At 37.4% G+C, this 72,089-nt stretch overlaps 2 protein-coding genes and 1 pseudogene across 2 annotated transcripts; 1 reads left to right on the plus strand and 2 right to left on the minus strand.

Moving 5' to 3' along the window:
* Window positions 1-37,995: 37,995 nt before the first annotated feature.
* On the minus strand, window positions 37,996-46,009 carry LOC147445064 (uncharacterized; annotated as a pseudogene).
* A 155-nt stretch (window positions 46,010-46,164) lies between these two features.
* Window positions 46,165-49,552, minus strand: LOC147445065 (uncharacterized). Its single transcript, XM_086528167.1, has 3 exons — window positions 49,286-49,552; window positions 46,376-47,011; window positions 46,165-46,284 (listed from the first exon to the last, which is right to left on the minus strand). The coding sequence occupies exons 1-3, from the start codon at window positions 49,550-49,552 to the stop codon at window positions 46,165-46,167; spliced, it is 1,023 nt and encodes a 340-aa protein (XP_086384293.1).
* Window positions 49,553-51,338: 1,786 nt separating this feature from the next.
* On the plus strand, window positions 51,339-52,305 carry LOC147445066 (uncharacterized). Its single transcript, XM_086527999.1, has 3 exons — window positions 51,339-51,605; window positions 51,680-51,808; window positions 52,039-52,305. The coding sequence occupies exons 1-3, from the start codon at window positions 51,339-51,341 to the stop codon at window positions 52,303-52,305; spliced, it is 663 nt and encodes a 220-aa protein (XP_086384125.1).
* Window positions 52,306-72,089: the final 19,784 nt, after the last annotated feature.

The raw sequence follows: 72,089 nt of genomic DNA on the forward strand, positions 1-72,089 counted from the left end.
TGAAAAATATTTCACATTACAAGCTAACCAAAAGCTAGAGCTAGAATCTCTTCTTAGTAGTGATAAGCAAGCCAAATGGTATACCTTGGAGACATCATTTTAATCCAAAGATTGACTATAAGAAGCATACAATCATTGTCACATATAATGAAAAATCTTTCACATTACAAGCTAACCAAAAGCTAGAGCTAGAATCTCTTCTTAGTAGTGACAAGCAGGCTAAAAGGTTAGTTTGAAAAGATAGCAAACATTTTTTTATTCTAATCGATAAAATTAAAATACACAAGACCAATTGTCTCTTTCTCAAAAAAAAAACTAAAGATTTACCTCCAAGATTATCCCCTTCTAGAGTGGAAGACTACACAATAGAGTTGATTCCAAGGAGTGCACCATGTCGTTGAGCACCATATCATCAAAATCAAGTTGAACAAAGAAATTCAACATCAAATTGATGAATTATTAAATTATGATTTAATTAAAGTAAGTAGTTCATCTTTTGGTGCATCGGGTCTTTTACCTTAAAAAATAGTACTTATTGTTTGTGCATTAACTATAGAGCACTTAATAAAATCATGATAAAAAAATTATTTTTTATTCTTCATGTTGATGATTACTTGATAAATTAAGTGGCGTATCCATTTTTAATAAGATGATCTTAAATTTGGATATCATCAAGTATGTATAGTGAAAAGTGATATTCATAAAATTCTATTTCAAACACAATTCAATTATTATGAATTATATGTAATGCCTTTTGGTTTAAAGATTATACTTGCTATATTTTCATGCATGATGAATCACATCTTTTCAAAGCATCAAGATTATATTGTGGTTTTAAAAAAAAAAGAAATTTTGGTTTTAGTAAGGATAAAAAGACCATTTGTTGCTTGAAAGAACATAGAGAACTTTACCTACAAGAGGATACATGCTGCATAGATTAATACAAATGGAATGTCAAAATCTATTGTTTATTTATATACACCCTAATCTCATGTCTAGAGAGAGAGACAGTGAGAGAGAGAGAATGCAAGATTGCAACAATAACAATACACTTTTAAATAGAAGACTCTTGGATACTAAATTTTTGTTATCAAAAAGACATAACAAATTATAGTTCAAAATAAGGATCTCATGTACGATCAAAGAAACAAAATGTAACAATAATTTACAATGATTCACATTCATCATCAATGTAAAGTTTCGAATGTCGCGACGCTCTGCCCGTTCCATGTCGAATCATTTGTCTCTAGACATGCTCTTTGCCATTACTTCGGCATACACGGGCAATTGACTTTGCATGGAAGGAACAAACAAAGATCTTAATACATATCAAGAAATCCATACAAAGGAAAAAGATTAACATATTCAAATATAACATCTAATACATAACATTTCCAATGTAAAATGTGTTTCCTAAATCGTGAGTATTCCATATATTGTCACCAACCATGATAAAACAAAAGCATATCCAAATATGGCAATACAAGCCAAACATCACATAAGCATATATTGGAATACTACTATTTACCTAGAGCTGGCAATAAATTCCTATAACAAAAAATTCATACAAAGGGAGAAGATTAACATATGAACAACATAACATCCAAGAACATAACATTTTTAATGGAAACTATGTTCCAAAACCCGTGAGTTTTACATATAATGTCACTCTGCGACAAAACAAGGGCATAATCAAACATGGCAACACAAACCAAACATCACATGAAAACAAACCACACTTGAAAGAAGTCCATAATAGTATTAGTCTCAAGGGACAAGAACCTCACTAGTCATACGGATTGAAACCTGCAAGTGGATCCACCTCATCATCTGCCTGAGACCTACTAACATCATCATGGCTGCCTTGTTGCATGTAAGCCAAAAGGAGAGCCTCTACATACATGGTCATCTAGAATGTATCCACATCGATAGATGAACATACTCTACCAGTGTGTATGTATGTCTTAAGAATAGGTGCAGTACCACATCCCATCTCAATGCACACACCACCTGGACGACAATACATGTGTACGAAGCATGCTAAAAATGTATGAGTCCTCTCTAGTCCCCCATGCCACTGCTGCTCGACGGGGTCCAAAGCACGCAATTCATCTGAAAGATAATGGTAGGCGAGGGTATCTAAAGGATGCATGCCAAAGGACCCAAAGAGAGGTGTACTCTCTGCAATGAAAATAGGAGGATCTGTAGCTCGACGTCGAACCATAAAAAGCATTGCCAAAGAACACTAGCAACAAAAGATAATAATATCCAATTAAACCTTAATTTAAGAAACACATGTAGTTTTGAGCATTTGAACATAATATAATCATCACTATACTCACATCTGTGCGAATACCACCAATCTCTTTGTATCCATATGTAGAATGGTGAATGACAACTACTCGTCTCACTATCTCCAAATCGTAAACGCGAACATAGCGCTCAATCCACCCAATCGTGGAATCACCTGTAATATGATTGCACCATTGTAGGAAAGTTCCAATAAGTAGAAGCATACAAAATAAACATAAATGTTAACAACTATCAACTTTAACAAATACCTGTCATAGAGGCCATCACCAATAACCATCCCAAGTCTGCCAAAGTAGATGCTGCCAAAGAAATCCCATAGCACACATGGTCCTCAGAAAAAAAATCCTAGGTGGGACAAGGATTGTCCCCACCTTGAGTTCCTCCAAATGGTAAGTCAAGAAAAATGAAGTCAGCTGCCCAATCCATAGTTTTTCCCCTCTTTGTGTAATTCACCCCTGAAGGCTTATTTTGCTTGATGAACTCGTGCACACTATAGAAGGTATCATTTTTTCTCCCTCCCGCAAAATCCTTCCCAATGATTACGTAATCACCAGCCACTACAATGCTTTTGGTATTCTCAACATGAGGCATGTATCCCAAAGAATGGGCTGCAAGATAAATAAATTGTGTAGTCCTTTTCGAAAGCCTCTTCTAACCTTTAAGAGCATTGCCTTCAAGATCACAAGAGCATGATATCAATATGTTTTCCTCTCAGAACACATATGGATAAGAGAGAGAGAGAGAGAGAGAGTCTCTGTGTATGTCTGCACACTCGCACACATAAATGCAAAAACATCAAGTGGATACTTGAGAGACATACACACATAGACTAATGTATGCAAAAACATGATATATATATATAATTACATGCATACACAAACATTTATATGTCTATATATACGTATGCAAGTAAGTAGGTATGTATGTGTGTATATAAACACTGTTAAAATATTTACTAAAAATCAAAATAGATGTGGATGTTTGATTTCAAACCTTGAATGCAATCCTCTGTTTCCAAGTCCTCCATATGATGATAAATATCAATGGACTTTTGGCTTTCAGCATCATTCCTTTGTTTCTCAACATGCTTCTTCTTTTGTTTATCTAGACAACATTAAAATAAACAACAAAACATTATTGAAAGCTAGCAAATCATCTTTAGATTTTAAAAAAACACGGCAAATTACAAGACATAATAAATGATACAAAACATCACTTATACAAAATTTCAAATTATCATATTCTTTCCTTTGTCCACTTCTTTTGGAACCATGGTTGATATTTGTGAATAAATCTCCTTCTCTCTATTCAATACATGACCTCCTTCAAGATCTATCCAGCATGGACAATTGTCAAGCTCCCGTCGTATACGTTGATGCATAGCACATGGGTACATACAAGTCTCTTCATTCATGGTAAAAAGCCATTGCTTTGCCTTTACTGAAATACTTGGCACATGACCTTTTTCTTGCAAGCAAACAAAGTGCCTACCGGTAATGCACAATAAAAAATTTATCAAAGACATGATTTTATCTTTGTTATGAAATTAAAATAACTATCAAGTAAATTCATATTCACATCTTCACCTAAAAAGTAGCCTCATAGAGGCTTTCTATATCATATCCACTTTCTTGAGAGGTTTATCATTGCTCTTCTTCTCCTTTGGCTCTCCTTGAACCTCAAGAGGAAAAAAATGTGTCCTCATCTCTATCTTCACTTCTTCATAGAAGTCAAATAGAGAGAGATTAAGAGGCACAATCACCCCTCCCGGCACATCCATAAAATCGATCAGCACCTCTTTAGCTTTATGGTATATCTTCTCAAGCATAGCTTCTCTTCTAAGCCAACTTTAAGAAGAAAACATAATTTTATATATTATTTTGTTAGCCTATAAACCATGCAATGTATACAATCATCAAAAATGTTAAGAACTCACTGTCTATAAAGGTGATCCCCTCGTGCAAGGCCATACATAGTTTTTGTTGCTTTGTTTGCCTCCAACAAAGTCAGTCAAAAGATTTTTGACTCCATTTGAACATCACATAAAGCCAATAAATTCAATTTCTCAAGCATTTCAAAACTTTCGGGCCCTCACTTGAGAGACCATACCTTTGACCTCCAAGTATCTCCATGCTTGGGATTGACAATATTAAGGATCTAAAATTAACTTAGTGAATTCATTATTTATCCAAAGAAAGAAAATACACACACATAGTCTACTCATTGAAAAAGACTCACCTTGCCAATCCTATCACCATATCTTGAAGCCAACTCTTCATTCTCCTTCTCTTCAAAAAATCGAAGCTCTTCATCTGACATTTTCAATCTTGCTTCTTCAACCTTCTTGTTTAGTGCTTTACTTATTTGCATCTAGAAAAAGAAGGGAAGGAGGAAAATCCATTGTGACAAGCATAGCAATATTGAATTCATGTTAGAAATATATACTACTTAAAACTTACATTAAAAACTAGCTTTCTGAGATATCTACGTGTGAGAGGATACCATGGCTCAACACCCTTGGTACTCTTCTTTCTGATACATGCAATCAATATTCTATCTCTCTCAGGTAAGTCTTTAATGTACTCCCCATGATAAAAAAAACAAATATTTGCACAATTTACTAGTTCATACCTCAAGGTTGTGGTCACCAAGGCATGTGTATTCAAACTACATGTTTGAAAGCAAGATAAATTCACATAAACATAAATAAACTTGAGAACTATCATAACCAAAAAGAGAAGGAAGGAGACTCACTAGTTCATCCTCTATAAACTTATAAGAAGGGCAATCTCACTAACCCTGGTAGAGTCAATAATAGTAACAAAGTACACGACAATGCTTCCCTTTTGTTTCTTTGAAGCATTCTTTAATAGAAGATGTCCATGCCACGGTATGGTGGTTTCCTTTCCAAACATAGAACACGTGACCCATTAGTTCATGAAGTTCAGGTTTTAGATTGAGGTCAGCTTCATACTCTTTGTTAACCTCATGCCAAATAGGATCCCAATCTCTCTGTATTGCTTCATCCACAATTGAAACTTCTTGTCCCTTGTCCAAATCAACACAATAAATGCTCCTTTCTCTGCCACATAACCCTCTCTAGAAAATGTTGTTTTCAAGCCCGAAAGATCATCACGAAGACTCCTAACCCTTGCATAAGGAATGAGTCTACAAAGAGGAATGGGTGGACAAAGGTGACAGCTAAACATCCTTGTTTTTTGAAGAATGTCCTCTCCCATGTCCATGTAAATCTTGTTCTCTTCATTAGATGGCTCTACAGATGGCACCTCTGGTCTAACAACATAAGGGACAATCATCATACTTGCCTCTTGTTGAGCAATCCTCTCATCAAGTGGAACAACCCCTGAAGCATCCAAATTTTTGGCTCTCAACCTCTTCATCAACATCATTTTTCTCCTGTAATGAAGTGTCCACCACTTTGCTTATGTCATCTTGACTCTCCTTTAGCATTGAGTCTACATTAAGTTGAGATGAACCTCTGGTTTTTCTCAATCTCTTACGACCCCCAGCAATTTCAAGAGGACTGCAAAGAGACACCCATAAAAAATTCTTTGTTAAAAAAGCCAGCACATATGAGACATTCGATATATGACATTCCAAATTGAAAAAAAAAAAAACAAATTGCTTGAATTCATGGGCTATTAAATGTATTCTAGCATCCCAAATGCAAAAAAACACCCCAAAAGCAGGCCACGTCGGCGTGACCTGCTTTTGGGGTGTTTTATTTATTTATTTTGCAAGCCATTTACACGGGAAAAATGTAGAAGCCCATCTACATGTAGCATATGCACCTTTGCCAACTTTTAAAATATAACCACAAGCTATAAGCAAGCATTAATAAGCTCAGTCTCAGAGCAAATAACTACCAAATTCAATGGTTAAGGAGCCATTGGGTCTCTTCACTATTTAGTGAAAAAGACTTCTGATGTTAGAAATTGTACACCAAAACAAATTACAAAAGATATAGAAAAACACCCCAAAAGCAGTCCGTGTCGGCGTGGCCTGCTTTTGGGGTGTTTTTTTGCATCTTGCAGGCCAACACACATGCTGGCAAACACACATGCTTCCAATACATACGAAAACGACGTAGCCTTATGCACGGTAACCATCCTTAAACAGAGCAATGAATCATCATAATACAAATAGAAACAAGAGCTTCAACATAATTAATGTCAAATTAATTAAATCAAACCTTCAACCCTTCTACAATAAATTTGAAAAAAAACACCTCAAAAGCAAGCCGCACTGGCGCGACCTGCTTTTGAGGTGTTTTTTGGCAATCTGAACCAAAAGTGCTGTTAGTGGTTTTCCACGATATGGTTGATTTGCATAGCACATCCATCTTTCCAGACTAAGGTTTGAAAGGATTAGGCTGCAACAGGGCTCTTCTGAGAGGTTAGTGTGCTAGTGGAGGATACCCTAGACTCAATGTGGGTACTTAGATTAGTAGAGGAGTGGGCACTATAAGGCTGCAATCAACACACATCACATTAGAACCATACCACATTCTCTTATGGGTCAGCGTGAGTGAGTGTGAGTGTGTACGCGCGCATGTGGGTGACGAACCTGTATGCTAACAAAATCTCCTTGGTTGTGGCCTTGGCTCTTTTTCAATAGCTTAGCTCTTTTTCAAATTCAACTCTTTTTCAGCAGCTCAGCTGGGTTTATCACAATGGCACCTATCTGTGTGTGTGTCATATTTTTCACTTCCCAATGGACAATAATTATGGGGAGGTCAGTTAATGGCTATATATACACTCTCATAGTCTCTCAATTTCACATCAATGAGCACGCACACATAATGTTGAACTACATTATCTCTTCTCCATGGACCATGGAAATGGAGAGATGGAGTCTATGGACCATGGTCCATCGCGCTCACCCATGCATGCAGATATACAATATATTCAACAACAAAAAATTATTGAATTTCAATTTTTGTGGTTTTGGTGGGTGGATAAATAGCCAAATTCATTTTGATTGAATTATTGAAAAGAATGCATCATGCTCCATGAATGCCATGATCTCTCTCTCTCTCTCTCTCTCTCTCTCTCTCTCTCTCTCTCTCTCTCTCTCTCTCTCTCTCTCTCTCTCTCTCTCTCTCTCTCTCTCTCTCTCTCTCTCTCTCTCTCTCTCTCTCTCTCTCTCTCTCTCTCTCTCAACACAAGCAGAAATGGGAGCACTCAGCACCGAGCGTGACCCATCACATGTGTTATGTGTTTTGTGTAAAAACTATGATCACATGCATAGATACGCAGAAAAAACAATTTCAAAACACACATTGTTAACAACTTATACAGAATGTGCATTTTTTTTTTCAAAAAACACCACAAAAGTAGGGCGCGCCGATGCAGGCTGCTTTAGTGGTGTTTTTTTGTGGCTAGCGCAAGAGAAACCAACCTATGAGTTTTTTTCGATCTGTTTATTGCTCTATTCTTTGCCTTGTGCCAAAATCTTCTTTGCTTGTGACTAAGAAAAGCCCCAATTAAATTTTTAGAACTTTTGAGATAGAGAGAGAGAGAGAGAGAGAGAGAGAGAGAGAGAGAGAGAGAGAGAGAGAGAGAGAGAGAGAGAGAGAGAGAGAGAGAGAAATCTTCTTCGCTTGTGACTAAGAAAAGCCCCAATTAAATTTTTAGAACTTTTGAGAGAGAGAGAGAGAGAGAGAGAGAGAGAGAGAGAGAGAGAGAGAGAGAGAGAGAGAGAGAGAGAGAGATCTAGTCAGTGACTTTCTATGATGGCAAGATTTTAAGCATTGAATTTTAACAATTATGTGATCATTCATAATATAAAGGTGCAATCATAACGGTTTCACGAGGATTTTGTGACCAAAAATATTTTTGGAAAAAAAGAATTTCTTGATGAATAAAATTCTATGCTTTATTTAGTTGGTTTAACGCACTACCTCTACATTCCATACCACCCTGTTTTTACAATCGTCCTGTTTCTACAATCCCGTGAGTAGATTCATCTATTTGTTTCTACAATCCCATGAGTAGATTCCATATCACCTATCTGTTTCTACAATCAGCCATGAGTAGATTCATCTATCTGTTTCTACAATCCCGTGAGTAGATTCCATATCACCTATCTATTTCTACAATCAGCCATGAGTAGATACATCACCATCTATGGTCCTTCTTCAAGACAGAAATTAAGTGTTAATTTTCAGAGCAGGTTTGTGGAAATCAAGCTAAATTTTCTTGAGGAGTATTTTGACTTAGAAGGGGTGCCTTTGTCACTCATCCATGAACAATTAAAGTTCGAGATTGTTCTACTCTCCATTGGTGAAGAAGGATTTCTTCTTGATGCAGAAATACATCAATTCTATAAGATTTTTATTGATATTGTTGTACATGAGAATCCTACTTTTGTTGAGTTCACTCCTAATGAAACACCAAAAACTCACAGTGTCATTGATATGATTAAACAACTGCCCTTGAATATGCAATAATTTACTACTGTGTACCTAGAGATCATTTCAACACTACAAGATGTGTGATTCATCTGGGTAATCATAAGCACCCTTATGAAGAGGGTGTGAGCAGAGCCATTGAAAAACAAATAGAGGAGAAGGTTGCAGCACGTGCAAAGCTAAAAATCCTTTCACTACTCCAAAACAACTTGAGGGTGCCGTTACTCAAGAGCTTATTTTAGACATGCTAATGAAAGACAATCAAGAGGGGAGCTCGGAGATTGGAGAGGATGAACTTGCAGACATTCTTGAGTATGCCACTCCACTCTCAAATAAAAGGAGGATAGGAAGATGTTTAGAGTATGCCAAAAGAGAGAAGAATATCACTAAAATGGGCCTTGAAACTGTGTTGGACTTGAAGAATCATTGTCGCTACCCTTTCATACACAGTGTGCTGAACACCCAGGGCAGTTGAGTGACAGACATCAACCACATGTTTTTAAAATGTCAATTAGGGGACCTGGTAGTGGACTTGATTTAATTAATAGAATGAGACCTGGTGAAAACTTGCAAGAAATGTGGGTTCATTTTGATCACATACATAGAGTTTCTGGTTGGCCCACAATGTCTGCACATGTATATGACCCTTATGTGCGTTCTCTTTTGACTATTGCCACATGTGAGTTCAAGGTCGAGGATCGCTTTGCTCAAACTGAGTTTTGGAGAATGTTGAATTCTGTGGTTCATGAAAATGGATTTGAAAAACCAGAGTTTCGTGGATTCATGGCAGATGAGGCAAATACAGATTGGCTTGCAGTGCGTGTAGTTTACTTTGGTGGGCCAAAGAAAAAGGTACCTGAAAAAGAGAGGAGTTGTACTTTCCATGGGAGTAGAGCATGGTTCGCCACACACGTAAGTGTATCCGTCCTTCATTTCAAGAGGAGCATAAATCCTTGTGTTGAAAGTGGCAAAATGCACCATCCGACGTGGCTACAGACAGCTGCAAGAATGAAATTAGAAAATTTTGGCATGCAGGTCATGCAATCAAGGGTGAGATACCATCATTGGAAACTTGTCTTGCTTGGTGGGATGTGAGAGCATTCTACTAGGGATCTTGGTTTGTGAGTCAAGATGAGTCAGGTGTTTTTGTGCCCACCACTAATCTAGTAGAGGCTAAACATGCAAGTATGCGTGGTGGGGTTGGTTTTAAAAGCCACATATCCCTTTATGAGGCCACAGGATTTGACATGTCAACGGCTATTTTGCAAAGTGTGAAGTGTAATGTATACTTTAAAGGTATTCATGCTGGAACAGGCCTTGGAATACAAGATATGGTAGAGAGATTCAATAGTCAAAATACAAGCCGGACATTGAATAGAAAACTTGCAGATCTTGCTCATTCATCTATGGTTGAAATGGGGATTTAGTCTCCAGAGATGCAACATTCTGCAATGGGTAAACGGAGTGTGCGTGCAAAGTGACCACTACATGTTGATCCAAGAGAGATCCTGGAAGAGGATAGTCATAGGCCAAGATTTGTAACTGTTACTGTGGGTCATAGTTACAAAAATAAACCAGAAGGTGAGAGAAAAGGAGAATATGTGGAGAGGAGGATTCCAAAGACAGTGTGGGCTATCAGAAGAACCAAACTAGGAAAGAAAATGACTTGTTTTGGACGATTACTAGGGCAAAGTGGAAGATGTGGAGCATACATTAATGCAGGGATTGATAATAGCAAAGATGGAGTGCCTGTACCTTGCTTTTGGGGTCGAAGGAAGTATCCTGAAGGTCTTGTGGGGGGGTTTATTTGGTTTTGTAACTCATCCCCAACACACTCTTGGGAGGTTGATGAGAACCATGTTGTTGGCTTGATTGGCCCAACTCCAGGAGTGTGGCCAGTGGATGAGGGAACTTTGTTGCAACCACAAGAGATACAAATCCTTGAAGAAAATGAATTTTCACTTGAACCAGGTAAAAGATCAATCATATCAACTACAACAAATGCAACATCAAGCTCTTTGCAAGCGCTTAGTTCTTTTTGGCCATAATTTAGAGATGGTAAGCTTGTGAAGTGGAGAGAAAATTTGACCAAAGACTTCCAGGTTGGCATTCAGAAAGGAAGAACCTTGTCTGCACAACTGGTTCGTGAGGCCATTGTTTTATGCAATGAGTCTCATATTTTCTACATAAGTACTGAAGGCTTGCGAGCATTAGGTGTCAACTACTCAGTGACTCTGGGCGAGTTCCCTCGTTGCATGTGTGAGGGATTTCTGAAAAGAGAAAGCAAGTGCTTGACATACATGCCATGTAAGCACTTGTACTACGTGTATTTACAAATATTGGGATTGGATTCATCATCTCACGAGTTCATTCACCAGGCAGCTCTCACAAAAGTCAAATTATTTCAGGCTCTTAGTGGCAGACGCAGCAATGTCACAATTTGATAATCATGTGTGTGAGAATTAAAGTCAGCCGAGTCTTTCTTACTACACTTAGGTCTTTTTGAGATGCAAATCGCGACCAAGCAACAACAAGAAACTTTTTGGTGTATATTTTGCATCACGGAGATGCCTCTTTTGCTACTATCTAATGGATCAAAAACTGTAGCAATATGAAATCAAAGAGGATACATTTTGCTATGAAGTTTGGATTATATTGCCATCAATGTTTTTACTTTTTGTTTTGACACTGTGAAGGAAACAAATTTATTGTAATAGTATTTTAGTAGCTCATAAAGTAGAATTACTTTGATAGATATATAGTAGTTATTGGAGTTTGTATATATGTATGTATGTAGTTTTTTAACCCATTGTCTATTATGTTCATGGATCTTGGCAGATCACATAGAAGGAATGGTATTTTTGTAGTGGTGAGTGATATTAGTGAGTGAATAGGTTTGCCTTGTCCCATGTTTCTGTCTCCTTGATAGTTTGCAAATAGTGTCTCCTCAAGAGTGACATATGGTCTTTTACCCTGACTAGGTACCTGTTCATGAGAGCCTCGTAAACCTTCACACTATAGATTTTATGCACATAATAGACATTTTGGTAATTGAATCTCATTCTAGTACCATGACTGTACAAACAAGAAGAGTCAAAAACCATGTTGGTGTCTAAGGATATTTCCTAGTTTTAGTTCTTCTGCCAAATATCCACTGCTGAGACCTGCTTGGAAACTAGGATCACTTGAGAAACCTCGCTCGGAGATCGGTATTGATCAATAGAATATCCAAAAGATGTACAAATTTGAAGCTTGAAGATTCGATGGAAAGGCCTCAATAAGAGATTTGCATACACACAAAGTTCACAGAGGAATTATGGCTGTGATGGGTGCTATTATGCAACAAAGTAGCCTACAATGAGGACAGTAAGAAATGAAAAAATTGCATGCCTACACATAATTATTAGGTGCCACTAGTCACAAATCAATGGATTAAGAAGGGTAGTGGCTCGTTGGTATTGCCAAGAGCATTCCCAAGCCTAATCAATGATATTAGTGATTAGAGAGAGAGAGAGAGAGAGAGAGAGAGAGAGAGAGAGAGAGAGAGAGAAGGGGGCGGGATCTTGATGGTGATTAGAAGATGCTAATCAGCTCTGAAGCTTTGATACCACCTGTTAGAATTGGGTACTCTACCCTAAGTGCTATTAGTGTGAGCTAATCTATGGATGAATCCTTAAGCTCGCCATGGTGGTAGGGTTAAGGTTAGAACAATAGAGATTAGGGTAGGGCTACACCAAAATCAATAGAGAGAGGAAGCTCAAAAATAGATATGTTCAATAATACCTTGTTTCATGAAAGGCTACCCAATTGAATATGCTACTTGCAAAGAGAAAGCAACACTCCTCAAAAACCATCACAGCCTACTCTTGAGATGCCTACTCTTGAGATGAGGACATCTCAATTTCTAACTTGGAGAGGTTGTAAGGTACCCACTTTCTTTTCTACTAAATTTAGCATTCTTTTATTATAAATGGCTAAAGAAAACTCCAAATTGGGTAAGTATGATATTTAATGAATCTTAAGTTGAGCATTACTTCACACAAAAAAATTGTACTCAAATTGGGACAATTATAAACGCTTGAAATCTAAATTAAAATTTTACTAAAATCTTAGACTTTTGTAGATCTTTTGAAAAATGTAAGGGTTGAAGACTATACAACTCTATTGGTTGAAATTGAAAATAAATAAAATGGGCTGCACATGGACTCACATGGGGGATAGTGTATCTCTCAGATGAAGTATGGAAGCTAATGCAAGGCTTGGAAGCCCTAGACTTGACTGACTGGGTAGTGTAAAAGCATTGGGTGGCCTCCATCATCTCACTAGGCCTAAATAAGCATATTAGAGTGAGCTAGCAATCTAGGTTCTTACTTTTGTAGCAGGGGGCAGCTTATACCAAGCCCCCTTGCTTGACAAACACTATAAATAGGCATTGAGTGTCCGCATATTTACAAATTGTGTTGGAAATACTCTACTGCACTTGAGATGTTTTCTTCTTGAGTAAACATTCATAAGCCATTTAGAGATCAAAAACTCAAATGGATTTTTGAGATTATTAAGCGGTATAATGATATGGTTTTTTTCCTAAAATCTCTATGCAATTATGCAAGGTCGTCCTCTATGCTAGAATTTCTATTATTTACTTAACATATTTTTTTGAACAAGAACAATTATGCTAATCATTCTTGGTATATTATTCATCATTAAGCTTAATTGAGTAATTACAAATGGTTAGTGTAAAGCATCGCTAATTTATTGTATTATACATACTCATGATTAGTAAAAATATTGATAAACTTATTTTTTCTTAGTTAAAATTATCTAAATATAGCCTAACTAAAAAACATTAAGGCTAGAGTTGGATTCTCTATTGCGTGATTAAGAGACTTGTATTATCAATTTTTTGTAAATTTTTAGCCATATACCTTATCTTTGGTCTATTAAAATATACAAGAGACATATTGGGTTGAATTTAAATTTTCTAAACCTTAATAATATTGAGATGGAAACCAATATCGTTATGCTACTCAAATTTTTACTTTTTTTATTTTTTAGTTAATTTTAAAATATCTAGGATATACAAAATGACATTAATTATTCATATGCATTTTAAAATTAAAACACTTATAAAGAGAGAAAGTTTTGACCTTAGGAAATTTTGTAATCTTATAACAATTTTAAAGCTTTTTTATGATTAAATTTGGCTATTTTTAGCTAAAATAATACTAAAATTAGGCTTAAAATTTAGAAAATACCGTTAAAAAAGCCAATAATTTTTGTCTAGAAATTCTCTACTAAAATACTAGAGATACCTAAAAGAAGCTTGAAACCCTAATTATGCTTATTAGTTTTAGAAAAATTGTCTTTTTTATATATAAGTCAAATTAAAAAATTACAAGTTTATTTTAGTAAATTATGGGATAATTATGGTAGAGATATATCTTAGCTATATCTACCTATGGTTACTATTAGAGATCTTAATTAACTGATAAGAATCTATAAGTTAGGTATTCATGCTAAAGCTAGCAGTAAAAGTAAGAAATTAAATAGGGAAAATTACCTAAGGCTTATGAGAGTGCATCTAATACAGATGTTGCACATGCTAGTAATGTAATTCAATTTATGTATACATTTCATACATAAACCTAGAGAATCAATTAAAAAATTCATGTTAAGAAAAGCATTATTCAAAACATAGGTTTACTCCTAGAAACACAGTATTTGATCATAAATTAAAAAGAAATATTTGGGACAACTAATTGACTAGAAAAGAATGTTTGTTGAACTTTTTGGTATGGTTTTCTTAAACTCTCTACTTACTAGCATTGGTATCAAGTGGCAATTATCAGAGCGTGAGATGAAGTCCAAGGTGCACCATTGTCGCTGTGACAGGAGTACATCAAGGTTGGCCCAATGAAATATCTTTTTGTTAGCCTAGCTGGTGTTATTAGGGATTAGTGAATCTTCATGGCTATGCCTCTAAAAGCTATGAAGTAAAAAGCATCAATAATAATTGTCCTAGAGTATACATTTTCTATGTTAACTTCTATGTACATTTATTACATTGTAGGCTATAGTGAATGTCAATAGTCAGTTTCTCTTGTTAGATTTAGAAAGTAGAACATTATTGTTAGGTTATAATTTCCCTTACCATCCAAAAAGCAAGATGAGACCAACTCTTTGCTAGTGGCTCATGCATAAAGTTACAGTTGTAGCAAGGGTAATGTCCATTGGTTCTCTCTCAATCTATAAAAATAGGGTTGGATATTTATCAAAGATACCCCATAATTCACATTGATCGGGCAGGTTCCTCATAGTTTCTCATGATAGTGTTAATACAAAATTAATATCAGCTACATCGCTTACCCTTAGATAAAAAGCATTGATGACTTGGAAATTTGATGAATAGGGTGTTTCCTAGATCTTCTTGTTTTTTGCTAGGCCCATCTACACAATTACTACATCAAGCTGAAATGACCTACATGGCTAATGCATCAAAGAATTTATCTTGGCTTGGACTAAACACTTGATGTGGCACCAAAGAGATTTGATGCCTAAACTTGTATGGTTGGCATTGATTTCCTACTACCTATTGGTATGTGGAATCCTTCCACAACTCAAGTTCATGAAGGGAAGCAAAACGGCCTTGATTTATGTCTGGCTCAGATAAGGAGATATTCTAGCTTTTTCTCATCAAAGTGAAATTCTTTATGTCCGTAGTAGGAGCAAATGTGGATGGGAGGACTGGTTGATCCCACACAGTGTTCGATGGTTCTTCTTGGTTATGTATGATTCTAAAGTTATGGTTTATCCAAATTTTGTTATGCATTAATTTATGGTTTGTATGTTTCATTTAGAGGATGCATTTAAAGATTCTCTTTTGTCATTATTCTATGTCAACTATGCTCTCTCTCTCTCTCTCTCTCTCTCTCTCTCTCTCTCTCTCTCTCTCTCTCTCGTAGTGTACACATAAATTTACCCTCCACTTGGTCAATTTTCTTGAGTACACTTTTATTCATACACATTTAGTGATAGCACTAGTTGTTAAGTATCTCTAGATGAAGTCTGGCTCATGGTTTAAACTTTGTGCTAGTTCAACTGCTAAGAACTCCTTCTCTATGTTATCGCTTTTGCAACTCTGATGTATATTGAAATTGTATGAAAGTGTAGATTATATAACTCTCGTATAGACACTTGGATAGGGGTATCTCTCAGTAAAACACTCTTGATCATACAATATTTAAAAAAAAGACATTTTAAATGTATGTTGCAAGGAAGAAATGTATGCAAATATCACCAAATAGAAATACATGGTTTACTTATTTTGTTCATGTATACAATAAGCCCGTAACATATCTTCAATAATTTGATTGGTTTACTTTGGGTTTAATCATACATTTGAGGATAATAAGAGGTACTAAAGACCAATTGCTTTCCAAAATGTTGAAGTGATCTTTGCCCCATGATCCACAATCATGTGACGAGGCAAATCATGAAACATAAAAACACCTTTCATGAAAACTTGAGCTATGTCTTTAGCTATATATGTTGTCTTGATGAGAAATATATGAGCCATTTTTGTAAGGGTTTTTAGAAATCCCAGGATGGTATAGGACTTTTGTAAAGGACTATGCTCTCAAAACATCACCACTGAGTGGTCTTCTAAAGAAGAATATAAAAATCCATTGGGAAGATGAGCATGAAGCCTATTTTGAACAAGTCAAAGAGTATCTAATCTCAAGTCCTATTCTCAAACTTTCACATTTCACCCAAGAGTTTGAGGCAATAACACATGCCAGTAACCTTACCCTCTTAAGTAGGCTTGTTGCCTTTCTTCTCCATTAGTCCTTAGTGTTGAGGATACAAACACCTTGTCCAATGATAATTTACACATACATATCATGTGTTATGCTTATCATGCGTGTGCATCGTGTATGGAACACATTTAGTCATGGAAGTGTCTAGTCCCTTTACATGGATGGTAATAATATATCATCACCATGTGTGAGAGATAGTTCATACATTGCAAATGTGGTGCTTGTTTTGTGAATAGAAGAATACTCAAAGAACTTTGTGGAAATAGTCTTTAAGGCTTGTAATTTAGTTAAGCCCATTTTGAACTTTGATTGAGTAGACGAAGTTAATATCACGTGGTTGACAGTGCAAGCATGTGGCAGTGCAACAAGGGAAAATTGTGCGGCCTAATGGATGGCAAGCACGAGCTATAGGTAGTTCCTAAGGCTTGTCTGCAGTGGCATAATAGGTTAGTGAATACACGTGAGGTCGTGTGGGCTCTAGTAAGAAAATGGCACAATTGAAGCCAAAAACTTGAAGTCCAATGCAAGCCAGTGAGGGTAGTCAGCAAGACAAACACTTTAATCAAGTATGCACAACACAAATAAATTGTCAATTGATCGATATCATCTTTTTTTGTTGTTGAACGGTCTTGTTGCTACTATGCCAAATTAATATGGCCGCTCTTAAGTAGTCTAGTGCTGCAAGCACTTGGGATTCATATGGATAAGATGAGCAAAATGATTGTGAATGATGATATCGGGTGAGAATGCAACAAATGATGTTGAACATTGTTGAGTAGTGTCAAATCATTGGTTCATGAATATAGACAAAACCACATGCAAAGAATGAAATATATAATTGAAACCTTTCACTTTTGTAAAACGTGGCTCACACCACAAAGATATACTTTCTCTCTCTCTCTCTCTCTCACACACACACACACACACACACACACACACACACACACACACACACACACACACACACACACACACACACACACACACACACACACACACACACACACACACACACACACCACACAGGTGTGTGTGTGTGAGGAGTCTTGAGCATTCCACTTGGGCCAAACCAAATTTGGAGCTCAATAGTCAAGCTTCTAAAAGCAGCTACGGCCAACATGGACATTCCCCACACCTGCATGGAGAAGTGCATGTAAATCCCAATTGGCAACAACACCTTATGCTCTCAGTTGCTCCATTCAATCACTTCTCAGCCTAGTTTGCTAAGTTATTGACTTTTGCTATAGAGAAACCATATACTTGGCTGACCTTTTTTGGAACTTCTGCATCTTAGCACACGTTTTTCAATCCATGCTTTCAACATTTTAAAGCCTCCTTGCATCACACATTGCACCCCTCCATTACATCAAGTGTTTTTTTGGGAGCTTGCCATCCTCCAATTTCACCTGATTTTCAGATTGCTACCTGAATTTCTTGGTTAGCTCATTCGGTCCATACAACAAATTTCAAACCACCTATTTGTGAGTTCTTGGGTACCAAGAAAATGTTCTAGCTTTACCATTATAAACTCAAGGAGGAGATGATAGTGTACTTGCAACCCCCTTCCTTAGTGATAGTGGTCGTAGAGTTGGCCTCATTAGTTGTGCTTGACTCTATTATACAATTCAAAGAAAAAGATCTTAATAAAGAAGTTGCAAAAACTTCTAAGAGTGAGTTAGATGGATATATTGGAGTTGTGCACTATTTTAAATTTGGGGTACAATTTACCCAATTGATCCCAATTGAATAGCAACAAAAAAATGCAAGCCATTGTCAGATGTGTAAGTGAGATACATTTCAAAGTAGTTTGTAGACACTCTATGGCACTTTTCGATACAACCGACCTAATGTCATACAATCCAATTACAAAAATACCTCTACAAATAGATAAAGTGCTTGCAGATAGCTAACAACTCTGGTCAACATTCCGTCATAACAACTACAGCTTTTCTACATAGCAAGAGCACTAAGTACGCTTTCAATAGGAAAGAGTTCTACAAGTTTAGAACTACAAGGATACTCGTAGATGCTCCTAAAGATATTGTTGTTTGAATATTCAAAATGGAGAACATAAAGAGAATAACAACAATGAAGCACCCGTTTTAAAGCATGATCGTGGTCAGTGGTTTGTCTATTGTTATCCATCAAAACCGAAGCCAGGATTTTTTGTCGGTCATGAGAATCAAAAACCATGGGATGTAAGTTCCACTTCTCTTTGCTCATTTTCTTAACAAATATGTCTTCAAATAAACTTGTTTTCTTTTTCATTTATTTAAGGCCTTTGAAAGTGACAAAAATCACATTCAACCATAGATCATTTGCCACAAAAGAAGAACACATGGTCATGTATAAAGATGACATTTACGACCAATGGATAAACATCATCTTCTAAACCGTTTAGGCATCAACCGTTGTGGGAAAAAGACAAGCATAAGAGAACTTTAGTTGCCTAAAAGGTTTAGAAGATGATAATATAAAGTTATTACAACAAGAGATAATAGAAGAGAAAATTTCTTAGTGAAGCAACCACATGTACTTGATGTGATTGCTTCACTAAGAAATTTTCTCTTCTATTATCTCTTGTTGTAATAACTTGATATCATCATCTTCTAAACCTTTTAGGCAATGCCACTTTCAAAAAAACATTGAGATATATGTGAAGTGGATCATTGCATAAAACAATGGCACTTTTGATTTTCATTTTAATTTACAACGGACAATCAAGTGCATTGGAAATAATCTAGAAGGCAATGAATTTCTTTGCCAATGACAATAGTTCTATAGTTTGCATTGGTGTTTGTATCATAGATATGACACACAAAAGTCTTATATGTATTGGTTGGAGTGCTAACCAATTTGGTAAAGTAATGGATGCACTGCTTAGAAGGTAAAAAGATGTGGATCCCACAAAGAACTTTATTGGGAAGGAATAAGAGGAAGAAGAAATTGAAGAACCATTGGATGCAAGTGATGATGCCATTCTAGAAAGTCTACAAGAAACATGTTAAGCTAGTCACCCATGATATTATATCATTGATGTTTAGATTATTATTTATATCATTCTATTTTGTTTGTTCCATTTTTAAATCCATCCATGATGTTTAGTTTGTTCTTTTCCTCAATTTATTTTCTTTGAAAAAAATTGACCTATGAGTTTGAGTTCTTTTATAATAAATGCATTATATTTAACTTTGTAGATATCATATTGACATATGGTAGCAGTAGCACCGTACAATATGTAACCATAAAATATACGATGTAATACTTTAAGGTTAAGTGATTATATGATGTTTCTCGTAACTCATTTATAGTGAGCCACATAAGGTTAGGGGGTCCAATCAGGGTACCCTATGACCTGAGGGTCATAAGGTGCTTGTACACAAATCACCCTATGGCCATTGGACCGGTCAAAGTGTTCTTTGTAGACATGCCACTCTATGACCCTAGGGCCATAGGATTCCCCAATAGCATTTGGGCTATCGTGTGGTCTTAGGGTCATATGGTGCCAACATAGAATCTCTAGAGGGACACCTAAGCCACCTAAGGACACCTACATTGACATCATTTCCATCTTAATACCCTAGCATCATAGGGTCCATCACGAGATGCCATTAGGTGCCAAACACTTGGCCCTATGGAAACATTAACAATAGGAGTCTACGCAAGATTCTATAGTCATAGGGTGGTATGCCATTAGGTGCCAAGCACTTGGCTCCTTATGAAAACATTAAAGGCTAAGGGTCTACTTAAGGCACTTTATGACCTTAAAGTACTATATTCTTTGGGCTTTTAGAACGCATTTTAGATATATCACATGGTTATCTATCTAGGTCTCACAAGAGAACTCTACAAACATAGAAGACTATAGAGTGCTCATAGTAAGTTTGTTAAAGTAAATCAACACTCTATGACCCTAGGGTCATAGGGTGCTATTTCTAATGGGTGAAAATAACTTGGCTCTCTATAGACACAGCTTGTAAAATATCATATAGAATCCTATGATCTTAACGCATAGGATGGTTATTCTAGGTGACAAAGAACCTCTTTAAGAGTCTCAAAAAGTTTTTCCTTTGGATTAACTATCTTGTTAAAGATCTCGGAATCATAGTGTGTTGATTCTAAACCAAACATTATAATTGACTTATGGAAGAATAGATGTCAGCTTATGGCCCTAGAATCATAGAAGTTATATACAACGAGGCGTAAGATTCCTTGGCTTGTTATTAAGGTTTAGTATTTTTTTAAAGTAAAATTAAGCTAAAAATTTTGAAAAAAATTGTGTCCACAAAAATTGCAAAATGAGAGTGTGAATAGTTGAGCTATGATCATCTTATATCATATTTTAAATTGAGTGTAAATTTTTTAATTGAGAATTGATGGTGAAAGCATTTGAGCTAGCTATCTTTGTATTGCAAATGACTAAACTAAATATATTTTCAACATTTGTTGTAGGTATCAAATAATTATCCAAACAATGAACACCAAGCATCAATCAGATCACAAATGGTTTATAAAGCATTTCTCCTTTGGTTTACGTGAAGATCTAGTTCTTCAATTGCAACATAATTTTATTCAAAGACAGAACATGTGAGTACCTTTGTTTGAACTCTGATTTAATTTTTCTTTTAGATGATGTAGAGTGTTAGAATAAAAATCTTGAATTAGTTTTAGTGGAGGAAAAGTTAGTACTACTACAAATTTTTGTCATGTAGCAACGGAAACATCTTGCAAGATCTTTTATCTCATAGAAAAAACTTGTATCAAAGCTTATTGCAAAACAACAATTGTATAATGTATAACAATTGTTTAAGTTTGTACATTGGATTGTACATTTGGTGGTTAAGTCAAACACGATCAAATGCATTGAAGTGCAAAGCTTTGTAAACTACATAGTTTAAGGGGAATAGATTAGGTTTGCATTCACAAAGCGTAACTAGAAGAATCAATGCACAAAGATAGCAAACCTAAATTGGATTGATTATGAAACTATTAGAGCAAGTACACAGTGAGTCATTATATAAGCTTCTAGAGGGAGCTTTGGATGACATCATAGATGATGAACAAAATCAAGATTAGCCAAAAATCTCTCCTTGGTCCTTTATGCTTGTGTGTGTGTGTGTGTAGCAGCTCTAAATCTATATATATATACGAAAATGAACACTATCTGTTCACAAACCAATAATTCTAGAATAATACAATGGATTTGTACAATAATTTATTTGCAGTTAAAAATAAATTTTGTACAAGGTAATGAAGATAACAAAATACAGTGCGGGAAACTGCAATCCCAAAGTTTGGAAAATTTTGCATCACGATAAGAGATCCACCATACGTTAAGAACAGAATGTTTTAATCAAAGAAGGTAGCTCTCACTTGCACCCATAGCCACAAGAAAACAATTTGATAGCACATGATTGTACGCAGGTGATGCTGGGCATCCCAGTTGTTATCCATGTCACAATAAAAAAAACACACAGTTCTTAACTTGTATTTTATTCTTTTAGAAAAAAAGTTCCTTGGCTTTTTGCCAATCTGATAAAGGAAAGTGAAATTCCCACAGAGCAGCTATATATCTGGTTAGTTCTTGATTTAATTTATAAATTTTTTCTTGCCTAATCTTAGATTTAAGGAGTTTATAAGGAGATTTACCAAAACTAAAAAAATTTCCTCTTTAATTTGAGTGGAGAGAATTTCACTCTATAGAAGTAGGCACAAGCAATCTAGAGCCAAATATCAGTTTATTAAGGACAACCCCCTCCTTTGTAATTTGAAGTATAAAAAGCAATCTTTTGGAATAGCTCCTACTTCAAAAAAAGTTTCATAAAAAAGCTGAGATATCCCAACACACATCTAAGTATTTACCGATTTCCAAAATACAAACCAGAGCCTTTTTTTGTTGGTTTATATTCACTACCTTTACCAAAAAGTACCTCTGTTATTACGTCATGTCTGACATACTTTTGCTCAAGCCAGCTATAAACTATATTTCCTACCATACTACCTTAGATGACTCAGTTCACAGAGCCAACCCAGACATCACCCAAGAAAGAATTGAAGTAAGAGTAACCAGCTAGGATCAGCTAAAGGGAAATTGATGACATTCCTTATACTATCGAGAACCTTTTAAACCAACCCCCTAGAAACTTTTCTTTGTATATACTGCAAGATGGTAGGTAAAGAAAAGTTTATATATACTTGAGTGAGAATAAACAGCAAGCAGATAATGGCAAGCTTATTTTATTGAATAGCCGAAGGTCAAACAAAACCATGGCTAGCAGAAATCTGTCAATATACTGAATCTTTGATGAGCCCCAAGAAACTTTCACTACTCTTACTAGTAGGTGATGTAATACGGTAAAAAAGAGCGAGTTTATTTGCAAAAAAGATATTTACTACCACAATAGGGTATGTGATGCCACTCAATACCTATAGAATATTAGAAGACAAGGCAACAAATCCAAAACCAGTATTCAGTGACCTCAAAATAATCTTTAGCCGATTCAATAGAATAGGCACCTGAACTAGAAAACGAATCAGTCTAGGGTCTGTCCACTTACCCAGAGTTCCTCAGACCTGTAGTATTACAACTAACCAAAATATCCTACCAATCTTATAAGACCATTACAACTCATTGTTTTGAGTTTTATTTTATTTTTTTGTGAATTTTTGGCTTTGTTCCGAGACTTGCAGTATCCCTTTCATAAGTACATTCCTCCTATTGAGTAGCTATTTTACAAAAAATAGCATCATCAACCATATAGACATACCGTTTCCCTTTAGACACCACACCATCCAATATTCAATGCAACCATATGTTAAGATAACCTTCAGACTTGGCAGTCTTTTAGAAAATAGGGACAAATTTTTCCTCATCCAAAAAAAACCAGTTTTACAGCTTATTTTACGGAAATCAGACTCATCACTTCCATCATTCATAAAGCAAACATATACTAAAAACTTGGTAGTTTGAGCCATTCACATTTCTTCTCATAACCAGGAAGAGCCAGTTTCCAGAACCTGGTTTATTTTTTTTAAAAATAGAGCCTAATTAATGGTTTTTCAAAGCTTTACATTTTACTGAGATTCAAGTACTTTCAACATAGCCACAAATTCCGGCTCATAGTTTCTTTCGACAGTCTTGAGAGCAAAAAAAAATTCTGTTTAACCTGTAGATTAGGAGACGAAGAAGCCTCCACAATCCCCCTTTTTAGTCTTTTTTGGCATGTTGAGCTCTCAGTAGTCAATAAATTCGTACTCACACAGTCTTGAACGCACACACACAGGTGTTAACAGAGCACAATGCTAAGTGAGTATGAGTACTCACCTTGAGATGCTTTTATACTTGATGATGCCCATCTGTAGAAGACATGCCATAGAGTCAGATGGGTTTCCCCCAATCGTGGTCGCCAATAAGGGCCTTATTCTCAGGGATTACCCCTAGGCAAAGATCCGAAAGTTACAGGCCATGTTGCACAACATCTGATACAGTATACGCCTACAGACCCTTACCCCAATACACAGGTGGTAGCGTGCAGTAGGAAGCACAAAAATTTAATGCAGAGAAAACCTAAACGCTATAGAGTATTATTTTTAGTACAATGTAGAGATAGAGTTAAGTTAATTGCAAGGATAAGTCACACTATTCTAAATTTTACCATGGCAACATATAATAATCCATTCACATGGTCGATACCCGGTTCGTAATTTGTTACGCGCTTATTGTACCTTGCCCTGGGTGATAATACATAACCCGTTATACGACAAAACCATATAGTGAGCTTATGTCATACAATATACATGCACCAATCTCAATGGTGTGAGTTAGTCTACTTAGAGAAGTCAATTGTGGGTAATCTTTATTAGTTCTAATTTGGTTTAGGAGTCAAAAAGTGGGTCTATAAAAGACAGGTGTTATTTTTACAAAACCGAGTCCATAGTATTAGAATAGAGTAACTTCACCAGCTTATTTGTTCCTCAGGTGTATCTAACATATTATGTCTTATAGTCAAGACCAGGTTTTTGCCATAGCAACTGCACATCTTCTTCTGTCAAAAGAATCTACTCGGAAATCAATCTTACTCCGTTATGAACGTCATCTATTTCTGCAATTAGGAACTTCTGTTTCCCAAACAAAGTGGTGGACATATCAGGGTCGAGTGACGCGAGTGACCCTTTGGGGTCGCGAGCATTTCAGGAACAATATTCGTTTGGCGATGGTAACCGAGGCTTTGGGTCTAGGGCCCCAATATTATTACATAGAACATTCAATGAAGCAAGGTTTTTCAGAGCGGTTATACCTGCTAGCTCAGTTCCTACCTCCTCATAAGATTTTTTTGTATCGTAGTTATGGCCATCCACTAAGAGGATATTTTAACAGTACACCTCGCACCCGTGAGTATGAGGTAGTCTTGGCGACTCGTATCCTACCTTTAGCCGAGCATCCAAACACATGTTTTTATTGTGACAATTGTTTGTGTGATCATGTAATGGGCGGCTTAATTGAGATGTAGATGAAGGGATCCCGTTTTTTTTTATAAAATATCAACCAGGATTTTCTTTGTCCAATTTAAGAGCCGAGTCAAGTGAAAGAACTCATGTAATTTTGTGTGTGTGTGTGTGTGTGTGTGTGTGTGTGTGTGTGTGCACGCGTGTGTGTGTGGGTGTCTATACCATGTGGAGTCAATGGAAGCATCAACTAAAATTGATAGGCAACTCTAGTGGGTAGACACAATGAATCTAGACAAAGTGAAGTAAGGGGAGAGCTCCATGGTGTGGGCTTAGTCACAAAACCTAACAATCCTCCCCTTTTGTGTCTAAGCACATCAAATGTCAAAGAGACGTTCTAGTGGGGTCTAAGTCTCCTATTTAGATAGGTGTACAAAAATGAATGCCTCCCATAGAGATTGGTAGGCCAAAAAAATCCTTCTCCTTGAGAATGGTAGACAACAAGGGTGTAGTACATTAATTCCTCCCCTCAAAGTACGTCTACGTAGCATACTGGTCCATTGTCTTCATCATTAGATTCTTTAGTTATGTTAACTTTGTCTTTATCTTTGTTTTTCATTTTGTACAAACATTAGTTAGACCCATCATTATCTTTACCACATTGAGCACAAGGGTTGATTTTGTAACATTTGTTGGATGTGTGGTTGGTTCAGTTGTAGTGTTTGCACCTCTTCTTTATTAGGTTCCTTGATATTGTAGCAATGAAAGCTCCTTCTAAAGCCTTTGCATCTCAAATATTCTTATGGTGCTCTTGGAGCAAGTTGATGATGACCTCCAAGTTTGATACATGATTCTTTTCTTTGACTATCGTGATCGTTTGACCATAGTTTGCATCTAATACAAATTTGAATAGAATGACTACTTGGCCTTCATTTTTCATTGAAGAATTTATGTATGCCAATTGGGTACAAATGCTCTTCAGTATATTGGCAAGAGGAGGGAGATCTTCCTCTTGGTTCCATGGTGAGACCATAGAGCTACATTTTGAGATAAATTTTGGAGTATTTGGCTATAGCTCCAAAGTGTCTCTCAAGTGTGACACATACATCATAGGAAGTAGTGCATTCTTCTAGGTAGTGGATGTAATTATCCCCCACATCAATGAGAAGAAACCCTAATGCTTGCTCATCCCATGCTGTAAGTTGTGCTTGAGACTGCCTAGCTTCGATTCTCTCTCCCTCTCCCAATGGCTTGACTATGGATGACAACTGATTCTCCATTAAGTACCGGTTTTTTTATTTTCTAGGTATGTAAATCTTGGCCATTAAAAACAGATAGATTTTCCTTTCCCATGGTGTATCCAATGTATAGTGCGAAGGCTTTACTAGTTTATTTGGGTAGTGTCTCCATGTGCATTGAAAAATTTGAAAAGGTTTATTTACAAAATATCGTGTGAAGTCACTCTCTCCACAGTTGTAGAGCACCTCTTCACAAAACATGCAAAAGAAAAGACTTATTATATTTTGGAGCAAGATTTCCTTTTGAGAATGTCACAAGATACAAGCTACCCTAGGAGAATTCTTGGCTTTGGGTTGATGTAAAATGTCCACTACAAGAGACCTTGAGGCTTTGGGTTTTCAAGTTTTAGGGAAGATACAAAAATGGGCTGAAATGAAAATGGTCAAGCTTCTTTTACAAGGCTAGGCTCTACAGGCTCGTGGAAATGCCTTCCAAACAGATTCCTTGGGCTTCAAGTTTTTAGTACATGGGAATGGTCTCTAGTATGCTAGTCGGATGTTGGCACACGAGAGTGACCGCCAGTGGGCCGGCTAGGACTGTTGCACAGTTAGAAGATGAGGCTGTGTGAAGCTTCACTTGGTAGGGCCACCTTATGCCTCAAAAAAATGGAGCCAATGTGTGAATGTAGTTAGTGAACCCGCCATGGCAAGTTCACCGAATTGAGTTGGTTTGAGGTCCGCCAAATTCCCCAAATATAGGTAATGCATGTTGAACTTGCAGCATCATGTGCACGCTTTGATATGCTTCCCTTAAACCATGGAATGATGCTTATTTATTTGTCAAGGGAAGCATATACTAGGATTCCACCGATGCTACCTCCCAAGATCATTGAACAAACTATTGTGTACAAGTTATTGGCAAGAAGGTTGTACATGAAAACTTCAAATGGAATATTGCTTCTATGTATAAACTCTCCAAGAGAAAATCTTCTTCTTTAGTCAAGCTCATAAAACCATAGCATGTCTTCATTTTGCAAAAGATCTGATCACTAAGGGACTCGAATAGATAGGTGAATATTGGCCAGTAATGAAGCAAGGTGTCCACTTTCATAGCGGGATACCAAGCCTTACTCTATTTTATTGCAAATATAGAAAGAATCACGTACATAATTGTCAATCCGTGGAATGAAGCTGACATGAATAGTCCATGGAGGCTACAAGAGATTGTCAATATCTTGGAAAACATGCTCAATTTCAATCTACTCAAATGCAACACTCAGTTGTATGTTAGACAATGAAAGCTAATCGTCACATTTGCAAGAAAATTATGACAATTCACTAAGCTATCAAGCTTCAATCAGTATCAAACTAATAGGATAAGTAGGCAGACTCTAAACGTACATGCCTGGGTTCTCAAATTCACTTTATAACTACTTGTAAAATAAATCTATTATTATTATAAGCAAGGCAGATTTCACCTAGCCGATTTCGGTCTAGAATGCACTTTGAAGCTTATCCTTGATGTCATTACATTGATGTCATCCCAATACCCCTCTTATAGGTAAAATGTACTTTCTATGCTTAAATCTTGAGTTATGAGGTGACTAATAGGAGGATTAGTGACAAGAAATTCAAAGAACCATCACAAGAGACTTATGTTGTTATGTAGAGCTTTCACTAGTGGATGCATAGACGTAGAGAACACTCTAAATAAACAATCCACGAGTAAGATACAAGCATCAAGATGTAGAGGGATATGGGCTTGAGGATAATTTATTCCTAGAGAGAGTGCTTAGAGAGAGTGGTGTACGATTCATTATATAAATATTTAAATTATTTTACAAAAATTAACTTCTATACAGACGTTAGGTAAAAAATAAATAATCCCTAAGCCCATATGTGGCTAGAATCAAGCTGATACAACTTGGAAGCACTTAGCTCCTCTTTGCTAGGCTTATCATTACACACATAAACTTTGGAATGACAATTTACATAATTTAGAGGCTATAAATGTCCAGCTTGTTTGAATGAATAGAAAAAAAAGTACAATAGGACTCATAGGTGAGGTTATCTGCTCATATGTTAACTATGCTACTAACATCCCCCCCTCTTTCTCTGTGTTGTTTGTGAAATAGCTACCTATTAGTGAGGTTCTATGTGGGTTGATGGGTTGTGTGTCTCTTTTGCAGCTCTTCTGGTGCCTTTTGATAGAAAATGTGAAGTGTTTTTCAACTAAGGTTTTAAGGTGCATTGCAATCTAGTTCTTCACTTCGATGCTAAGTAGGCCATAAATCTAGCTTGCAAATTGGAGACAATAAGACCAAAGATCTTTAATGTAAAAGTAAAGACTCTTTTATAGAAAGCCTCCCCCAATGCAATAAGATGGAAAAAAGATTAACCTTACATAGAACCCATAGAGCACTTCATCAAAGGGATGGCTGGATAGATCATATAGCACAAGCCTTGGTTTCCCTTGAGAAATGACATCTAGGCTATACCTTACTATTGAGCCTTTTGAAAAAATTTGATACATTCATGTGGACATCATGAAAACTATTTGTATGAGCATAATTCAAGCCAAGTGTAGTATTCTCTTGAACAAATCTTTAGCGTTTGTGAGTGTTTTGATCGTGTAGGATTTTGAGGTGTTCCGTCCGTTGGTTGTGAGAGTCTTGGATAATTTATTCAAGTCATATGTTTTATCTATATGACTTGATGGCTGCTCCAGCTTGAAGGATTATGGTGGATCAACAAGACTACCATTCATATTGACATGATAGATAATTACAGTAATGATTAGAGAGAGAGAGTGTGTAGACTCAAAATGACAACTTGATTAGAAAATGAACTAACTGATTGGTGTGTACAAATGAGCTAGTAGAGCATGGCTAGGTGCACCTCTCAAGGGTCACAATGTACCTTTCCCAAGGGTCAAGGAGCAACTCTCCAAAGGTCAAGAGTGGCTCCATAGAATGTGGAAAAGCCATGCTGACTAGGATGGTCATTTGGACTCTTGTGCAACTCATCTGCCATGTAAGCTAGGCCATGTGCCCTCACATGCTCACAGGCTAACTAGAATGTTGATTGTATAAGAGATCATGCCCACACAAGTTGAGAGGTCTAGGCCAAAGGCCATAATCCCAAAAACCCCCCCCTTGGGCTTTGGACTATACTGAAAGAAGATAAAGTGAGACTCAGAGCCACTCAGGCTTGGTAGTCATAGAGACTGAAGTAGTCACATAGTCTATAGGATGGTCTTGAATGATATGATGTCACACAGACTAAAATCTTCCCCTCAAACAAATAAGGTGGAAGACTACTCATATCTGCAGTACATCAGTATATTCACAAAAGTGGTTGGAGGCAGCAAAGACATGAAGACAATTATTCTCCTCTTGATCTTCATCTTCATCCTCTGCAAGGCTGATCTTTTCCTTTCCTCCACTGTTGCTTCTACTACTACATGGACATTTTGATGGTGAATGGCCTTTAACTCCACAGTTGCTACAGAACTTGTTCTTGTAGCAATCCTTGGATAAACGTCCTGATTTTCCGCATTTGTAACAACTTTTGTTTCTAGTTCTAGTTGATGAAGATGCAGTCCTCAATGATGATGTAAAGTAAGCTCCTCCATTTGTTGATACATTCTTTGTTTGCTTCTTTTCTTCTTCAATCAAAGCATTGATGACGTGTTGCAAAGTGGGTGTTGGTTCCTTTTGTTCTAGCACTATGACTATGTTGTCAAATTTTTTTAAAACAACACTTAGGAGCACAACAACCTTATCTTCTTTTGGGATTTGACTCTCAATATAAGTTAATTGAGTGATGATGCTCATTAACCTATTAACGAGTCTTGAAATTTCCTCCCCTTGATTCATTGTCAATTTGTAAAGGTTCCTTCTAGGTTGATTTTGCTCATTTTTTGTTTGGCACAAAAGTTTTCTTCTAGGAATTGTTGTGGTGCAATCATCTGTGAAGTGCACATAATTATCATGTACTAAAGTGATGATTATTCCTAGAGCTTGTTTGTATTTTTCTTGAATTTGTGCAAGTTGTGCTCTGGTGAGTGTGTTGTCGGTTGTGGATGGGTCATCCGTGCGTGGTTTTAACAACAGACCAGAGTTTCTTTCTCATGAGATACCCTCGCAGTTTTGTCTACTAGGTATGGAACCCTTCCCCATTGAATTTTTTGATTTTTCCTCCCATAGTGCTGTGAGAGGGTTCTTAGCAATTAGCATGAGTTAATGCTAGTGTATGTCCTCTTTACAAAGGGCACTTGACAAATTTATCACCTTAGGTGATGAATTGATACATGCATTGCTTTGTAACATGCCATGGGTGCAAAATTTATCTTTTAGGTTATAAAGATTTAATGGGAGAAAAATTTTTTTGAAAGCTCACTTTGCCCTTGATAAAGCTTTGTTGCCTTTGATGCTCAATGTCGAGATGTGAAACCTTGAGCTTGAATGAAGCTCTTTGACTTTCTTTTATGCTTGTAAGAACCTTGCTTTGTGAAAGCTCTTGGGATTGTCTCGGACCTTGGCTATTGTTGCAGCGATGGACAAGGGCTTGTGGGACTTAGCCCTTTGGGAGGGTTGAGAAGACAAGGGGTGGGAATGCTTGTTTAGGAAGCTTGTGTTAGCCTTGAAGTGTTTTTGTGGGAACATGCAAGACTTGGGGCCAAGTCGGGGTTGGGGCCAGGCGGCTACATCGAGACAGGCACATGCAAGGCCTCTTGCAGACTCGCTTGAGCCTTCCAATGCAGTTTTTTGTGCCTTTTCACGTCCACCTGTTGCAAGTGGAGGTGACCCTCACATGGCAAGTCCGTACGGACCCGAAAGGCCAAAAAAGCTAGGGTCTGGAAGTCCATCCATTAGCCCTTTTGAGCCCACGACCTCCACACTATTAATAGTGGTCAAACCATTATGGTGAATAGGTTTGCATGTGGAGAGATCCAAAAAAGTAGCATATGTCCTGTCCTTGGCAAAGTGAATACACGCACATACACACAAAATCCCACAAACACCTAAAGATAGCAAAGGAATTATGAGATCAATGTTGGGGCTAACGATGTCGGAATGGAGTGCTTGAAAGCTCTCTGATACCAATTGAAGGATTATGGTGGATCAACAAGATTAGCATTCATAATGACATAACAGATAATTACACTAATGATTAGAGAGAGAGAGAGAGAGAGAGAGAGAGAGAGAGAGAGAGAGAGAGAGAGTGTAGACTCAAAATGACATTTGATTAGAAAATGAACTAACTTACTGGTGTGTACAAATGAGCTACTTAAGTAGTAGCAGAGCATGGCTAGGTGCACCTCTCAAGGGTCACAATGTACCTTTCCCAAGGGTCAAGGGGCAACTCTCCAAAGGTCAAGAGTGTCTCCATAGAATGTGGAAAATCCATGCTAACTAGGATGGTCATTTGGACTCTGTGCAACTCACCTTCCATGTAAGCTAGGCCATGTGCCCTCACGTGCTCACAAGGTGACTAGACTATTGATTGTACAAGAGGTCATTCCCACACAAGTTGAGAGGTCTAGGCCAAAGGCCTTAATCCCAACACAGCTTGCTACTCGGCATTGAAAACTATGTTGAATCTTTTGGTGCATTTGTGTAGAGTATCAAGTACCTCGGATACTTTTCCAACTAGATTTGTCTCCACCTTGGGTGTACCAAGGTTGAGTCAATCTCTTGTTCCTTCACTAGCCTCTCCTTAGCTCAAAATTTATGAGAGAATAAGGCAGGGACTATTGGTGTCAATCTACTTCTATCTTTTTGAGAGTAATTTGAGTGATATTGAGGGAATGTAGCACCCTCCATTCCCATTGCATGGATTCTTTCTATATTTTATTTATTTCTTCAAGAATCTTGGCCCCAATCTCCATCTTGGTTACAACATTGAAGATTTGATGCTTTCTAGAGGTGTCATCTTCTATATTTGTAGATATTATCTATGTCAACTATGTTGAATCACCACTGGGTTTTGTCAAGCATTGGGCAAACCGTAGAGATTTAGAGTCAACCATTGGTGATTCTTGCTCCTCATCTTCCCTTTTCATCAGCTTTTCTTAGTCTTGTGGCTTTCTTAAGTTTTATATCTCCTATGGATTTTGGTCCTTCTACATAAAACTGATGACAAGCTCTCTTCTTTGCATTTGCTTGATCTTTAGTTCTATCTTGAGAACATTGTTCCTCTTTTATAGTGCTGATAGGCCATGTTAGATCCTTGAAGTTTTAGGAAGGTTGGTTTGGTCCTTAGCTTATCAAGAAGATCCTTTTGATCTTTAACCATTGATTCTTGTGCTATATGCATATTTACCATATCTAAGTATACTTGCAACCACTTGGGCATGGGCACTTGTGTCCAAAATAGAAGTGTTTAGGTCTTTTATCTTGTTTTCATATTCTTTAGTTGAGTTGCTCCATGATCGTAGTCATATTGATCATTTCTTCTAACTGCCTATGGGTAGTTTCTTGCAACTTTTTGATCTCCTCTTTGTATTGGCCATGTAATCCAATGTATTCTTCCAATCCAATGTATCTACTATTTTGATAGGACCTAGTGGTAGATTAGCATTGGTTGTGTTCATGGGTATGGAGCGTAGTGTATGCTAATCCCAACTTACTTAATGATCGGACTCAATGTGCAAAAAAAAGTAGAGAATGCATTAGAAATAAACTTTCTATGTGGTGCTTTTATAGCCCAAAGCTAGACTTTCATGATGAGGTGTCAATCACTTGAATAGCATTTAATGTAGGTGTAAGAGATGGCTTGACTCTTCATATGGGTGAGAGGGCATGATGGCATTCATACCTCATACATCATGTGCTATCATTTGTCATAGAGGAGAAATGGTACCCATGAGGAGGTTTATCCTAACAAGCTCCCCCTTAAACCTAATTGTGGTACTCTCTAGTGATCCATCAACGATCCATCTATGTTGGTTATGGTCCACTGACATCATGGCTAGTTCTCACTAGATCTAGCACTTCATGTGCATGAAAGATTTGCCAATTTGAGAAGGTAGTCTTGTATCTAAGAATAGTAGCTTTCTGCCTTTGTCTTTGACTTTTGTAACTTGAAAATAGCATCTTGAATTAATAATGATCATGTGGCTCCAATAGAGATTGACCAAGTTGATCCAAGAAATATTATGAGCTAAAATTGAGCAATGCTAATGTAATATCCATGTTATGAATTTAGTCTAGGGTAGTGGCATAAATCTTTGAGGCAGTGTACATGCCCAATCACGAAAATCACTCAAGGGAGCTTTATTAAACTAAATGCAAATACATTAGAAAGTATGATTCTAACTTAGCGATGAGATAAGAGTGCATCACTTGATCTAGTAAGAGAAAAATTGCCTACCTAGGTACTAGGTGTATCACTAGCACTCTGATACCACATGACCTAGGACCTAGTGTGCTAGAGAAAATTAGCATTGGTTGCATTCAAGGTGGGTGTTGAGCATAGTGTATGCTGATCCCAACTTAATTAGTGAGTAGACTCGATGTGAAAAAATAATTAGACAATGCATTAGAAATTAACATGCTACAAGGTGCTTTTATAGCCAAAGCTAGGCTCTCATGATAAGGTGCCATGTCAGCATTTAATGTAGGTGCACTAGGTAGCTTGGCTCTTCATATGGGTAAGAAGTCATGATGGCATGCATACCTCATACATCGTGTGCTATCATGTGCCATAGGGAAGGTATAGTACTCATGAGGAGGTTTACCCTAACACACTACAAGACATGTGGTCAAGTAATGGTGTGTACTCTCTATTTCATGAATACTTTTGCTCGCAAGTGTACACCTGATTCTTCTTTTTTCCTATGATACGGTGAGCAAAGCTAGTGTAATCTTCAATTATCCTTCATGAGAGCTATTCGGGATGTACTCACTTTCCCTTCTTTGTCCATACCTTCTTTTTTTTTTGCACCTTGCTCCTCTCTAGTGTCTCCAGGTGTTTGGTTATTTGCTTGTTCTTTGTTCCCCTGATCCTCTTTGTTTATTTCTTCTTTTTCTTCTTGTTCTTTGTTCCCCTGATCCTCTTTGTTTATTTCTTCTTTTTCCACACTTGTAGCTATTTTCTCTAGAGACATTTCTTCTAGGATACTTCCCTCATGAGGTTCTTCAAGGATCGGTGATACTGTAGCATGTTGGGTTGTTGAACCCTTATAATGGTGGGAGTCATTTCCATTATCCTTGAACCATCTTGTGTGTGAAGATTCTTCCTTTGTATCCCCTTCTTGGGCTCTTTCTCTCTCCTCTAGATCATAGAGAAACTCTAACCTTGCTAGTGGATCTTCTTCTTGTTAAAACATTCGGTGCTTTGTCACAAATTTTATGGGGTCACCTTGTCTTCAAAAAGTTCCATCAACTTTTTCTTGAAGTGAGTAGTTGCAAATTTAGCCATTTTGGCTTCTTTATTCTTCACTCCGGTTATGAGCCATGCATTTTGGTTAGGTGTAGATGGTAAATTATCTACCATGCCAACAATTATTGGAAATTCTTATCAAGACTTTTGGAGCTCCAATGTAAGAAACTCCAATACCTTTCTCAATGCTCTTGAGAGTGTTTAGCACACATGATGCATAGTCAATCTGCATTGTTTGATTTTTCTTCAATGCGGTGGTAAATGCCAATGCAAGTGTTGATGATACAATCGCATAGAATTCCCAATAGGTTTATAGATCATGTGAGAAAAGAGGTGGTTGCAGCAGTACTGTTGGTGAAAACCTCGCAGAAAGAATGTGATAGCAATTAGAAAATAAAGAGTCATGTGTGAGTGTGGAGTGGTAAGTGGGGATTGACTAAGGTTGTCGATCATGGATGGGTGGACCCGATTAGTCGTGTAACTATCCATCCCTATAGATTAATGTTTAGTAAACTTCTTTGGTGGGAGAGGAGTCTACCAATGAATGTCCCCCACTCTGGTGTAGAGGGAAAAAAGAGTTGAAACAAGATTTGTTAGTCCAATTGTGGAGGTTATAGGGTCAAAAAAGTTTTAGGTCTTTTAGATTTTGTCCCATTTTTGCTTGTGAGTCAATACTATGTCTTTTTTTGGGGCTATAGTCTCAAGCCATTGCCAATGGTAAGAGCATGTTCCCTAGATTTTTCTTACTTAGAGGCTCTCATTTTTATTAGGCCTAAAGACCTATCAAGGACCCCATCACGAGTTTAGAGTAAGTGGATTGAGGACCTCTCACTTGCTATGAATGACTACTTTTTGGTAGTAGGAGCTACTCAAGAGAATCAAGCAATGCTAGGTATGTTCCACCTCAATGGAGACATTAAACTCTGGTGGGAAAAAGATTATAGAGACAATCCCACTAGTAACTCGTCTTGGGAGAAGATGAAGCAGGCAATTAGTGAAGCAGGCAATTAAAGAGCACTACCTCCCTCCTGTATATCAAGCTTTTAAGATGAATGAGTTTTTCAGCCTACACCAATTAGTACTTTCACTACAAGAGTATGTGTACATATGTGTCTTTGCGACGCTATGCTCCTTATACGACAATGGAGCAACAGATTGTTCGCTTTTGTTAAAGCCTTAACAGATCCTTGAGTACACATCTTGAAGCTATGAGGTCAACATCAATTCAAGATGCCTTTCTTAGAGACAAACCTCTTGCAATCAAAGGAATCACCCCTACAAGGAACTATAACAGTTTCAACAACATTAGGGGAAGAGCTAACGGAACCTTCAACCAAGCGTATCAACAACGTGGAGTAACTGCTATAGTAAACTTAGAGCAAATCTTCCCCAACGCCATGTGCTATGGATGCATCAGATGGTACACTATAGAAATAATTGTTTAGAGAAAAAACCGTATTTTTTGCCATAGCCATTCCTCAACCTCATATAAATCAAGGGAACAATAAAAGAGGAGGTAGAAATGGAGGACGTGGTAGAGGAAGAGCTTATGTAACCATGGGAGAATCAACCTTAATGAATGAGGGGGGTGGTTATAGAGCAAGCTCAATGGAGCGAGCTTTTTTTTTTTTTCCCCACCACTTATACCTCCCATTGCCGCCCATTGCCACCCCTTACCACCCATGACAACCAACACCCTAGTCCACCACCGGTGGTTGGTGGTGTTAGCTCACTATCACCATCTACCACTCCTCCTCCTACCACCACCGCCCATTGCCGCTGGTTCTCCTCCCACTCTTCCTTCTAGTAGGCTACTCAAGGACCTCCTCTCTCTCTCTCTCTCTCTCTCTCTCTCTCTCTCTCTCTCTCTCTCTCTCTCTCTCTCTCTCTCTCTCTCGCCCTCTCTCCCTCCCTCCCTCTCTCTTTCTCTCTCGCTACTCAAGGACCTCCTCTCTCTCTCTCATCCTGTTTCTCTCTTTATTTTGTTGATTTTGTCTCTCTTTCTCTCTCACTTGTCTATATCTCTCTCTCTCTTTCTCTCTCTCTCTCTCTTGCCCTCTCTCCCTCCCTCCCTCTCTCTTTCTCTCTCGCTAGTCATAGCTGACCTCTCTCTCTCTCTCTCTCTCTCTCTCTCTCTCTCTCTCTCTCTCTCTCTCTCTCTCTCTCTCTCTTTCTCTCTCGCCAGTGCCCCAACGTCCTGTCTCGCAGCGTAGAGAATGGGAGCTAAGACGAATGGAGGAGTGTCATCGACTTTGCACCTTATGCCCTCGTCAAGTGCGAGAGAGTGAGTACCACACACTACTTGAGTGCTCATCTTTTGACCACATTAGGTCCTCTTTTCCCCATATATTCAGCCATGATCTCTCCCTACATACCTTCCTCTCCCAACCACGATGTGGACTCTCTATTGCGACGCTCATTTCAACCATTTTTGAGCATCGAGAGTCACTTATGAACTCCACTCACACCACGTGACATGTTCATTTGGTCCCATAGGTCATATTTGACCTCCCAGGACGATAATAGAACTATCTATCTATCTATCTCTCTCTCTCTCTCTCTCTCTCCCTCCCTCTCTCTTTCTCTCTCTCTCTCTCTCTCTCTCTCTCTCTCTCTCTCTCTTGCCCTCTCTCCCTCCCTCCCTCTCTCTTTCTCTCTCGCTACTCAAGGACCTCCTCTCTCTCTCTCTCATCCTGTTTCTCTCTTTATTTTGCTGATTTTGTCTCTCTTTCTCTCTCACTTGACTATCTCTACCTCTCTCTCTCTCATCACACATTTAATAATTGAATATCAGAAGACAACAATGATAGAATTCACTCTCTCTCTCTCTCTCTATCAATCTGTCTCTCTTTATTTTCTTGATTTAGTCTCTCTTTCTCTCTCACTTGTCTATCCCTACCCTCTCTCTCTCTCTCTCTCTCATCACACATTTACTAATTGAATATCAGAAGACAACAATGATAGAATTCACTCTCTCTCTCTCTCTCATCACACATTTACTAATTGAATATTAGAAGACAACAATGATAGAATTCTCTCTCTCTCTCTATCAATCTGTCTCTCTCTTTATTTTCTTGATTTAGTCTCTTTCTCTCTCACGTGTCTATCCCTACCCTCTCTCTCTCTCATCACACATTTAGTAATTGAATATCAGAAGACAACAATGATAGAATTCACTCTCTCTCTCTCTCTTCTCTCTATCAATCTGTCTCTCTCTTTATTTTCTTGATTTAGTCTCTCTTTCTCTCTCACTTGTCTATCTCTACCCCCCCCCCCCTCTCTCTCTCTCTCTCTCTCTCATCACACATTCACTAATTGCATATCAAAAAACAACAATGATAGAATTCATTTTGTTGAAAACTCAAAACAAAATATCATCGTTTGCACAACTCAAGGTAAATGTGATAGCACAACAAATACTACATTATTACAACAGTCTTTTTGCACTCAGTAAAGTTTTGAGCTCATTATCAGCCAGACTAGACTGATGGATGAACATGTTGTTGTTTATGTCCATTCCAAACACTCTCAAGTAGATATAATACAAGTGTTTGCAAGCCACATAGGTCATTCCTTCCCCTAACCTCCTTTGGAAGTCTCTGCAAGTACAACTAGGATTCCTAGCTACTGTGACTCGATATTTCTCACCACGTAACTGTTGAGATGTCGAGCTCTACACCTTGAGTTGGCATCCACTACGGGTCTTGGCCGCTTACGGAATTTACTCACTGGCGCGTTAGGTGATCGACACGGAGGATCTCTGCCAGTGATTCTACAATTGGACTACACTTATAGTGCCAGCTTAGTACACTTCTAGCGAGTTCACACTTAGTGACCGCATGTACATATGTGCTACTTTTCAGCTTTAGTACTTAGTAATTTTGCACTCTCTTTTCTGTGAAGAAGAAGAAGAAGAAGAAGCTTTCCATCTCTGTGTGCTTTGTGCTTGTCTTGTGTAGCTCCCTTGCATCCTCATTCTTTACATGGTATCAGAGGCTGGTGTAGGCAAGAGAGGCTAAGAGCATCACAATCCCTTCGTTCGCAATCCACGACCAGATGCCTCCAAAGTGCAGTATACAGAGATTTACTGTACAAGTACAGTGGTTGTATGTACGCTTGATTGTGGACACTCGTTGAGTGTAGAAAGCGTTACAGGTACCACGATAGCAGGTTCAACAGATTGCAGGTTTTTGCAGATTGCAGCTATTTTGTCTTAGTGCTTCAAGATGTCTGACGGTTTCAGTCAGATTGTTACTGAGAAGCTTGAGAAAAATAACTACCCTGCATGGAAGTTCAGAATAACAAATTTCCTAAAAGGAAAAGGTTATTGGGACTATGTAGAAGGAGACAATGAAAAGGAACCAAAGATTCCCGAGGCAAATGCTACAAAAGAACAAAGGAAAGCTTTGAGGGACTGGCAACAAGGTCAGAGAAAAGTGATGTATTGGCTTTCTATGAGCATCACAGATGGCATGATGGGCTATCTACAGGATGCTGAAACCTCCACCATTGCATGGAGAAACTTAGGTAGAATGTTCGAGGTGAACACCAAGGCTAGGAAGCTTCAACTAAAGTCGGAGCTAAATCAGGTTAAGAGGAACAACCTCTCAATCAATGATTATGCCTTGAAGATCAAGAGTATCATTGAGGCTCTTGGATCTATTAAAGTCTCAGTGGAAGACGATGACATTGTCCGTGCATGCTTGGATGGTCTAGGAGATGAGTATGTACATTTTAGGTCTTCCATGAATACAAGAGACGACATTCCCGTGTTCCAAGATTTGATTTCTATGCTTATTCTTGAGGAGAAGAACCTTGACACATCTTCTTCTCATGGCAGAAATAATTCTGAACAGGCCTTCTATTCTAACTCCAACAGAGGTAGAGGTAGAGGTCGTGGTCGAGGCCCAAGGGGTTGCAGGGGCCAATTTCTGGAAGGTCAATCAAATCAAAACAATACAGGTGGCAGGGGAAACCAGTCTCAAGGCAGGGGAAGTCAAAGAGGTCGTGGAGAAGGATCAAGCAGGCAACAACATACTCCAGATAGCAAAGAATGTTGGACTTGTGGTGAAAGAGGTCACATGTCACGTGACTGTCCAAAGGGAAAAGCAAGTGGAAAGAGAGAACAGGGCAACTATGCATCTACTAGCAGAGATGCAGATGACAGCAAAAACGAGCGCATGTTTGTTATGCAGCATGTAATGAATACAATGACTGCAGAGAATTCCACCCAAGATGATGTTTGGTATGTGGATTCAGGTGCCTCTAATCACATGACGTCTCGTGGAGAGTGGTTTAGAGATATGCGCAAACCAGATGTGTCAGGCTATGTGCAGACAGGAGATGACACAGCTCACCCCATTGCTCATGTAGGGGACATACCTCTAAATACGAAGAGTGGGAAATCAAAGTACTTAGCAGATGTACTTCATGTCCCAAACATTACAAAGAATCTTGTTTTTGTTGGACAAATGGAGCAGGGTTTGCAGGTTCGCTTCAATCCAAATGGCTGTTATGTAGAAGATTTCCAGAATGGTTGTAAGCTGATCACAGAGGGCAAATGTGTGGGCAGAATGTTTACGCTGAATGTAGACATGCCTGAGGTAAAAGCTGCATTATTTGCACAGGGCACAGGTGTTGTGGCTGATGTTGACATTTGGCACAAACGCATTGGCCATGTCAATGAGCAGAGATTGCGCAGCATGCAATCAAAATAGATTGTAAAAGGTTTGCTCAAATTCAAGGTGGATGGTATGCATAAAGTGTGTGCAACATGCCAGTTTGGAAAACAATCAAAGGGCTCATTTCCACATGAGCGCAATGTATTTAAAAAGCCACTTGAGGTGGTGCACACAGATGTTTGGGGTCCAACCGATACTGCAAGTATACATGGTTGCAGGTATTATGTCTCTTTCATTGATGACCATACAAGGAAAGTATGGGTCTACTTCATGCGTAACAAAAGTGAAGTGTTTGGTCACTTTCAAGACTTCAAAGTCATGATTGAGAAGGAGACAGATATGCAAATCAAGACATTGAGGTCAGATGGAGGGGGAGAGTACTTCTCCAATGATTTTTCAGATTTTCTGAAAATGCATGGTATACGCAGGCAGTTTACATGTAGATATACTCCACAACAGAATGGGGTCGCAGAAAGGAAAAACAGGCACATTGCAGAGGTTGCACGTGCATTGATGAATGAGAAGAACATGCCTCATCATTTCTGGGCTGAAGCCGTAAATACAGCTGTGTACATTATGAACAGGACACCTACAGCTGCGGTGCATGATGTAACATCTGAGGAAAAGTTTATAGGTACAAAGCCTGATTTGGCACACTTGAAAGTGTTTGGCTGCATAGCTTACGTGCATGTACCAGATGAGTTGCGTAGGAAATTGGATCCTAAAGTAGAGAAATGTATTCTTGTGGGATATTCCCTTGAACAAAAGGGGTACAGGTGCTACAATCCTACTACACGAGAATTACGAGTGAGCAGAGATGTAGTCTTTGATGAGATGAGCAGTTGGTACAGTAATGCACATGGCACTATTGGGGCTGATATAAAAGATGATGTGGTTGTACAAAATGTGAGGCCACAGTCACAGGTTTTGAGTGGACCACAAGAGTCCTCTTCTCATGGCTTTGTTGAGAAACCATGGAATGGTAGACTACGTACGCAGGTTACTCCACCAACAGGTACAGGGAATGTATCACAAAAAGGAAAGGAAAAGGTTGATGAACCTCCCTTTATGGCTGATGCATCATCAGGTTTTTCACATGTAGACATGGATTCAAATGGTTCTGAACAAAGTCTTGATGAGGAATTTGGAATTCTGGCTGTCAGGACACCTGGTGTAAGGAAAGTACAAGAAGATGCTAGAGGGCAAAGGAGTGACCCAGGACCGCACAGATCTAATAGAGTCAAAAATCCAGTTCAGAAATTGACTTATGATGGGTATCTAGCGCATCACCAAGCCTACATGGCTAAGGTGATACAGGATGTGGAGCCCACATGTTTTGAGGATGCAATTGGAAATGTGCATTGGGATGATGCAATGAATGAAGAGATGGCTGCATTGGAAGCAAACGGCACATGGGAGTTGGTGCCATTGCCAAGTGGCAAGAAAGCTATTGGCTATAAATGGGTGTATAAAACCAAGCATAAGGCTGATGGTAACATTGAGCGTCACAAGGCAAGGCTGGTCGCAAAGGGTTATGCACCGACGTATGGCATAGACTATGAGGAGACCTTTGCTCCAGTGGCAAAGATGACGACTGTGAGAGCTGTCATAGCAATGGCTGCATCTAGAGGATGGATTATGCATCAAATGGATGTAAAGAATGCCTTCTTGAATGGTGAGTTGCAAGAGGAAGTGTATATGGATCAGCCATGTGGTTATGTCGATCCAAGTTACCCAGATTATGTATGCAGACTTCTCAAAGCTTTGTTTGGTTTGAAGCAGGGCTCTAGAGCATGGTATGACAGGATTGCCAAGTATCTTGTCAGTATTGGTTTTAGGAGAGCTCATGCTGATCATTCACTCTATGTACGTGAGAGTGATGTGGGGATTGTGGTCATTACCATATATGTAGATGACCTTATTATTGTTGGTGACAATGCTATGGAGATTGACTATGTGAAGGGTCTTCTCAAACAGGAGTTTGAAATGAAAGATTTAGGCGAGTTGCGCTACTTTCTTGGCATTGAGGTGATCAGGACTCCAGAGGGTGTATGGCTATCACAGAGACAATATGCTTTGGACATGTTGTCAAAGTATGGTATGGCTGATTGTAAGCCAATTTCTATTCCCTTGGATGTGAATGCAAAGCTGAGTGCAGAGAAGGGTGATGTTGTTGAGAATGTCAACATGTACAGGAAGATTATGGGTAGTCTAATCTACTTGACTATCACGAGGCCAGACTTGAGTTACATAGTAGGCTTGGAGAGTCAGTTCATGCAGCTTCCGAGGAAGCCACATTTGGATGGAGTACGACGCACACTTAGGTATGTGCAAGGTACTCTTGACTACGCATTGTTCTATGCAGCAGATGCACCATTAGCATTGTATGGATATACAGATGCAAATTGGGCAGGTAGCATTGTTGATAGGAGATCTACGAGTGGCTTCATGTTCTCTTTTGGGAGTGCTGCTGTTACTTGGAGCATCAAAAAGCAGCCTACGGTTGCTTTATCGAGCACAGAGGCCGAGAACAAAGGTGCAGCAGTTGCGGCGTGCGAGGTAGCTTGGCTACGCACATTACTTGAGGACTTGGGAGTGCAGGTGGGCCAGCAGATTTTCATCCATTGTGACAACCTCAACAGCATGCAGTTGGCTAGGAACCCAGTGTTCCATGCCAGGACCAAACACATAGAGGTCCATTACCACTACGTTCGAGAGCGAGTGTTGGCGGGCGACATCGACTTGGTCTACGTCAGCACAGAGGAGCAGATAGCGGATATCTTTACCAAGGCCCTCGGAGCTGAGAAGCTTCGACGTTTCCGGACTATGCTTGGACTCTGCGACATGCAGAGCTCGAGGGGGAGTGTTGAGATGTCGAGCTCTACACCTTGAGCTGGCATCCACTACGGGTCTTGGCCACTTACGACATTTACTCACTGGCGCGTTAGGTGACCGACACGGAGGATCTCTGCCAGTGATTCTACAGCTGGACTACACTTATAGTGCCAGCCTAGTACGCTTCTAGCGAGTTCACACTTAGTGACCGCATGTACATATGTGATACTTTTCTGCCAGTGATTCTACAGCTGGACTACACTTATAGTGCCAGCCTAGTACACTTCTAGCGAGTTCACACTTAGTGACCGCATGTACATATGTGATACTTTTCAGCTTTAGCACTTAGTCATTTTGCACTCTCTTTTCTGTGAAGAAGAAGAAGAAGCTTTCCATCTCTGTGTGCTTTGTGCTTGTCTTGTGTAGCTCCCTTGCATCCTCATTCTTTACAGTAACTTCAAGTTTGGTGTTACTGCAATGAAGACTTCATGCTTACCGATCTTTACCATTTCCACTTGTTCGATGACCATTTCTAGTCCTAAAGCACTGTCGATCCTTTTCGATGCCTCTTCAGAAACACCTGTCCTATACCTGCCCGCACGCCTTTGCCCTTGAACTTCCATAGTTTCTGTTGCGATATGAAACCCCGCTAGCTGCAAAGACTTTACTTCTAGCGTTGTTAAGTTCGTGCTCTGTGCCACTGGCCACTCAAGTGGAGGCCTTGGAGGCCGCATCACAATATATGGACATACATCCCACACATGTTTGACATCATCACTACAAAACCATACCCATGTCTCATTGTTACGCCCCTCCCAATTGCGTTTCCCCCAGAAACTTGGTGCCGTTTGTTCCCTCTTTGCATAAATTCACCTTTTTCTTGCACTTTCCTCCTTTGATTTTTCCTTGGCAAGTGAACTTAGACCCTGGTTTGCACCTGCGGATTGCCCAAATGGTGTCATTTATGTCAACCTCGATGGCCCTAATTGTCACCCCGTCATTCTCCTCATCCATAGAGTGATCTTGGATTACCTGTGATGCATCTCCAAATGACAACTTTCGAGCCTTTCTTTGTCGAGCAACATTTTGAGTGACATACTCTGGCCTGTGTGAACTATTTTCCTCCTCGCCTATAACATTGCCGAATGTCTTGTGTTGCCTTGTCGTTGTAACCCGGTCTCCAAAAAACTATGGCACGTTTGGAAGATCAGTTCTTCCAATTGCATCGTTCACAACACGGCTACTCTGTGATGGAGTAGGTGTGTGAAATTGTCGTGAAGCTGCCCTGTCTCTCATCTTGCTTATGCTTGGTCCGCTTCCTATATACTTACCCTCTGTATATGCCATTCTTTTGGATTGTTGAAGAAGAGTGTTCCCAATATCCGAAACTGTTGCATCGAACAAAGAAATTTTAGGCTTGTGACCTTCACCTGCTAGCCATGAAGTGTGACGTGACTCTGAGAGATTTGTTCGAGGGACGACCTCGATGTAATAGTCATCTAAAGCCTACAAAAAAATAAAAAAATATACTTCTTTGATATCATGAAGGGTCTAATTAAATGGACATCCTACAAACTATTGTAGAATAAATTAGAAAACTTACACCAACAATTTCCTTCCTCCAATGAGGGTACCTCACATGCCACCAACTCAACCAGCACTCCATTGGGCCTAGATTCCCATCTTCCACCTTTCCTGTTGCCCACCAAGCTCGAATGAACCGATATTGGGCCTCTGCATCTTCAATGCTATGCGTGCACTGCCACATTCGACACAGTCGTTTGTGCTCGTCTTGAAATATATTGAGAACATATTTTGTGGTGTGGATCCCTAGACTTTGTTCCCAATGGAAAAGGCATGATCTCTCCCTACCTTTCATCACCATATCCGGACCTCCATTGAAAATTGTGCGCACCGCATTCCAGTTTGCTTGGGCTTCATCTGCCATAAAGCCAACAAAATCTGGTGGGGGCACCCCATTGTGCTCTAGCACGATGATCATTTGTTGCCAAAATATCATATGTGTTGTAGTGTCCTCTTCTTTCATCTCACATATGGCAATTGTCATTAATTCTTCGACACTGAACATCAACACAAAGCCACATTAACATTTAAGTATGTGTCAATATGTGTTTAGTAATCTAGAATTTGTTCTAGAATAGGTTGTAGGATGTATTGAACATAAAATTAAAAGAATTAAATTAAAACTTGCCTTGGATCGTAAACATGGGTTGCCATGGTTGTCCATCCTTCTACCCGTCTAACGTGATCAAAGCAAACCCACGCTCTTTTTAGATCTCCATTTCCATTTCTTTGCATTCTATTGACAAGATCTATGCCTGAGCCAGGACCTGTTGTCGACATCTTGAATACAAAACATCTATCCTCCTCTCTATTAGATTGACCGGGAAAAATCATTCCGTGGATAAACACAAATGTCAAGCGTCTCTTTAAGTCAATTATCAATGACTCCTCTCCATGAGCACTCGACTCCCCACGAAATTTATGCACCCAATTCTTAATTCTGCGTAGAACATCATGAAAGTTTAGAAATATATAAGACTCTAAGGTTATAAAGTATATTAAAATGCATTTCCCATACCTTTGGCTTTTAACAAGAGGAAATATTTCTTGAAGTAGAACTGACAACTCTACTTGTCCAAGCGAAGTGCATTCACCTGAAGAAGGTTGAAGGACAGATTGGGAAATAAGCTTAACCACCTCCATTTGGATTTTTCTCGGCCCAGCTTGGATGCCAAGCGAATCAACGGCCTCAGCCACCAAAGACTTCACCCTTGCAATGGTACTTTTGGATGAACCTAGTTTGACATCATGGTCATGGAAGCCTTGGTGCACCATGGCTCGAGAATAGCGTTTGTTGGTTGGCATTATGTAGTATACTTGGCAGTTGCAGGTTTTTCGAATAGCAGGCACATGTTGACAATAGAAGCACTTTAAGGTTCCATACTTTTGCAAGTCACCATTTAACATTGGTCTCTCAATTAGTTTACCTGTTATTCCATGCCTACAATTGTGAATTTGACACTCTTCCCTTGTACATGAAAAAAAAGAATAATGAATTCTTGTCCAAGACGAACGGTTGGGTTTTCCTGTAGATAACACTTGCGAGCACTCTGCAAACACACATTCGAAATCACCTCCGCAATAGATTTTCCTTATAGTTGCTGGAAATTTGATGTTTGTGGTTGTTGGTTTTGTCCACACATGACCATCCACTGATTGCTCCATTCCATCCATAGCTGACCTCTCGATATTAGGCTGAGGTGAAAATTCAAACACCATGTTTCCATTGTAGCTTGATGGAATTTCTTCCACCCACTCCCATTCCAATGATGCAATCAAGGTCTTCAGCTTCGGAGATCTCATATTGGGATTTAACGCTAGCTCCACTATGCTAAAGGAATCACTGATCGGTGCCCGGTCCTTCTTACATCCCTCTTGTAGTGGGGAGTCTAGGTTGACCACCACATTTTTGGGTGTTTTATTGGTGGGGTCAAAGTGAAAGTCTTCTTTCTCTTCATCAGAAGAAAGCAACAGTATTTCGGCAGATTGTAGTGTTGTAGTAGCTTTCACAGGGGAATCCAAGAATGCAACATACTTTGTGGAAACTTTAGCATCCAAAACATAAAGAGGAGAGCTATTAACTTTTCCTGCATTCTGCAAAAGAAATGTTGACGGTTCACCTTCAACAGATTTTGCTAGGGAAAACACATTATAACCAGCTGGTGCATTTATGTCAGCTCCAGATAGAACCAACAAAGATCCTTCCGATGATAGGTGGTGTGGTTTGCCAACCCCCACACCACCCACGTGAATGATGAAATGAGAGCTTTCCACAGAGAGAGAGAGAGAGAGAGAGAGAGAGAGAGAGAGAGAGAGAGAGAGAGAGAGAGAGAGAGAGAGAGAGAGAGAGAGAGATGGAGGTGGGAGGAATGTGTTGGCAAAGTGAGGGATAGGAGGAGAGGATGAGAAGGGGAGATAGAGGAAAGAGCAAGAGATAGTAGTGAAGGTGTCCTGAGCACGGGATGTAGGTACAGCTGAGAGAGAGGTATGTGGATGTAGTGAAGGGAGGGACAGCTGGAGGGAAAGATGATAGAGAAATGGGCTAGAGTAGATAGAGGATGTTATAGATAGTCAAGAGGGAGAGAGGTTGGAGGAGAGAATTGAGGTAGAGTGGATAGAGGTTTGTATAGATAGTTAAGGGAGGGTGAGGTTGGCGTAGAGCTGAGAGAGAGGTTGGAGTAGAAATGAGGGATGGTGAGTGATGCTAAGTAGAGAGGTAGAGGAGTAGAGATGGTGAGTGAAGGTAAGTAGAGAGGTGGAGGAGGAAAGATGGAAAAAAATGGTAAGCTGTATTGAGCTATCTCTTTATATAACTCCTTGATACAAGTGAAATGTTGAGAGTAGGGAGGGTGGAGTTTGAAATGGTCACAAGCAAAAAAAAACAAGAGGAGTCTGTTTATACCACGTTAAAACTCGGTCCTCTCTCTCTCTCTCTCTCTCACACACACACACACACACACACACACACACACACACACACACACACACACACACACACACACACACACACACACACACACACACACACACACACACACACACACAAACACAAACACACACACACACACACACACACACACACACTTTTCTTTCTTGTTAATCTCTCTCTCCCTCACACACACATGCACATACTGAAGGTACGGTATCTTGTTCATGCAACCTTCCCTCATCTTGCAATCTTGTTGGGTTGTAGCTTCCATTAAACATGTCAAAACTCTGGAAGGATTGCACGCTCATTGATGTTGCACATTGATGTTGCTCCAAGGCTGTGGTGGTACTATTGCAACACATGGAGCTTTCAATGTCGAGCTGCAATGGGTAAGAACCTACGTTCCCTAAAAGATGGGCAATGGTCGAATGTCTATCAATACAAGATGATAAAACTAGAATTTTAGTTGATTATGTAGGCTTTGAAGATGAATTGCTTCATTAATTTTAGACATGATTTCCTTTTTGTGAGGTAATTTAACTGCAGGATAAGATCTCAAAAAATGATCTCAATTGTCAAAAGGGAATAAAGAGTAGAAAATCTTGAACTTTTGGACTTTTAAAAGTAAAAATAGTGAATTTTTTTGGCCATCGTTAAGTCGAGCTATGAGTGGAGCTTACGTAGGATTACGTAGGCTTTGAAGATAAATTGCTTCATTAATTTTAGACATGATCGCAAAAACCGATCTCAATTGTCCACAAGGAATAAAGAGTAGAAATTCATGAACTTTTGGCGTTTTAAAAGTCAAAAATATCAATTTTTTTGGCCTTTTTTAAGTCGACTATAAGTGGAGCTTACGTAGGATTATGTAGGCTTTGAAGATGAATTGCTTCATTAATTTTAGACATTATCGTAAAAACCAATCTCAATTGTCAACAGGGAATAAAGAGTAGAAAAACTTGAACTTTTGGCATTTTAAAAGTCAAAAATATGATTTTTTTTTTGCCTTTTTAAAGTTTTGCTAAAAGTGGAGCTTACGTAGGATTACGTAGGCTTTGGAGATGAATTGCTTCATTAATTTTAGACATGATCGCAAAAACCGATGTCAATTGTCCACAGGGAAAAGAGTAGAAAATCTTGAACTTTTGGCATTTTAAAAGTCAGAAATATGAATTTTTTTGGCCGAGCTAAAAGTGGAGCTTACGTAGGATTACGTAGGCTTTGAAGATGAATTACTTCATTAATTTTAGACATGATCGCCAAAACCAATCTCAATTGTCAACTGGGAATAAAGAGTAGAAAATCTCGGACTTTGGGGATTTTTTGCCTTTTTAAAGTGAATTTTTTGGCCAATTTTTAAGTTTAAAAAAAGGGAGCTCCCTTTTTTTTTGCCTTTTTTAAGTAAAAAATAAAGATATCGCTATTGCTCCCTGTGTTTTTAAAAAAATCCTTCTGTGCCTAGCAGCTCCTCACGCACGGTAAGCTCTCTCTCTCTCTCTCTCTCTCTCTCTCTCTCTCTCTCTCTCTCTCTCTCTCTCTCTCTCTCTCTCTCTCTCTCTCTCTCTCTCTCTCTCTCTCTCTCTCTCTCTCTCTCTCTCCCGGCAAGCATTCCTCTCTCGAACCAGCAAGGCGTCGCGATTGTTGTCAAGAAACAGCTTCAGCAGACCAGGGCCAACGGGTTCGTCACGGGGGACAAGAGGAAGACCTGCAGTAGACCACACGCGGCTGGAGATCCTGCGAGGTTGATGAGTAGCAGCAGCACCCGCAGTGGAGGCATGTCGGCGAACAAGACAGGAGCAGGTGGAGGTGGGGCGGGGGGTGGAATGAAGATGTGGGTGAGCCACATCTACGACGCCCACTCGCCTCCCCAATTGAGGCAAATCTGCCATGCGACAGCAGCCTTTCCGCCTCTGACGTTTCTTGACAGTCGCCTATGGCATTTCAGTAAAAAGCATGGGGCAGGCTCATGTTCATTAAAGCGGCCTCAAGCTTATGTTCAATAAAGCGGCCTCAGACCATGGTTATGTTCAGTCATAAGCATGGCGACAAGCATGGCGTGAATTGCCTCCTCAGTCGACAAGCATGGCTTGAATTTTTGCCTCAACCGACAAGGGCCAGCGTTTTCATGAAGGGGCAGGCGAGAGATCAGTCAGCGTGCTTAGCCGACAAGGGGCTAGATTATGTTCAGTAAACGGGCTCAACCGACAAGGGCCATCTCTCTCTCTCTCTCTCTCTCTCTCTCTCTCTCTCTCGTACTTGGAGGGATGGCAGATATGGAACTGCTTTTTTATTTTGAGGTTTGGTAATTTTATAAGGTCATTATACCATGAGAGAGAGAGAGAGATGGTGCCGCATGTCATGTGATCCTTATAAGGTCATTATACCATGAGAGAGAGAGAGAGAGAGAGAGAGAGAGAGAGAGAGAGAGAGAGAGAGAGAGAGAGAGAGAGAGAGAGAGAGAGAGAGAGAGAGAGAGAGAGAGAGAGAGAGAGAGAGAGAGAGACTCTAGCCTTCAATCTGGCTGTGCTTGCATGGTGGGCAAGCAGGGTATAATTTGTATGGGCACAAGTATGCAGAGATTTACTCGTGGAAGGTGTGCTAGGCGAGCTGAGGAATGCCCATATGCTCACCATATTCCTGGAAGTGGTGATAGTGATTATACTGTTGTAAGAAAGATTCCATGTGAAATGTCTCCTTATGTATACCCCTCATGACTAGAGTGTGTTGATCGAGATCGACGCTTGCTGCTGTTTGAATTTGTAGCAAAGCATGTTCGCCTTTATTGTGTGTCTGTCTGAGTGTGTTTTATATTTGTGTCTCTCTCTCTCCCCTCTCTATAGTATAAAAATAAGAGTAAAGATTGTGAGGACCATTTTATGTTGTTGCTCCAGACAGGTATGGTCCTCCCTTCTTTCCTCCTCCTCCCTCTCTACCACCTCATCCCATTCTCCTACTTCTCTACCCCCTTCCTTCTCACCATCTCCTTCCCTCTTAGCTATCCTCTCTCTATCCCTCATCCTCTCCACCTCTCTCCTCTTCCCTCCTCCTGTATCCCTCCCACCAATTTTATTTCTTCCTCTTGCTATCCCTCACCTTTCCTCCTAGTCCTCTATCTCCATCCATGTACTCTGTTGGCCATCCTCCCTCTCCCTGTACTTTTCTCTCTCCATCCCTGTCCTCTATGTCGGCATCCTATCTCTCTCTCTCTCTCTCTCTCTCTCTCTCTCTCTCTCTCTCTCTCTCTCTCTCTCTCTCTCTCTCTCTCTCTCTTTATGTTGATGTAAGACTAAACAAAACCCACTTTACTTTGTTGAAGGTGTTGCAGTATTGGAGAAAACAAAATCTAGAGGACATTCATCCACATTCGGCTGTACAGGTCAGACTTTAAACAAATGCCGAAGCATTCTATTTTTTTGAGATTCATTATTCACATGCAATCTAGTATAGTTAATATACAGCTTACCATCTTCATAGCATTTGTGCATTGATGACAATTGATGTTTAGAATGTAGCTATCCATGATCTCTCTCTCTCTCTCTCTCTCTCTCTCTCTCTCTCTCTCTCTCTCTCTCTCCGCAAGGATTTTATATGTGAAAATAAAACTTATGTGAATATCAAGAAGAACATCACAACATGAGGGAAGTAGTGTGTAATTCAATTTCTTGCAGAAAACAGATGGCTACGAAAAATTTGTCTTTTAGCAAGAATGAGCACGTGGTGATCTTAAGCAAGGGCAAGGAAGTTGGGAAAGGAATTATGATACAGTCTCTACCCCACGAAAAGCTACATGGAAGAGAGTTGCCTAGAGGCACGTTGGGAGTAGCCGTCCAATCGACATCAAATCCCGGTCTCATGTTGCCACATGTTCCACCCATTGACGATGATGTGTGCACCTTAGGTGCAGCAGTGGGTACAGTTGTGGCGTGGCCGATACGAGAATTGGTAATGAGACCTCTTAATTTTATTCAGTCTTACATGCTCTCTTTTTAAAGAAACATCGAACATTTTGTGTCCAGGCAAAAGGGCAACGAACTGTATCCTCTGGAGGTTCAGTACCTGTCGCTCCAAGAGCCACTAGCATAGCATCGGGTGCTATGCCCAAACCAAGCGTTTCAAAGCCTCCTCCAAAGACTCTTGCTGCAGAGGTAAGCCACCGGAGTTTATTGCAATGTTTACTCATGAAATTAATCGTTGTTTGCGAGTAACCTAGCCTAATAATTATTTGCCTACGGCCAAGTAGTCGACGAGTGTCAAGAAAAGAAGTGCAGATCAAGCAAGTGAAGTCGTTGAAAGCAAGTGGGTCACACGAGCACATAAAGAAGAGGACCCTATCTGGGAGCCCCCAAAGAAAAAGGGTAGAATTCCTTTGAAAAAGGAAGGTGCTAGCACAAAGAAAGAAGTCACCAAAGTGAAAGTAGTGCAAAAGCCAGTGAAAGCCAATGCAGAGGGCACTACACAATCCGAGGTACCAGCGCCATCAAAGGACAAGGTCCCTATTGCGAACAACTCAAGTGAAGAAGATGATGAAAGAGAGGATGCGGGGGATGAAGATTGCGGTCTTTTTACTATTATCGAGAAATCCACGCTGAAATGGGATTTGCTCGACGACACTTTGCACCACCTTCAGGTTGGTAATTTCTAAAATGGTATGCTCCTCTAACATTTCCTGATTCAAACTACAAGATCAAAAGCTATTCAAGTACGGTTATACAGGATACTCGCAAAGTACCACTGCCACCAGTGCCATTGTGCCGCTTGTTACCACATCCAACGATACAGCCAGTGCAAGATCATGTGCACAATCTAGCTTTGGAGTTCTCTAGAAATGGATACGTTCCACATCGTGCCAGGTTCATGCTTTCAATAAGGACTCTAGATCTAGATTCAGTAGAAGTTAGTCATGCTATTTGGAAAACCTGGGATCCAATCTGGATGCAACTTAATGAGGATTTTGAGAAACAATTGCATAAATCCGGGTGGGGGGACGTGAAAGGAAAAATGTTGTACACATGGATGGGAATCACCATCTTCGGGCATGGAATGCACAAATTGATACAGGTAGTCTACTTTATACACTTTTGTTTCTGACTCAATGTCAAGATGAGATGAATTTTGTGAAACTATGCAAGATAATTTTGCTCTGCAGTTCACAAAGAGGAGCCTAAGTACCATTGCTGTGTGGAAGCTTGCATGGTTAAGGTCACTAAAGAGAACGAGGGAGAAGTTCTCACTGTGGTGGTATGCTTGAATCGGTAAGCTTAGCTATAACATAATTAACGCATCCTAGTCGAATCGATAAGCTTAGCCATAGCATGAGTATTGCTTCCTAGTCAATTTGATAAGCTTAACTATAGCATGGTTATCGCTTCCTAGTCTTTTAATGGTGTAAGTTTTGTTGCCACATCATTAATGACAAAGGCTACGTAAAAACTTCCTTCATAGATATGCTATGTATGGTAAGAGCAATGGGCACAACCAACATGGATACATTGCTTAAGGGTTTGGAGGAAGATGTTCCAGGATGGTTGCAACGAGAATTAGATGCTGAAATGAATAAGCGTGGGGGGTTGCGAAGACGCTGGTACAAGGTCCCTCTTATCGTGCTATCCCAACTACTATATCCGATAAGTTTCATTGTCCTTTACGTTATTCTCACCATGACAATGTAGTGGATCAAACAAAGAATGAACTAATGTGACGATTCAGGCAAAGTATACAAAGGCTTTTCAATCTGTGAGTAATAAGCGAAATGAGCTCTCAACGGAGGAGTTCACTACCCATTACCGTAACGCATTCTATATGGCTGACAAGAAAGCCCAAAAAAATACGCAACGGGCATCCGCAATTGCGGATCCTAACTTAGGAGAGGAGTGGTGGAGGTAAGATTAATAGGGGTTTATTTCAAAGGGAGTTAAGTTTACATTCACGTGCTGCTTAAAAAAATTTAACATTTGTTTCTAGATTGCTTATGGACATAGATTGGAGTAGGAGATCAAAGTGGTTGACAGATGATCGAATATACACTCTTGCATGCGCCGATCTACCAGTCGATCATCGTAGCAATGTGCTAAGGGCCTTGATTAGCGATGATCCAACCACATTATATCCAAGCCTAAAATCAGCGCTAAGTAAGGTCATTTTTCGATAAATGTTTCAAATAAAAAGAGTATAGTAAACAATAACATAGTTGTGTAATAATGTAGACGACCACTCCGTATTTCGCACTTGGTTACGTCGAGAGACATGGTGGAATCGACTTGTGAACGAGGCTACGAGACATTATACGTTGCTGAAGAAATCGTGCCGCCTCCCTGAAAACGACACCCTAGTGACAACTATAAGGGAGTGGCAACTGAGGTACAGTGGCACATTGTTTGAAGTGGAGTGCGAGAGATTGAAAGGTGGACTCAAAGGTAATAAGCAGAAACAGAAGGAGGGTACTAACATGGCCGCCAAACGGGCATATCATGTAATTGATTGCTTCAATTTCTAGCCCTTTGGTGATGTTTACCCATATTCTAGAAAACTCCGATTTGTTAAGTACTATACCAAATATTTACTCTGTTTGAGTATAATGGACATTTAGAACAACGTAGCATGAGGTACATGAGATTTTTTTACATTGGGAAAAAAGTTTTGCATATGCATGAACATCCCCTCTCATAGATAGACAATATATCCCCAACCATGTAAGCCTAGGCTCTCATTGTCTGGTCTTTCACAAAATGGATCCCAATTACTATGGTATGAGCTTGATTGAAGTAGTTGGCTTCTTCTCTGGGCTTATTGCACAAAAGCAAAATTTCATTCTCGTTTTTCTAGCATAGTCTTCCTACTAGAAATTGATACATAGCCAATTTCTCAATCAATTTTGAAGTTATAAGATGTGAAATTTGAAAGTTTTCTTGTGCTATGGTCATCAAAGTAACCGCACGTTTGGACCCTCTAAAGATCATTTCTATGGAAAATAGATACGCATCAAACAAACCATCATCAACTCCCTTGGGAGGTTCTCTTGAGGTTGATGAGTGCCGTCCTTTTTAACAACCACTGTAAAAATAAATTTGAGTAAATGATGAACCATCTCACCAAAATCCAACTTGTATTACATGGCTTGTGGACTAGATAGAGAAGTTCTTGGTGATCTACAAAGAACACAAACTTATTTTCCATTAAGTAGTGTTTAAACCTTCTGACAACATAAATCATTCCAAGGCCCTCTCTTTCTATTGTGGTGTAGTTTTTTCAGCTCCATTTAATTGCTACTAGCATATGCAACTAGATCAAGCTGATTCAACTTGGAAGCACTTAATCCCTATTTGCTCGGCTCATATTTATACAAAAGTTTCTCAAAAGAATGACAAAAAATTGCAGTAATGGCTCATAAATGGGATTGCTGGCTCATAGGTTAGTTGTGCAACTAACAACACTCGATGCCATCATGTTGTTTAACTATTTATCCATAAACTAATTATAACTAATCATTATATTTTAGTTAAACCATGTTGAGTTTTTTTTTGGTTTGCCAAATTCAATATTTTGATCCAAGTGTATGAAGTGTTTTAGGTCGAAATTCCTACATTGTTTTGTGTTGTATGTCCAATTATGCCGCATCTAGTCCTTTGTATTGATGTATTTTTACTCCATTTTGAATTTTCAGCTCCTAGCTAGTCCATGCATACTATGTATGTCTATTAACTTGCCTTTATATTTAATGTTTGCTTGTAGTGTTTCTCCACTATGGATACGCATCCAAGAGACAATTTGTGCATCCATTTGCTATAGTATGCATATCCATTTACTTTTGTGTTGTTATTGTGGTATTGAATCATGGTACTATTTGTTGATGGAATATATACTCTTGTTGATGGTGATGTGATGATATGGTTCATTAGAGAATCATTTGGATATTGCTGGTAATATGGTATACTATTGTCATTGTTGTATGCTATGGTTATATTTTGATACAAGTGACCTTTGACGTTGTTATTTATGTTTTGCATTGGGAATTGGTTCTTGGCTACTTGGAGTTCTACAATTTATGGTATGATTTGATTTGTTATGGGAAGTTTTGGATTACATTGCCTTGGTGTTTTTTCACAAACAAATTATGGTTCTAGTTTTTGATTCTTGGTTTCTTGGTTTTTGAGAATACATTTATGATAGCAAGAAGTTATGGTTTTTAGCTTCCAATTGGTTTGCAGGAGGAGTTGTGGGTGCTAGTATGATGTTTATGGCTTGCTTTTGTTACAATGCCATAAGCATCAACGTAGATAGAGTGAAAGTTAGAGATCTCTTGATTCTTTAGGTCAAAGTCTAGGCTCTTAGTTGCACGTGCTACAAATGGTCATCGATATGCCATTTGCAGTAGCTGCAACAAGAAAACTTGCAATCTATTAAACAGAAGGTACAACTTTGGTCATTCTATATGTGCCGGTACATACAAACATAAATATCAACACTTATACTAGTGGGTTTATGTTCTCACTTAGGAGTAATTCTATCACATATGGCTGCTTTGTGATAAACATAGATAGAGTATAGGGGTGGTGTAGTGGCAAAGAGGGAGCTTGAGAGGTCCCAACCCCACAGACTCTAAAGTCGTAGTGGGGTTTTTGATAGGTCTTTAGGCCTAATAAAAATTAGAGTCTCTAAGGAAGAAAAATCTAGGGAACACGCTCTTACCATGGCAATGGCTTGAGACTATAGCCCTAGAAAAAGACCTTGTCCTGTCTTGCAAGCACAAATGGAACAAAATTTAAAAAGACCTAAAACTCTTTTGGCCAATTGGGCTAAATAATCCTCTTCCAATGTTTTTTTCCCTCTATACAAGTGATGGCACAATGGTTGGTAGACTCCTCTTCCACTAAAGAAGTCTACTAAACTTTAATGCCTAGGGATAGATAGTTACCTCCACCCATCCATTATTGACAACCTTAGTCGATCCCAACTTACCACTCCACACTCACACATACTTATTTATTTTTTATTACTATCACATTCTTTTTACACTTAAATTAATGATTCCTTTTAATTTCTTGGAGCAATGATTCCTTAAGAAAGTATTGATAGCAACATTGAAAACATTTTTTTATCAAACAAACGTCTTTACACTTAAGACAAAGTATTGTCAACAAAACATTGCTCATAAAAAACCATGACCAATGCTCATCTCTATACAAGGGTGAAAAATGACACCCATTCCTTACTTGAATTTCAGGGTGGAAGAAGTCCTCACCCAAAAGTTTGGGGGTACCCATGCGCCTAACCAATTGCCCATACAACCGGACAGCTCTCCTACGATAATAAAACGATATCCTAACTCATGTAGAAACATCAAGACATGAATGTTTCTTTTTGTGGATATTATTATCTTAGGTTCTCAATCTGAATTTAGCTATAAGAGTTCACACACAATCTCAAGAGCTAATTTGCTAAATTTTCCCTTTGGTTTATAATAGAAATAATAGTTTTTTAATATAGTAATTTATTAAAATAAATACATGGCAAGATATTTTTATCCTAGGTTTGTCATGGTATACTTAAGCTTTGATAATTATCATATAACTTTTTGAGTTAATCTTCTAGTTTTCTTTTAATTATAGTAAATATAGAACATTTTCTATATAATAACTAGTAAAAATAAATATTTGAGATAAACATACTTATCCCAGCTTCTTAATAGTATATTCCAACTCTAAAAAAATATCTTATAAGTTCGTATACTAAATTACTAAGTATTCTACTTAGTTTTTTTGTTAAAAATAGAGAAATTAGAGCATAGTAATTAGTGAAATTAAATAAATCATTAAGATATTTTTATTATAGGTTTTTAATAATATATTTTAACTTTGAAAATTATCTTATAATTTATTAAGTTAATTTACTAATTATTTCTTTTAATTCTTTACAAAATATAAAGAAATTAGACAATAATAAGAAGTAGAACTAATTATTTTGATTGAAATATTTTTATTATGGATTCTTAATAGTATCTTCTTACTTTGAAAATTATCTTTTAAGATTATAAGTTAATTTACTTATTATTTTCTTTAGTTTTCTACTAAAAATAATTTTTTATAAAATTAGTGAAACTAATTATCTAACAATGATATTTTTATCACAAGTTCTTGATAGTATATTTTTACTCTAAAAAATTTCTTATAAGATTCAAAGTTGATTTACTAATTATCCCATCTAATTTTTTGCTAAAAATAAAGGATTTTGGAGTTTAGTATTATGAAAATACTTAATTGAAATTTGCAATAATTATCACAAGTTATTAATAATATAAATCTTTTTTAATAATTATATTGTAGATTTTTAAGCTATACTTTTATTTTTTTGCTAATTATAAGTTGAAAAATAGATATTTTTTACTCTAAAAAATACCAAAATTTTAAGAGAATTTTCTTATAATTTTTATAGTGTTTAAAGCTCTAACAATCAATTTATACTTATCTAAGTTCATTTGGCATATTTTCTCTTATTTAAAGTTAAAATTTAGTATTTCAATCCTAATAAAGATCTTACTTTGAAAATTATCTTTTAAGCTTATAAGCTGATTTACTTATTATTTCTTTTAGTTTTCTACTAAAAATAAAAAAAATTATAAAATTAATAAAACTAATTATCTAACAATGATATTTTTATCACAAGTTCTTGATAGTATGTTCTTACTCTAAAAAATTTCTTATAAGATTCAAAGCTGATTTACTAATTATTCTATCTAATTTTTGCTAAAAATAGAGGATTTTGGATTTTAATATTATAAAAATACTTTTTTGAAACTTGAGATAATTATCACAAGTAATTAACAAAATAAATTTCTTTTAATAATTATATTGTGATTTTCAAGCTATACTTGTAATTTTTTTTGCCAATTATAAGTTAAAAATTAGATAATTTTTAGTCTTAAAAATATCAAAATTTTAAAGATAATTTTGTTATAATTTTGACAGTCTTTTAATAGTGTTTAAAAAGCTCTAACAATCAATTTATACTTATCCAAGTTAATTTGGCATATTTTCTCTTATTTAAAGTGAAAATTCAGTATTTTAATCCTAATAAAGATCTTATTTTGAAAATTATCTTTTAAGATTATAAGTTGATTTACTTATTATTTCTTTTAGTTTTCTACTAAAAATAAAAAAATTCTAAAATTAGTAAAACTAAGTATCTAAAAATGATATTTTTTCACAAGTTCTTGATCGTATGTTCTTACTCTAGAAAATTTCTTAAAAAGATTCAAAGCTACCCCATCTAATTTTTTGCTAAAATAGAGGATTATGGATTTTAATATTATGAAAATAATTCATTGAAACTTGAGATAATTATTACAAGTGATTAACAATTAAATATTTTTTAATAATTAAATTGTAGATTTTTAAGCTATACTTTTACTTTTTTGCCAATTATAATTTGAAAAATAGATAAGGTTTACTCTAAAAAATACCAAACTTGTAAAGATAATTTTGTTACAATTTCGAGAGTCTTTTAATAGTGTTTAAAAGCTCTAACAATCAATTTATACTTATCTAAGTTAATTTGGCATATTTTCTCTTATATCAAAATTAAGTATTTAAAGATTAATATGTATATAAATTATCCTTCTTACTCAAAGAATTAGTATTCAATAATTTAATTATATATAATGAAGGTTATTATTGATAGTAAAAAGCCTAATCTTTCCTAATTGATAATATAATTATAAAAAAAAAATCTAAATTAATATGTCTTTCATTAATGTAACAGGAGTAGGGGGCTACTTACTTTGACTAATCACTTAGAGTTTTTTCTCTCTTAGTAATTTTTAGGAAGTTGTCAGGGTCTCCAAGTTTGACGAAAATTGTAAAGTCTAGGGTTTTATTTATAGGTTTCTAGCAAGGAAGGTCTGTGATTACCAACCCCCAACTTTGCGGCAGCCCCCCATCTCAAGAAACGACCCTTGTTGTTAAACCAGCCTCTGGCAGGTCCAAAATATCTCCCCAATACCTGTCCCAACTTGATTTCTAGAATTTGCTAACTTTAGTTCACTTTACTGTCTCAATTGAAAATATGTGGCCCATGTGACAAAATATCTGCTAGTCCATGTGATTTAATATCTTCTAATCCATGTGATTTAATGATTGTAAAGGTTTTCAATTATTTAATCTATTAAATTAATCATAAAATGTTTTGGCAAATATTTTGGAGGCAGCTTTTTATCCAAATTCGATTCTAAAATGTTTATCTGAAGTAAAGCTATGCTTAAGATTCAAAAATTACCAAATTTAACTATGTTCAAGTTAAGGGTTTACTAGTTTGTATGTCGAGTGCTCTTAATTAAGCATCAAGATTCATTTTCTTAAGTCTGAAGAGGTGGAAACCTTACAATCACCCCAGCTTAAGAATTTGAGATGTCCTTATCTCAACCGAAGTTAGAAAAATCTTTACAAAGGAAAACTTCAAGTTTCCTTGTAGCATCTTTAGTGGGATCATCTTTCCATATGACTAGATGTTTCTTATTTACTTCATTTCTAATAGTTCTCTATCTTTCTTCAAGAATATCATTTGGTTTGAAACTCCACAACTCCTTACTTTGGCATTACTAATTGGTTATTCATGACCCAATTTATCCAAGAAACTCTTGGTGTTGAGCCCATCCTAAAAACCTTTACAAACCAAGTGTATCAACTCAAAAACCATGTTAAATTCCTTCCATATAAACAAAAGATCCATATATTTAACTTATCAATAGAAACATACTCGGTCTAACTAACTATTCATAGCAAGTGCATTCAAAAAGTATATTACATCCTAGCATTGCCACTTTGAAAGTGCTCGACGTTCTCATGCCATTTTGAGCAATTTGTATTCGACACAAGCTACCACCATCGCACTAGAGGTATCTTTGTGCCCTAACCTGGTTGAAAAAAAATAAGTAGGTATCTTACCCATAGTTTTTGGATTTCAATTAGTCTCTTGCATTAATACTTCCATATCTAGGTCATTTTAAAAGAAAGGCTATCCCATGCACAAGAAATGTGTGTTGATTTTTGGATAACTAGTCCATATTTAAGCGGCCATCCTTGATCCCCACTGGCAAGGTGCAAAAGTGGGACAATGTGGGGATTCCTTCTACCTTCTTGGCTAAGAATTGATAGGGAATCCATTTCCCATTTTCCATTCTATTCTTAATTTTTGACCAATATCAATCAACATTTTTAAAAGCCAAATCAGCTCACGAGCTGCAATGCGGCAAACATATTCAGACTGTTGTTTCTTGCTGCTCCAAGAAACAGGACAACCATTAATGAAGAAAAAATTTCCACTAAGTACATTACAAAATAAACACGATCTCATCCAATTTGCATCTGTGTAACGCGAGAGAGAGAGAGAGAGAGAGAGAGAGAGAGAGAGAGAGAGAGAGAGAGAGAGAGAGAGAGAGAGAGAGAGAGAGAGAGAGAGAGAGAGATTTGGAATGCTGGGATACTATTTGAACTTTAGATTTCTTAGGCATTTTGAAAAAGAAAATAATATGTACTATTATAATATATAAGAACTCAAAGTTTTCACCTTATCGGTTTGTAGTCATTCAGATAACTTCCTATTGTTATCGAACTTTAGGGTTGTTAAATGTGTCAATTTGAGTAGCTCTTTCATCTACCTCATTCATTAGGTTGATTCTCCCATGGTTGCATAAGCTCTTGCTCCTCTTTCTTGTCCTCGACCCACGTCCTCCATTACAATATACAAGTAACTCAAAGTTTTCACCTTATTAGTTTGTAGTCATTCATACAACTTCATATTGTTATCGGACTTTAGGGTTGTTAACTGTGTCAATTTGAGTATCTCTTTCATCTACCTCATTCATTAAGGTTGATTCTCCCATGGTTGCATAAGCTCTTGCTCCTCTTTCTCATCCTCTACCATGTCCTCCATTTCTACCTCCTCTTTGATTGTTCCCTTGATTTATCTAAGGTTGAGGAATGGCTCTGGCAAAAAATACAGAGTTTTTCTCTTCTAGACAACTATTTCTATAGTGTACCATCTGGATTCTGATTGCATCCATAGCACATGACATTTGAGAAGATCTGCTCTAAGTTTTGTATAGCAATTACTCCACATTGTTGATAAGCTTGGTTGAAGGTTCCCCTAGCTCTTTCCCTAATGTTGTTGAAACTATTCTAGTTCCTTGTAGGGTTGATTCCTTTGGCTGCAAGAGATTTGGCTCTAAGAAGGGCTTCTTGAATTGATGTTGAACTCATAGGTTCAAGATATGTTCTCAAGGGTCTATTAAGCCCTTAACAAAAGCGGGCAATATATTTCTACATTGTTGTATGGGGAGCATAACGTCAGAAGGACACATACTTGGTGTAGTACTTCTCTAATGAAGTCCTAATTGGCATAGGCTTAAAAATTCATTCATCTTAATAGCTTGATGTATAAAGGGAGGTAGCACTCTTTAATTGCATGCTTCATCTTCTCCCAAGACGAGTTACTAGTGGGATTGTCTCTACAATCTTGTTTCCTCCAGAGTTTAACGTCTCCATTGAGGCAGAACATACCTAGCATTACTAGATTCTCTTGGGTAGTTCTTACTACCAGAAAGTAGTCATCCATAACGTCAAGCCATGCTTTGATATCTGCTTGAGGTTGGATCCTTCTTCCTTGAAATTGGAGAGTTAGACTTGTTTGAATAATAATTTTGTTTCTTACGTAACTGTGTAAATGCTATTTATACGAGTATTACCATGGGATTGAATAGTGAGGATTAGTACTAAATGAAGATCTATCTTGTTTATGCTTTCAAACTTATCATTTACTCAGATTTTTTTCACACTAAATAAAAACAATGGCCAAGTGATAAACAAAATAGCTTTATTCAAAATATACATGACATAACATACCCATAAAAATCATAGTATATACAAATGTTGATACAAGCCATGATGATCCTAATATGTACAAGAGTAACAAATAGTCCTATCCTAGAATCCTATGGACCATGGGTGGTTCTGACATAGAATAAAAAAATACAACATCTTTTGGTCCTCTAAAACTAGGGCCTACATCTATTTGTCTAATCTTACTTGGTAAAAAACTTTTAGATAGCTGATCAAACATCCACTATTTTTGAGATACTTAAACACCATCTTGTAATGGTTTCATCCAGCTTCTCTATTCCAATGAAAAAGTAGACTTCAATAACTTGGAGTGCTTTAGTCCACTTGAGCCTCTTCAAATTCTATGTAAGGTCTCTTAGCTCTCCCACATCAATGAGGAAGATTCCACATGATTCTAACCAACTGATTTTCCAAGTGGGAGGAGAAAACATTCTGTCTAACAATTTTATCACACTTTTTTGCATTGAATAGTGTCAATATCTCCATGCACTCTTGAATATAATGTTGAAAACCATGAACCTCCGGTAGGCCTGACGGATATGATCTTGTGTTGATTTAAATATTCTCTCATTCTTTGTTCTTGTTTTTCTTTTCAATATGTATTACCAACATACTTAGAATTCAATACTTTATATAATCAAAACCTTTCTAGGTACATGATTTTTTTAACAACCATGCTCTAATACCAAGTGAGAGGTCCTCAATCCATAGACTCTAAACTTGTGATAGGGTCCTTGATAGGTCTCTATGCCTAACAAAAATTAGAGTCTCTAAGTAAGAAAAATACAGGGAACATGCTCTCATCATTGGTGCAATGGCTTGAGACTATAGCCCTAGAAAAAGATCTAGTCTTGTCTCGCAAGTAGAAATGGGACAAAATCTAAAATATCTAAAACTTTTTTGACCCTATAACCTCCACCCTCTTTCAACGTTTTTTTCCCTCTACATCAGTGGGGCCACAACCATTGGTAGACTCCTCTCCCACTAAAGAAGTTTACTAAACGTTAATCTATGGAGATGGATAGTTACCCGACTAACCAGGTCCACCCGTCCATGATTGACAACCTTAGTCAATCCCCACTTACCACTCCTCACTCACACATGATTCTCTATTTTCTAATTGCTATCACACTCTTTTTACACTTAAATTAATGGTTTCTTTTAATTTCTCGTAATTATGATTCCTTATTTGAAAACAACATTAAAAGCATTCTTTATCAAAAAAACATATTTAAAATTAAGACAAGGTACTCTCAACAAAAATTTTGTCATAAAAACCATGACCAATACTCATTTTGTCTCAAGATCGCCTATACAAGGGTGAATATTAAGACCCATCCCTTATTCAAAAGTTTGGGATACCCATACGCCTAACTAGTTACCCATATGATAAGAAAATGGTTTCCTAACTTATGTAGAAACACAAAGACATGGACGGAGTAGAAACTCATCGTTCATGGGGATGGCTGGCTTAAAAGTGGCCTTATAGCCATCATTATTCATCACCTAAAGTGAAAATATACCAAGGAATGAAAGTGGCCTTGAGACAAGCTATCTCAAGAATGATCAATCAAATCTTTCATAGTTCAACCACACTAACCAAAATATTTCTTTTCTTGATTAACAAATAAGTTCACAATGTTTCTTAGAAGGTGTCCTTCCGTCTTAGTCAAGTTAATGATTTTAAAATAAATATCTCTTTCCTAGCAGTTGCAATATTATAACTTTAAAAGAGATTATGCTAACTTATAGACTGATGCGGCTTGGGGACACAAACACTCTCGTCTATCAAAATGTTACTCGGATCGGCTTCATGGTCGTGAATGATCTTGGCCCTCTTGGTCACTGATGATGTCATCTTCCACTTGCTGACTTCTTGTACGAGTGTTTTTCGGTGTCATATTATTTATCCTTATAAAAGGATGCTTAACCATGACATAAAGTATCAAAACCTCAAATCTTACCATAAGAATTTCTAGGATGCATTTTCACCAATTAATTTAATCCCATTTTCCTTTTATTTGATGATAGTATGATAGGTAGTTTCTTTTTGTGTGATATTATTATCTTGATTTAGCTATAAGAGTTCACACACAATCTCAAGAGCTAGTCTGCTAATTTTTGCCTTTAGTGTATAGTTAAAAAAATTTGACATACTAATTTCTTAAACTAAATATATAAGCAAGATATTTTTATCGAGCTTTCTCATGGTGTATTTAAGCTCTAATAATTATCTTATATATTTTTGAGTTAGTTTCTTAATTTTTTTCTTTTAGTTATAATAATTAGTAAAACTAAATATTTTCTTAAGAAGTATTTATCCTAGCTTTATAAAAAAATATTTTAACTCTAAAAATTAGCTCATAAGTTTCTATATTAATTTACTACTTATCTCGCTAAATTTTCTACTAAAAATAGAAAAATTAGAGTATAGTAATGAGTAAAACTAAACATCTCATTAGGATACTTTTATTACAAGTTTTTAACAAAAAATTCAAACTTGAAAAATTATCTTGTAAGTTTTTAAGTTGATTTAGCAATTATTTCTTATATCTTTCCACTAAAAACAAAGAAAATTAGACTATAATAATGAGTAAAACTAATTATTTGATTGAGAAATTTTTATTACAAGTTTTTAATAGTGTGTTCTTAATCTAAAAAAGTATCTTTTAAGATAATAAGTTTTTAACTAATCCTTTTCTTTAATTTTTTTGCTAGAATAGAGAAATTAAAGCAAAGTAATTAGTGAAACTAATTATCTAATTGACATATTTTATTATAGATTTTGAATAGTGAGATATTAATTTAAGAATAATCTTATAAGATTTAAAGTTAATCTACTAGTTATCTCATTTAATTTTCTACCAAAAATAGTTAATTTTAACTTTAAATGTTTTAAAAACTTTTTAATTAATTTTGAGATAATTACCACAATTAATTAATAATATAAGTATTCTTTAATATTTAACTCATAAATTTTTAAGATATATTTCTAGATTTTTGATTAATTATAAGCTAAATAATAGATAAATTTTTCTCTAAAAATACTAAAATTTTAACAATAATCTTTTACTAATTATCACTGATTTATTACAGTGTGTAAATGATTTGAAAATTATTCATAATTATCTAAGTTAAATTTGATAGATTTTCTCTCATTCAAAGCCAAAATTAAGTATTCTAATTAAGATTAATATTTATATAAATTAAAACTTTTACTTAGAGAATTAGTATTCAATAGTTTATATATAATGAAGATAATTATCAATAGTAAAAAGTCTAATCTTTTTGAATTAATAATATAATTATAAAAATTAAACATAAATTAATATGTCTTTCACTAATCTGATGGGATTAGGATTAAGGATCTCAATCACTTGGAGTTTTTACTCTCTGTGATTTTGAAAAGACCTCTCTAAGCTAGAGAGAATTCGTCAGGGTCTTCGAGTCTGACAAAAATTGTGAAGATCAGGGACCTATTTATAAGTTTTTGGCAAGCAAGGACTGTAATTAGAAACCCTCCAACTTCCCAAGCTTCCCCCCATCTCAAGGAAGCACCCCTTGCTACTAAATCAATCTCTACCAGATTTAGAATATCTCCCCTAACATCTGCCCAACTTGATTTCTCAAATTTGCTAACTTTAGTTCACTTTACTGCCTCAATTGGAAATATTTGCCCCTCCATGTGATAAAATATCTGCTAGGCCATGTGATTTAATATCATCTAGTCCATGCAATTTAATAATTGTAAAGGTCCACTTATTCAATTTGTTAAAGTGATCTTGAAAACTTTTAGCAAAGATTTTGGAGTCAATTTTTATCTGAATTTTGATTCAAATTTTTTTGTTGGAAGTAAATCCGTGCTTAAGATTCTAAAAATACCAAATTCAACTATGTTTACGTTAAGGGTTTACTAGTTTGTATGTCTAGTGCTCTTAATTAAAGATCATGACTGATTTTCTTAATTCTAAAAAGGTGAAACCGAAGGATTTCACATTGATCATTGTATACGATTTTTATTAAGTTATATTTCCTTCTTATGTTTGGTAGTTCTCTTATTTATCATTTTGAGTAGTGAAGAAGAAGAAGAAGAATCTTTGCACCTCCATCTTCAATGTGTGCTCTCTTGGTTTTGTACATGTATGCTTGCAAGAGCTCAAGCTCTCTCCATCTAAATCTCTTACATTTTCTGTGCACAAAAAAATTCAAAATAATAGAAGCTAGCAATTGGAAAAGGTGGAAACAAAACAAATGTGGTGTGAAAATTGTAAACATGTCTAGGATTAAATACAACAACCAAGAGACATCATATAGCATGAATCATTGATCTATATCATACAACAAACCAAACAGGACATCCAAGAAGCCAATCACATAGGCACAATATAGCAAGACCAAAATTTTATATTTGCTTATATATTTGTGTTCTTGAATTTGTCCAAAAAACTTTGCACATATTGATGATCTACTCAAAAATAGAATTTGCACCCACTTTAGACTCCTTAAGAAAACTCTCCAAAATTGGGATGCATGATTGGATGCTCGCATTGGGAGTGGTCAATTGTAGATGAGTGTAAACTCCTTACTAGCATTACTTAAAATAGCAAGCTACAAGCTACAAGCTACAAACCCACAATTAGTTGCAAACAAATTAGTTAGAATTTATAAAGGTGAGGGGACAAGAATCCTGGAGAAATAAGGAAGCGCTTACCTCAGTAGTCATGTTCTTGGTGTGCTCCAATAGGTCCTTGAATTTTAAAGAGGATAAGGTCCGGGGTGGGCACGAGGCACCTCCATCAGGAGTCTCTTGATGGCCCTTTGTTGTGTGCAAGAAAAGATGCTTCAAGGAGGCATGGATGAGAGGAAGGATGCTTCTATGTTTTTGAGAGACTTGGGCTTGCTTGCTTTAATTCTATCTAGGGGATAGATGTGCTCATTGCAATAGTGTGAGGGTGAAGGTGGGTGTTTTGGTGGGGAGGGGAGATGATCTTGCATATAAATAGCTTGGGTAGTGGGAAAGAAACATCCTGGCTCAATCATACATGGCAATATTTCCACATTAAAGTTCCACATTGATAGAAGGTTCTTGGTTCTCACATGAGTGACACTACTACTCATGTTTTCATGAGGTCACATTGTGGTCTATTATATATGCGACATAATTGATGCATCCCTCCCTTCCACTATATTTTCAATTCCAATTCTTGAATTTTTCTTGAGAGATGTCACCCTATATTTTTCAATGCCTCTCTGTTGTCAACTGTTGAATAGAAGTTTTAAGCTATGAAGGACCTCAGAGAGAACATTGGCTATGTCCCTGGAATGAGTTGGATCACTTTGTAATTATTATAAAGTTAGACTCATAGCTATCTAGACTTCAAGATCCAGATGTTTAGATGATGGATTCAGACTCAGATGACTAGATGCCAGATACAATTAGGACATTTTTGATGTCTTTTAGAGAACCTTGTAAGAAATTATATCTCTTTATTTAAAAAACATCCTTAAAATGCATTTACACTTATCAAGTACATCCTAAAGGACAACTAAATATTTTGAAAATAAACCTAACTTTTTGTACTTCTTAAAATGATCACCTTTTCAGTCATAGAGTTTGAAGATTTTACACTTCCATTGCATCCAAAACGCCTAACAACCTAAAAAATGGTTGTCTACTTGCCTCATTATGCTACTACTCAAAGAGGGAGAAAAGGTAAAAAAACCCCTCAAAAAAGGGCTATTGCCAAATGATGTGTAGAAGCAGCTATTCAACTGAGTGGTAGAATGAGGCAAGTAGACAACTGTATTTTAGGTCTTTGGTCATTTTGGATGCAATGGAATTAAAAGCTTCAAATTCTACAACTACAGATAGTTTCAAGAGATTTTTTAATCCTATTGATGACTAAAGTGATAATGAATGAGCAAAATCCACCTCGTGAAAAATACACTCGCGTTGAATGAAAAGGTGACCATTTTCAAGAACGGTTGGATTATAGAATGAGTTGGTGACACCTTTTTCATATTTATTTTAATATCAAACTATTTCTCTACGTAATATTAACCCTTCTCTCATTCAAGGTGTTCTTTTTTCTCTCTCTTTTAAAAGGCCCTCTAAAAGACCTTCCAAATGTCCTAATGAGACTTTAGATGATAGGCTTCAAATACAAGAATAAATTTACGTAATAGATAAAGATTGGAAATACTAGATTCACATGATAAAAAACTAGAATGAACAGCTAGATGTGTATTCAGATTTAGATAGCACTTCAAAATGCAAGAGTTTATAGAAGAGAACTTTGGTATGATTAATTTGGGTAGTACAATGATACAAGGGTTGAAAATGAGTACTCTTGGTCTATAAAATGCCTAACATGTAGAGTTCCAAGAGATACAAGAGTCAGAATCCTCAATATGGAATTAGTAGTTCCTATTTATAGGTGTCTACACTAGGGTTTGACTGGTCGCAGAGTCACAAATCATTGGGTAATTGCCAGTATCTCTGCCAAGTAAGTCATCTAGGTAGACCCTCAAGGAATTCCTAGAGATGGTTCCAAACATCTATATCCTCCTTCCATTTCTTGAATTTTGTCATGTCCAAAATTTTCTAGATCACTTATTTTGATTGCACTTTTGTTTGTCTGCCACCTTATTCACTTTCGGTATATCCTCTAAACTGTTGGTTCAAAGTTTTTAATCATTAATTGGCCTTGACTCTCACTATTTGCTATGTTCTCCTTCATTATAAGCCAATAAATGGCCTCCTTCTCTAGCTGCTCCTTCCTCTATGTTAACATCGCTAACTCGTAATGCATAGAGGCATGCCAGGTCTATGTATCTTGATTTTAGATGAATACTTGCCCTTTTTAAATATTTCTTGGCCAGCTTATGGTAGATGGATGTAGTTTGATTCGTCCAGATGGGTCTGACTGATTAGCCTTGATCCATGCTTCAAACAATAGCTCAAATATTAATTCTTTGAATTGAAGTTTTGAACTTGCTTTGTTTTCGATTCCTTTTTAGGTATCTTGGAAGCCTCAAATGATAGATGAAGGAGTTTGTTTGTGTACCTTATCAACTCCATAACTTTGGTTTTCCATTGGATCATCATGCCTCTGAATTTGATAAGCTTATCTTTTAGCCTTGGTGTTGTGTCCTTCTTTTCACTGTCACAAATCATTGATTTCCATGCTACCCAAAAGGTAGTGCTTTGGTTCTTCTATTCTCTAATATGATATACAATATAGATATACTTCATTTTATTTGTTAGTTCATCGTAGATCACATACAAAGATGGATAGAACCTTAGTAGATAATCCTCCTTCATGGGAGCATACAAGACAATTTGAGAATCTGGCATAGCCTCAATATAATTCAGTACAATTTTATCCTCTTACACCGTCGTCTATTTGAGAACTCTCACTAGGTGGAATACAATTTTCAAGGATTATTCTTGCTCTTGAATGGTCATTCTAGCGAGTTTTCCTCTACTACATGAAGCACTTGAGAACGGCAGCTACTTTGTGGTCTAACTCTTCTAGTAATTTATAAGTTGAGTAGCATCCCTTTGATTTTAGTCCAAATGTCTTGTATACATCGATTAGCCAGGTTTATTTCCTAGCAGGATTTCTAACTAAATTTTGAGCCTTTGGGCATTTATAGTTGTTAGCTTCCATGCCTGAGGATTTCTATCAGTTTCATCCCATGTTAGAAGATAATCAAGCACTTGGATTACATTTGGATGAAGAAGTAATAAAAAAACTTGTTGCTTATGGTGGTTCATAGCCTTCCATTGTTGCACCATCCTCTTCACACCAATGAACAACATTTGATACCTCTCCAAGTCCGAACAAGCATCATCATCATGTAGCTAGGTTTGGATTTGGAGCTGCTTCTCTCTGTGTAACGTCTTACTCAGAATCATACATTGAGTAGAAAAATCAAAATTATGTTCTAAGTCTAGCTCCATCTAGACTACTTTCCCCTTATTCTTGCATGTGAAGACCATGAATGCCAGTTACCAATCTTCTAATGTTGTGGGCTTCAATACCAAAAGCTTTGGGTGATTTTTCTCATAGGTTTTCCAATAGAAATATTGCCATGTATACCAAGTCTTAAATAAATGCTAAACCACAACACTGTTGTATAGTATGAAGCTTAGATTCATAGGGTACTTGCTATCCCAAGCTCTAGCCATCAAAATACTAAACAACCTTTAAGATACATAGGTTGGGTTGTTCTTCAAGATCAAAGCTTTTGTTGCAAATTTGTAATTTACTTTTTGATCCAAAGAAGATACTAGGATTTCCTGAACATTTAATTTTGTCCTTTTTTTTTGGCTTCAGGTGTCTCCTTGAAAAATATACTAATCTCATCAACAATACAATCTTTGGCTTGCTGATCATATGGTAATCCAAAAATATATGATATTTGTGCAATAGTTAATTGAAGTTGCCTTTGATTAATGGTGATTGTAGTAGTGTCAACATTGAAAGTGTCCACAACTTGCTTGCTGTATCACAAACATCTCAATGGGGATTTTTATTGCCTCTAATAGAATTATCATTCTCCATTTGTTAGATGAATCCTTTTCAATATCTCTAAAGGCATACTTGCATATGGCTTGGTAGGAGATTGTTTTTGGCTGCAATTCATCATCTAAACTCTGCTTGGTTTTTGCCAAATCCTCCCGTTGTTGTCCTTTAGAACTTCTTGCATCACTGTAGAGGCCTTCTTCCCCATTCTTGATGTGTGAGAAGTAGAATGAAAATTTGTGGGGTTTTTGCCAGCTCCTCCTGTTGTTGTCCTTTTAGAACTTCTCGCATCACTGTGGAAGCCTTCTTTCCCATTCTTGATGTGTGAGAAGTGGTTTAATAGGAGAGTGAATTTTTGCTAGAGGAGCTAAGAGATGAAAACCAAGCATGGATAGGGTTTCTTTCTAGTGTAGTGGTTGCATGTAAAAGCATGTACGTAGAGGGTTGTGTTTCCACACAAGGTGATGGAATAGACTTGGGGTCGTGCACTCATCACATGGTTACTCTAATTTGGGCCCTGAATGATCCACTCCTTGAGTGCCTTGGGAAAGTAGTTGACATGTTGTGCATGTGTTGGCCACTAGATACAAGATGTAGACTTGAGCCATACAAGGGTCAAGCACTCAATTATGTATTACAATGGTGCATAAGGCAACCATGCACTCACACACCCGCACCACAATCCACAATGGGGTATCGGCTTCCTTTTATCTTTACTTGCAATACCCATTGTACTTATCAAATCTTGCTTGTTGATTCTAATTGATCGTCGCTATTGGTTGCCCTTTTTGGATTCTCACCTCTAACATTCTCCTCCCTTTTTTTGAATTAGATCCTTAGACCATGAATGATGTGTGTGGCAAGTGCAAGCCCAAAGCCAATGAGTTATCTGGTGAATGGTCTTAATCACTATGAGATTCTGACCTCAGATCCAACTCTTTGGTTCTGGATCCAACTCTCCCCATTTAGCCAAAGTTTTTTTCTTGGCAGTCATGTCTTGATTTTCC

Source organism: Adiantum capillus-veneris, chromosome 13 (genome assembly GCF_014529385.1).
Source record: "Adiantum capillus-veneris isolate H3 chromosome 13, ASM1452938v2, whole genome shotgun sequence".
Taxonomy (NCBI): Eukaryota; Viridiplantae; Streptophyta; class Polypodiopsida; order Polypodiales; family Pteridaceae; genus Adiantum; species Adiantum capillus-veneris.

Bases quoted from the DNA above. Each gene is read 5' to 3' on its own strand.
- LOC147445065 (XM_086528167.1), bottom strand. From the start codon at position 49,552: ATGGCAGATTTGCCTCAATTGGGGAGGCGAGTGGGCGTCGTAGATGTG. The intron at 47,012-49,285 runs GTTCGAGAGAGG...TCTCTCTCTCTC, and splicing joins ACAATCGCGACGCCTTGCTG to TCTGTGGAAAGCTCTCATTT. The intron at 46,285-46,375 runs GTGTGGACAAAA...GTGTGTTTGCAG, and splicing joins AGCAATCAGTGGATGGTCAT to AGTGCTCGCAAGTGTTATCT.
- LOC147445066 (XM_086527999.1), top strand. From the start codon at position 51,339: ATGGCTACGAAAAATTTGTCTTTTAGCAAGAATGAGCACGTGGTGATC. The intron at 51,606-51,679 runs GTAATGAGACCT...TTTTGTGTCCAG, and splicing joins CGTGGCCGATACGAGAATTG to GCAAAAGGGCAACGAACTGT. The intron at 51,809-52,038 runs GTAAGCCACCGG...CCTTTGAAAAAG, and splicing joins CAAAGACTCTTGCTGCAGAG to GAAGGTGCTAGCACAAAGAA.